At 47.9% G+C, this 71,932-nt stretch overlaps 2 protein-coding genes across 2 annotated transcripts; both read left to right on the top strand.

Annotated features, from left to right (window-relative positions):
* Window positions 1-21,689: 21,689 nt before the first annotated feature.
* On the top strand, window positions 21,690-37,219 carry LOC119921574 (olfactory receptor 6C76-like). Its single transcript, XM_038741702.1, has 7 exons — window positions 21,690-21,704; window positions 22,990-23,060; window positions 23,154-23,283; window positions 25,455-25,525; window positions 27,393-27,639; window positions 27,773-27,805; window positions 37,043-37,219. The coding sequence occupies exons 1-7, from the start codon at window positions 21,690-21,692 to the stop codon at window positions 37,217-37,219; spliced, it is 744 nt and encodes a 247-aa protein (XP_038597630.1).
* Window positions 37,220-50,109: 12,890 nt separating this feature from the next.
* On the top strand, window positions 50,110-50,772 carry LOC119921573 (olfactory receptor 6C75-like). The gene has a single exon (XM_038741701.1). It carries the CDS (start codon window positions 50,110-50,112, stop codon window positions 50,770-50,772), a length of 663 nt encoding a protein of 220 aa, XP_038597629.1.
* Window positions 50,773-71,932: the final 21,160 nt, after the last annotated feature.

Below are 71,932 nucleotides of genomic sequence, written 5' to 3'. Positions count from 1 at the left end.
TTTTATTGATTTTACTTGTACATATCTATTCTATTTATTTTATTTTGTTAATATGTTTGGTTTTGTTCTCTGTCTCACCCTTCTAGCCTGTGAGCCCACTGTTGGGTAGGGACTGTCTCTATTTTTTGCCAACTTGTACTTCCCAAGCGCTTAGTACAGTGCTCTGCACACAGTAAGCGCTCAATAAATACAATTGATTGATTGATTGATATGGGGAGGGAATGTTGCCTTGTACTCTCCTAAGCGCTATGTACATTGCTCTGCACACAGTAAACACTTAATAAGTACCGTCGATTGCTTGAATTGACTCATTCACTCAATCGTCTTTATTGGGCGTTTACTGTGTGGAAACCCCTTTTCCTTCTTCTGGGTATCTGTTATTATTTTGTTTTCTGTCACCCCAGCCAGACTCTAAACTATTCCTTGTCCTTGTAGATGGACTCGGAAATCTACAGGAAAGGTTCAGTGTCACCAAGGTGACAGAATTCCTGCTCCTGGGATTCTCGGAGGTCCGGAAGCTGAAGCTGGTCCACGCCGCGCTGTTCCTCATGGTGTACCTGGCGGCCCTGACGGGGAAGCTCCTCATCGTCGCCTTCACCGCCCTCGACCGGCGCCTCCACACCCGCATGTACATCTTCCTCAGGAACCTGTCGCTTGTTGACCTCTGCCTCATCTCAGTCACCGTCCCCCAATCCATCCACAACTCCATGATGAACCGTAGATCCATCTCTTTCCTGGGGTGTACAGTCCAGGTCTTCTCGGTGGTCCTGTTTGCGGTTCAGAAGTTTTCATCCTCATGGCGATGTCCTACGAGAACTTCGTATCAATCTGCCATTCCCTGCACTTTGAGGTCATCATGAACTGAGAGGCTTGTGGGAAGATGTTAGCAACTTCCTGGTTCATCGGTGGTATCAAAGCAGTGATGCCCTCAGTTGGGACCTTCTCCATGCCCTTCTGTGGCTTTAATGAGATTCCCTAACTCTTCTGTGACTTCTCCATGATCAAGTTCTCCTGCTCTAAAGGTCAAATCGCCTTCGATGTGATCATAGCCATAAGCTCCTGTTTTGGTATCTTCTGCCTGGTGTGCATCCTAGTCTCGCATGGCGCATTTTCCGGGTGGTGCTGAGGATGCCAGCCACCGAGGGTCAGGCCAAAGACGTCTCCACATGTCTACCCCACCTCGCCGTCACGACTATGTTTTTCACCACGGCTGCCTTCACTAATTTTAAACCACAATCAGGTTCTTCTGCTCTGGATATCGTGCTGTCTATGTTCTACGTCGTGGCACCCCCCCCCCCCCCACCCTGAACCCCCTCATCTACAGCTTGAGGAAAAGGGACGTGAAGGCGACAGTGGGGAGGGTCCAAGGTGGGAGTCCTTTCACCCAGGGTAGAAAGTTTCTTCTTCTGCCTTGTCTGTCATTTTTCACCTCCTGGATTGTTGCATCAGCATACTGCCTAGGCAGCAGAATTCAGTGGCATCGCTGATATCTAAATGGCCTGTGTAATGTTGGTTGTTCTTGGAATTCCCTGGGGCAGGTTTGGTACATGGGCTCTATTTTCTTCAGGATTATTGTCCGTCCATTCCCTTGTAACACCTCCCCACAATCACCATCGATCGCTTCCTGTGAGCAGAGCAGTATCCTAAGCACCGGGGGAAAGTACAATACAACAGAGCTGATAGACACGTTCCCTGCCCAGATCGAGTTTATAGTCTACAGGAGATGCAACATAGCCTATTGAATAAAGCACAAGCCCGGGTGTCAGAACGACATGGGTTTTAATGCCGCTCTTCCACTTCTCTGCTGTGTGACCTTGGGCAAGTCACTTCACTTCTCTATGCCTCAGTTCCCTCATCCGTAAAATCGAGATTAAGACTGTGAGCTCCATGGAACTGTGTCCAATTTGCCGGGTTTATATCTACCCCAGTGTTTAGAAGAGTGCTTGACGCACAGTAAGAGCTTAACAAAGACCATTATTATTACTCGGGGCTGACCAGTGGTCGATTATTTATTCATTTCTATTAATTATGCAAAATTAATTCCTTTACTTTAATGTCTTTATATCAGTCTATATTAATTCTTATATTAGAGAAGCAGCGTAGCTTCGGGGAAAGAGCACGGGCTTGGGAGTCAGAGGTCGCGAGTTCTAATCCTGTTTCTGCCACTTAGCTGTATGACCTTGGGCAAATCACTTAACTTCTCTGTGCCTCAGTTCCCTCATCTGTAAAATGCAGATTAAGACTGTGAGCCCCGCTTTTGACATCCTGATTACCTTTTATCTATCCCAGAACTTAGAAAGTGTATCTGCCCCGGCAGGTAGTAAAATCTTAACAAATACCATCATCTTCATTATTATTATGTCTGTCTCCCCTCCAGACTGTAAGCTCGTTGTGAGCAGAGAAAGTGTCTACCCTCTCTGTCATATTGGACTCTCCCAATTGCTTTGTACAAGTTTCTCCTTCTGCCTTGACTGTCATTTTTCATCCCCTGGATTGTTGCGTCAGCATACTGCCCAGGTAGCAGAATTCAGTGGCATCCCTGACATCTAAGTGCCCTGGGCAATGGTGGTTGTTCTTGGGATTGGGAGAGCACAAAACAACAATTTCTCAGACAAAGTCCCTGCTCACAACGAGCTTTCATAATAATAATAAATAATTTATAATAATACTAATAAACGATAAATAATAATAATAATAATGATGTTATTTGTTAAGCACTTACCATGTGCCAAGCACTGTGCTAGGTACTGGAATATTACTGAAGGCACAAGATTGTTAGGTCCCACATGGGGCTCACCGTCTAAGTAGATGGAAGAACAGGGATCGAATCCCCATTTTGCAGATGAAGGAACTAAGGTACAGAGAAGTGAAATGACTTGCCCAAGATCACAAAGCAGATAAGTGACAGAGCCAGGATTAGAACCCAAGTACTCTGACCCCGAGGCCAGTGCTTTTATCCATCAGGGCACATTGCTTCATGTTTCTGGGACCTAGAATAGGAGTATGATAGAGGATATTTCCCTTATTACTCTATTATTCCACAATTGCTACTCTACAATTTTCCCGAATAATCTACTATTTCCCCTATCTCTAATTTATTTTAACGTCTGTCTTCCCTTGAAGACTGTAAACTCCATGTGGGCAGGACACATATCTACCAACTTTCCAATTTACCAATTACCAACTATTGTATTTTTCCAAATATTTAGTTCAGTGCTCTGCACACAATAAGTAGAATCAGCATTGTCTAGTTGACAGAGCCTAGGAGGTAGAAGGATCTGGCTTCTAATCCCAGTTCTGCCATTTACTGATTGTGTGACCTGAGGGCAGTCACTTCACTTCTCTGGGCCTCGGTTCCCTCATCTGTAAAACAGGGATTAAGACTTTGAGCCCCACGTACGACACGAACTGTGTCCGGCAGAACTAGCTTGTATCCATCCCAGTGTTTAGTACACTGCCTGGCACTTAATAGGTGCTTAACAAATATCAAAAAAAAACCCCAGAAATAAGCCCTCAATCGTAGGGAGCGGGGGAAGGCGATGAGACAGGCAGTATGTGCACACAAACCGTACCCAACGGCTCAAGGCCAAACAGACTCAACAACAGGAGATAAAGAGACCAGGGCAAGAAAAACAAGCTTGCACCTGCAAGGCTCGGAGGCAACCTCAAGGCCATATCCACAGCCAGCGATGGTTGGCAATGGGTGGCTGGGGGCGAGCCAGAGCAAACCCTTCGTGACTGGACAGAGCTGTTGTTAGGCTAGTGGCTGGAGGGCGGTCAAAGCCTCGATACGCCATCCCCCGAGAAAACCCTGCCCCCGGGCAATGGGGGGTATAAGAGACGAACAAGACAAAGGGGGGCTCTCTCTCGCATACGTGTGCTCTCTCCCTCTCTCTCTCTTGCTCTCTCTCTCTTTCAACCATGTAACCGCTGATAGCAAATAAACGGCAACCAAGCTTTGAACCTCTGGCTGACTCTTCCTGGTATGAACGCGCGGGCCGCGTCCGGAGACGTCCGAAGACCCGGAGAGGGTAAGAACCCGAGAGTTGCCCCCGAAACCATGGGGAGCAACGAGTGGCGCCCAACGTGGACTCGGATACCCCCATTTGGGAAGACCAGGGAGAGTGCCCCGTAGGCCAGGTAGCTAAAGGTCAGGCGGGAAGATGGGGACGGCACGATCGTTGCCCATATATAAGCCAGAAGATAAGGAATTGTACACCCGGCACTGTTACAAGATTTTGAGAAGTAAGGGGGTAAAGATTGAGCCGAAAACAATCAGGGAACTTATAGGGAAGATAACTATGACCTCCCCATGGATATTTGATTCCGGGATCACGGAGGAGCGGTGGGACGTTATTGGGGAACAGATGACGGCCTATGAAGACTCCCACCCGGGGGAGCTAAAGGACGTGGACTTCCTTATACATGGTATCCTCCGTGCAGCCTTTCAAGGGCAGCAGACACTCCTAGCAGCCATCCAAGAATTGGGCCGTAAACCCCCTAATTGGGACTCCTTCCACGGGATGATCCAGAGGGAAAGGGAAACCTCTGATGACTTTTTCACTCCTCTTAGTGAGAGAGAAGAGACGATGGTTAAAAGAATTGTATGTGTATAAAGGAAGAAGGAGGGAAAAGGAGAAAGAAAAGAGAAGGTGAAGCAATTGCAGTTGAAGGAAATTGTCTGTTCAGGCATCTACACCCTGCGAAGCAGGTGTCCCATAAGGGGGAATGATGGGTGGAGAGATTGCCTCTGAAGGAAATTGTATGTGTATGAAGGTTAGAGTAAGTGTGTATGAAGGAGAAAGAGAAGAGACACGAGGGAATTTTAGTCGAATGTCAGTCTTCCTGTAATACTCCTGTGTTGCCTGTGCGAAAACTGGGCTCCCCTCTGTCTTATCGGTTAGTCCAGGACTTGCGTGCAATTAACTCTTACGTTTTGCCTATGCATGCTGTGATTCCTAGTCCCACGGCAGTAGTTAGCTACATGAGCCCCAAAGCAACCTGTTTTACTTGTATTGATCCAACTAGTGCTTTCTTTACTATCCTGGTGTCCTGGGAGAGCCAGTACCTTTTTGCCTTTACCTGGGAAGGTCGTCAACTAACCTGGACGAGACTTCCCCAGGGTTTTGTTCACTCCCCAACTATCTTTTCGAGAGAATTGTGCAGAGCCTTCTCTCTCCTCATATTACCCGAAGGGATCAGTATGTTCCAGTATATGGATGATATCCTTATTGCTGGGGACACGAAGGATCTGTGTCGGTCAGGTTCCCTCCAGGTCCTAGCATGTTTGCATCAGCTTGCTCTTAAAGTTAGTCGCGAGAAACTGCAGTGGTGTCAGCCCCAGGTAAAATATCTTGGGTTCATGTTGGGTTCATGGAGAAAGAGCAATCGCCCCCAAGCGAGCAAGCCTTATTCAATGCATGCCTCGCCCCACCACTAAGAGGGCCTTGAGAGGTTTTTTGGTGCTGCTGGTTTTTGTCGAGCTTGGATTCCAGAATTTGGGTTGTTAACCAGACCCCTTTTTGAGCTCCTAAAAATTACTTCCCCAGAGCCCCTGGACTGGACTCCCGAGACTGTAGAAGCCTTTCAATATGAGGCACTGGAACGGGACGGACTCTTTTGGGTCCCTGATGGACGCCCTATTTTGCCCGCTGCTGCACTGCGACCAGTTTGTCTGAGTCTTCACCAGGAGACTCACTTTGGTGCAGATGCCTTGGCAGCCACAGTTCTTCGAGTTTGGTTTGCCCCAGGTATCCATCCTGTTGCCAAACGTGTCACAGCCAGTTGTGCTACTTGCCAGAGCTTCAATGCTCACCCTGGTTATCGGGTTCCCTTGCGGGGGACGCCCTTGGGTCTATTCCCCTTTTGAGGGTTTGCAGGTTGATTTTGTGACACTTCCGAGGGCTGGTCGTTTCCGATATTTACTAGTCATTGTTGATCACCCGACTAGGTGGATGGAGGCTTTCCCTTCCTCCCGAGCAACTGCTCTTACGGTGGTGAAATGTCTCTAGCGGGAAGTCATTCCCAGGTTTGGGCCACCTGCTGTTATTGATTCTGATCAAGGATCACATTTTACTGAGTCTGTTCTATCTGAAATTTATCGACCTGTCTCTATATGTTGCCAACTTGGACTTCCCAAGCGCTTAGTACAGTGCTCTGCACACAGCGCTCAATAAATACGATTGAATGAATGAATGAATGAATCGACCACTTGGAATTGAATGTTCTTTACATGCACCATACCAGGGCGATGATGCCCTGCAAGCCTATGTTTTGTCTCTCCAGGGAATTCTAGCTGAGCTGCAGGCTGCTGGAATCCTCCGTCAGCGCACCCCTCTCACCGATCATCTGCGTCCGTTCATCGCTGGAGATTGGGTTTGGGTTAAGCGCATGGTCGGCAACGGTTCACTTAAGCCATCCTGGGAGGGGCCCTTCCAGGTTCTCTTGTCTTCCTTTTCTGCAGTTCGTGTTGCGGAGCGCCCCTCATGGATCCATCACTCCCAGGTGAAGCCAGCCATTTTTGATGCTTCGCCTCCTGATTGTACTCCCCCGTCGGTTTCTGCTGACTCTCAAGATTCGGAGCCATCCACTGTCTACCGGATGGGCCTCGGTCCTGTGAGATTTTGTCTGGTTGCTTATTTGTGTGTCTTGCCGCTGGTTTGGTTTTTTGCTGTGCTGTGTTTTTCAGCTCCTGAAGGCCTTCCTCTGATGTGCTTCATCTACCCTGATGCTTCTACAAACCCCGACCACACGCCTGTCCAAAGCTGGAGTCACAGACATGCAGCGCCGTCTGGACGCTGTGTTTCGCTGAGGAGGGGGATTGTTGTGTGTGCTCAGTTGTGCTTGAATTTTTCTGTTGGATTTTTCTATCTTTTCTTTTTGCCTGGATGTTTTTGTCTTTTCCTTATCCTTTACTTTAGGCGCCGGCTTTGCGGAAGACCTTTGTTATCCCGAGGAGGGTCGTATGTGATCCTCCCGGTGGCCATGGGCCTCGGAAGGATCAAAAGTGGTTTTTGCTTTTGCTCATGTGCCTCCCGTGCCTCCATCTCTTTTGCTCCATTGTTGCCCGGGTGGTCCGCGAGATTAAGGTCGAGATGCTCCCATTGCGCGGACGCCCTTAGCGGTCCCCGCCATAACGGGAGGGGGACACGTAGGGAGCGGGGGAAGGCGATGAGACAGGCAGTATGTGCACACAAACCGTACCCAACGGCTCAAGGCCAAACAGACTCAACAACAGGAGATAAAGAGACCAGGGCAAGAAAAACAAGCTTGCACCTGCAAGGCTCGGAGGCAACCTCAAGGCCATATCCACAGCCAGCGATGGTTGGCAATGGGTGGCTGGGGGCGAGCCAGAGCAAACCCTTCGTGACTGGACAGAGCTGTTGTTAGGCTAGTGGCTGGAGGGCGGTCAAAGCCTCGATACGCCATCCCCCGAGAAAACCCTGCCCCCGGGCAATGGGGGGTATAAGAGACGAACAAGACAAAGGGGGGGCTCTCTCTCTCTCACGCGCCCGCTCTCGCATACGTGTGCTCTCTCCCTCTCTCTCTCTTGCTCTCTCTCTCTTTCAACCATGTAACCGCTGATAGCAAATAAACGGCAACCAAGCTTTGAACCTCTGGCTGACTCTTCCTGGTATGAACGCGCGGGCCGCGTCCGGAGACGTCCGAAGACCCGGAGAGGGTAAGAACCCGAGAGTTGCCCCCGAAACCATGGGGAGCAACGCTCAATAAATTCAATCGATTGGTTTCAAAGGCTTAGAAGTTGGTGAGGGAGAGGGAGAGAGGCTACTGAAGGAGGAGAAATGGAGTTGTCTACGGAGGACAGGGAGGATAAGCCACTTGTCTGCTGTGTGACCTTGGGCAAGTCACTTACCTTTTCTATGCCTCAGTTACCTCATCTGTAAAATGGGGATTGAGACTGTAAACCTCACATGGGACAGGGACTGTGTCAAGGCTGATTTGCTTGTATCCATCCCAGGGCTTAGTACCGTGCCTGATACATAATAAGAGTTTAGCAAAGACCATAATTATTAATATTACCATTATAAGGGGCACAGGGGTAACAAATGGCAGAGGGGTCATTGTCTAGGACAGTTGTGGAAAGGACAGGGTGTGGTCAGTGGAGCTAGAAAGGGAATGTTAGAAGTTCTGGACCAAGAAAGGTGAGGCCTAGATTATCCCTCTAAAATAGCCACCTTCACCCACCAGCCTGGGGAAAACCTAATGGGGTAGAGAGTCCAGAATCTATATTCTAGTTCTGCCTCAGCCAGTAGCCTGTTAAAGAACTCACCTAACGTTTCCGGGCCTCAAAGACCTCAACTGTAAAATGGGAATGATGAACTGTGTCCTTCCCTACATAGCAGTCACGTTGGACGCTTCACAGTCTTCACTTTGACTGGAACTCCTCCCTGTGAGAGACAGCCGGCTGGGGGTTACGTGGTTCCTATGGTGCCGTCATCTGGGGCAGGGCCGCTACCCTTCCTGTGGGTCCAGGGCCTGAGCGATGCCGGCCCTCCAGGAAGCCAGCCCCGAACAGGACGTAATGAAACCCTCAGCCCAACATGTGGCCCGTCCCCCGGGAGGAATACCACACGGAATGGCAGAGACCTTCTACAGAAAGTCCCGGCGTCGCCGAGAGCCCATCACGCTTCGGGCGAGAGGGAAGAGGAGCCGGGACCCTCCGGGCTTCCCGAAGCCCCTCCTGTTGATGATGTCCGGGAGCCGAGGGTATGGGGTTGGTTGTAGGACAGCAGAGACCAGGGCCCGCTCGCCCCATACTGACCGGTGAGTCTGGGCTGGGGAGTACATGGATGGGAAAGGTTTCACAGGGGTGTCAGCAGTGACAACGAACGTGTGTCTTAACGTCTCCACACATAAAACACATCTCTCCCCCTGGCGTCCCAATTGCTCTCCATCCTCCAGGTCCCCTGGGTGGCAGGAATTGCTGGGGATTTATTAAGCAACTTATTATGTGATATGTAATAGTAGTATGTACTAAGAACTGGGGTAGTTGCAATCATCAGATTGGACACAGTCCCTGTCGTTCATGGGGCTCACATAAATCAACCCGATTTTTCAGATGATAAAGCTGAGGCACAGAGAAGTGAGGTGACTTGCCTAAGGTCGCACAGCAGACAAAGGATTTCGACCTCGACCTTGAAGATATTTTGGAGAAAGCAAAGAAAGTCTGCATATAATTGGACAAAATGAATGATATTTACCCTCATGTGATGAGTATGGTGTTAGCTGTATGGAACAGATTCATAAATCAGTGATTAAGCCCCCCTAATTAGGTTTACCTGGAGGATTTTGGAAAATAAAGTTTTCTGCAATGCTTTACTTATTGTTCATTTTGATTTCTAAGGGTCACCTACTGACGTCCTTCCCACTCCTAGAAGCCTGTGGTTTCTCTCAAAAAAGGACAGAGAGGCAACTTAAACCCAGTTTGGTTCTTTCCATTAAACCTTTGCTACTACAGCCTATTCTCAGTCGTGCATATTATTAGTAAATAGAATGAACATGATTATTCACTGGTAATTGTTAGACAATGGTTTCTACCATCTCATGCTATTTCATTTGCGCTAGCTGTTAACAAGTAGAAATAACGACTCCCTTGAGATTTCTTTCTTTCACATTCTCCCTCCCCACTTCACACCTGGAAAGCTTTGGAACAAAATGGGGTTCTTTTCATCCCTCTCACTCTGGGGAACTTTACCATCAGATATGCAGATAAATACAAATCTTTGCCACCTTCTTTAGTGCTACATAGTTCAGTCTATCAATCAGCGACATTTATCGAGTGCTTAACATCTGCAGAGGACTTTATTGAACACTCAAAAAAGCGCAATATAATAAAGTTGCCCACAACCAATTTATAATCTACAGGGGGAGACATTAAAATGAAAATTCACTACAATTAAAATTAAATTAAAATTCACTACAGGCAAGAAAAATAGAATGTAACTGGCTGCGTAAAGTTCTAGTTCTTGTTCTAGGCTTTGGGCCTTGTGTATGTCTTATTTTAGGCTAGCGTCCTGGCTCTTGTAGCAGTGGAGAACTCGGGAGAACTTCATAAAATTATGCAACTGTCAGAAAGGCATTGTCTAATTACTGTCTCTCTTGTGGCACTTTTAAAAACCTAGGAAGCAGGTGAGGTCAGTCAACTATTTCCTGAGACTGAATTAGGAATTTGATTATTACCACGAAAAGGTCACTTGTTTCTATTTTGGTGATGCAGAATGTTGGGGAATGTTTCCTGCTTTTTCCCACAAAGTACATTTTATATTTGAGGAAGAATTCGAACTCTAAGGCAGTTTATAGTTGAGACGTTGTGTGGCCTAGGGGATAGAGCACGGGTTTGGGAGTAAGAGGAACCTCGGTTCTAATTCCAGCTCTGTCACTTGTGTGCTGTGTGAACTTGGGCAAGTCATATTTCTCTGTGCCTCATTTATATTATTTGTAAAATGGGGACTAATAAAGTGAGTTTCCGGTGTGTCATGGACTGTGTCCAATTTGATTAGCTTTTTTCTACCCAAGCGCTTAATACAGTGCCTGGCAGATAGTAAGCATTAACAAATACCATAAAAAATTTGAGAACTAGCAGGACCTTTCTCCCTGAGATGGTTAAATCGGAAAAATGTCTCCCTCCCTCTAGACTGTGAGTTTATTGTGGGCAAGGAATTTGTCTGTTTAGTCTTATACTGTCTTCTCCGAAGAGCGTAGTACAGTGCCCTGCACACAGTAAGCGCTCAATAAATACAATTGAATGAATTAATTAATTCATTAATGAAGTGGCAGAGCCACAGTTAGAAGCCAGGGCCTCTAACTCCCAGGTCGGGCCTCTATCCACTAGGCTAGGCTTCTTCTCATTGTCTGTGCACTGGTACAGCCTCCTCTAGACCTCCACTGCTTTCAAGGAGTTTGCAATCAAATGCAAGGGGCTAGACCTTAAATGAAGTACAGAGAAGGGATGGCAAAGTTTAAGAATAATGTACGCAAGTGCTACCGCGCTGGGAGGTGATGATTATCAAAGTCCTGAAGGGTTATAGACCCAAATGCATAAGCGATATGGATGAGTGGGCAAATCATGTAGGGAAATGAGGTGGTAGTCTGGGAAGGCATCCGGGAAGAAGTGTCTATAACTCACTATGTCCAAGACTGACCTCCTTATCTTCTCTCCCAAACCCTGCCCTCTCCCTGACTTTCCCGTCACTTTAGACGGCACTACCATCCTTCCCGTCTCACAAGCCCGCAGCTTTGGTGTCATCCTCTACTCTGCTCTCTCGTTCACCCCTCACATCCAATCTGTCACCAAAACCTGCCACTCTCACCTCCGCAACAGCGCCAAGATCCGCCCTTTCCTCTCCATCCAAACCGCTATTTTACTGGTTAAATCTCTCATCCTATCCCGACTGGATTACTGCATCAGCCTCCTCTCTGACCTCCCATCCTCCCGTCTCTCCCCACGTAAGTCTATACTTCACTCTGCTTCCCGGATTATCTTTATACAGAAACGCTCTGGGCATGTTACTCCCCTCCACAAAAATCCCCAGTGGCTGCCAGTCAACCTACGAATGAAGCAAAAACTCCTCACTCTCGGCTTCAAGGCTCTCCATCCCCTCGCCCCCTCCTACCTCACCTCCCTTCTCTCCTTCTACAGCCCAGCCCGCGCCCTCCACTCCTCTGCCGCTAACCTCCTCACTGTACCTCGTTCTCGCCTGTCCCGCCATAGACCCCCGGCCCACGTTCTCCCCCTGGCCTGAAATGCCTGCCCTCTGCACATCCGCCAAGCTAGCTCTCTTCCTCCCTTCAAAGCCCTACTGAGAGGTCACCTCCTCCAGGAGACCTTCCCAGACTGAACCCCATTTTTCCTCTCCTCATCCTCCCGCCCTACCTACGTCCCCTCCCCACAGCACCTGTATATATATTTGTACAGATTTATTAGTCTAGTTATTCTACTTGTACATATTCAGTATTCTATTTATTTTGTCAATGATGTGTATCATCATCATCAATCGTATTTATTGAGCGCTTACTATGTGCAGAGCACTGTACTAAGCGCTTGGGAAGTACAAATTGGCAACATATAGAGACAGTCCCTACCCAACAGTGGGCTCACAGTCTAAAAGGGGGATGTGTATCTAAATGTGTATCTAGCTTTACTTCTATTTATCCTGATGGCTTGACACCTGGCCACATGTTTTGTTTTGTTGTCTGTCTCCCCCTTCTAGACTGTGAGCCCGTTGTTGGGTAGGGACCGTCTCTACATGTTGCCGACTTGTACTTCCCAAGCGCTTTGTACAGTGCTCTGCAAATAGTAAGCGCTCAATAAATACGATTGAATGAATGAATGAATGAAAGTGTGATTTGGGTAGGGATTTGAGGATGGGGAGAGTGGTGGCGGTCTGTAGGATATGAAGTGGAATGGAGGTCCAGGCCAGAAGGACGAGGTGGGATAGGGGTTAGCCGCGAGACAGACGAGATCGAGGTACAGTGAATAGGTTGGTGTTTGAGGAGTGAAGTGTGTGGGAAATCAGGGAGGTGAAGGATGAGTGCCTTAAAGCCTATAGCGAGGAGTTTTCGTTTGATGTAGAGGACGATGGGTAATTATCAGAGGCTTTTGAAGAGTGGGGAGACATGGACAGAATATTATTAGAAAAATAATCTGGGCAGCAGAGTGAAGTATGGAACATAGTGGGGAGATGGAGGGACTGGAGGCAGATTGGTCAGTGAGGAGGCTGTTGCAGTAATCAAGGTGGGATAGGATAAGTGTTTGGATTAACGGAGTAGCAGTTTGGATGGAGCGGAATGGGGCGAGGGGAATTCTAGGGATTTCGTGAAGGTAGAACCTATGAGATTTGGAGATAGACTGAAGAGACATAAGTGGAGGATAATGCCAATGATACCAGCTTGCGTGACAGGGTGGATGCTGGTGTTGTCTACAGTGATTGAAATATCTGATAGGGAACAGGGATTGAGTGAGAAGACGAGAAGATCTGTTTTAGACATATTAAGTTTGAGGTATGAGTGGGATATCAAAATACAGATGTCCTGAAGGCGACAGTGATTGAAAAGTCTGAGGGAAGACAGAGCTTGGGAGGGAAAATGAGAATCTCTGTTTACAACATATAAAATTTCAGGTGGAGTGGGAAATCCAAATAAAGATGCCTTAAGGGAGTACAACCTGAAGAGGAGAGAGATCAGGGGTGAAGATGTAGATTTGGGAATCTACATCTGTGCTGTGGAGATGAGAGGGAAGATGAAGGAACAAGTAAGAGTGGCTTAGAAGGGAGTGAAAGATTTGGGAATCATCTGTGTAGAGACGGGAGTGGAAACCACGAAGGCGTGTAGAAGAAAGTGGCTAAAACCGAAGCGTGAGAGACATGGGGGAAATATCCTAGACAGAAGGAAATTTGGAGTTAGGATTGGGGTGGCTGTTTATATAGAGCAGCTCGGTTTAAAGTTTGTCTGTCCCGTGTCAGGTACGGACATGACAGAAAGCGGTCTTCTGTCCCGAGTGTCTAATTCCCACTTCAGCCTGACTCTGCCTCCAATCCCGCTACTGATTTCTGCAGTTAGGACAAAATGTCTGTATTCCAAGGTCCCGGGATGATAACCTACTGACGTGGGACCGAGTGATAGGAGATTCATTCATTCATTCAATCATATTTATTGAGCGCTTACTGTGTGCAGAGCACTGTACTAAGCGCTTGGGAAGTACAAGTTGGCAACATATAGAGACGGTCCCTAACCAACAACAGGCTCACAGTCTAGGAGATGATCAGCTGTACCCTGGTAACACGTTCTAGAGGTGATTTTTACAAAATGGCGTGTAGGACGACCACATGCTACCCTAAGGGCCCACCATCAGATATGTCCTCCCTGTCTGATCAACTCTCCTCTCCCAGTAGCCCCAGCTCACACCGTCAGACTCTTTCAAGCCCACCTACTCACTGGGTCTCACTCTCCTGTCTTCCACCTCCAACCCCTGTCTAAAATCACATCTCCTTCAGGAAGACCTCCCTGGTTATTTTTTACTTTCCCCTGGTTTTAATCCTGAAACTACCACCTCACACTTTATGCCAATCACACATTTATTTACTCTGAACATCCTGTAGAACACATTCTTTTTTTAAGACCCCACTCTTAAGTAGCCAATTTCCTTCTTCCTCCTATAATAATAATAATAGTTGTTGCATTTGTTGAGTGTTTACTATGTGCAAGGCACTGCACTAAGTGCTGGGGTGAATACAAGCAAATGAGGTTGGACACAGTTCCTGTCCCACGTGGGGCTCACAGTCTTCATCCCCATTTTACCAATGAGGGAACTGAGGCACGGAGAAGTAAATAGACTTGATCAAGGACACACAGCAGACATGTGAGCGGTGCGGGATTAGAACCTATGACCTTCTGACTCCCAAGCCCATACTCTATCCACTATGCCATGCTGCTTCTCAAATATATTTTATCTGTAATATGTTTTAGGGTCTGCCTTCCCCACTCGACCGTCAACTCTTTGAGAGTAAGAATCACGTCTACTAAATCTATTCTACTCTCCCAAGCGCTAGGTATAGAGCTCTGTGCTTTGTAAGTAGAATTATTGATGGGTTCCTGGTTCTGAGTCCTTCAGGCATGTCATAGTCACTCCTTCCTCAGTTCCCCAGGACTTGTGTCCATATCTGTAATTTATTTGTTCATTTATGTATTTATTCATTCATTTAATGATTTATGCTTGTCTCCCCCTCTAGACTGTTAGTTCATTGTGGGCCGGAATTTTATCTGTCAACTCTGTTGTATTGTACTGTCCCAAATGCTTAGTACAGTGCTTCATGCACAGTAAGCACTTAATAAATATCACTGATTGACACACTAATTCTTCTAGACTGTACGTTCGCTGTGGGCAGAGAATGTGTCTTCCAACTCTGCTATATTGTTCTTTCCCAAGAGCTCACTACAGTGCTCTTCATATGGTAAGCGCTCAGTGTAATGGTGGAGACAGACATTAATATGAATAAATAAACTATGGCTATGGACATAAATACTGTGAGGCTGAGATTCCACATCCTTTTCTCCATAGGTGACCTCGGTAATCCCCTGGAAATGGTCTATGTCACGAAGGTGAAAGAATTCCTGCTGCTGGGATTCTCGGAGTTCCGGGAACTGAAACTGGTCCACGCCGCGCTGTTCCTCTTGGTCCACCTGGTGGCCCTGCGGGGATTCCGTCATTGTCGCCATCACCGCCCTCGACCAGCGCCTCCACATCCCTATGTACTTCTTCCTCAGGAACCTATCTGTCCTCGACCTCTGCTACATCTCCATCACCGTCCCCACATCTATCCACAACTCCATTTCCTTCCTGGGCTGTGGCACCCAGTTCTTTGTGGTTCTGATTGCTGCTCAGAGCTGTTCCTCCTCATGGCGATGTCCTCCAACCGCTACGCCGCCCTCTGCCTCCCCCTGCTCTACGAGGATGTCATGGACCAAGGGGCTTGTGGGAAGATGGCCGCCGCCTCTTGGCTCGGTGGGGGCTGTTTGCAGTGATGTCATCGTCTGGGACGTTCTCCCTACCCTTCTGCAGGACCTTTCTGCTCTGTCAGTTCTGTGATATCGCCGCCTTGGCCCGACTCTCATAGACGTGATCTTAGTCACTGGGGCCCTTTTGGGGGTCATCTGCGTCATTCTCATCATCGTCTCATAGGTGCGCATCTTCCAGGCCGTGCTAAAGATGCCTGCCGCCGAGGGCCGGGCCAAAGCCTTCTCCACCTGCCTACGCGACCTTGCCATCATGACTGTGTTTTTCACCACGGCTTCCATGGGTACCTTACATTCACCCTCAGACTCTTCCTCAGCTCTGGACCTGCTGGTGTCCCTGTTCTACACGGTGGTGCCCTCTGCTCTGAACACCCTCATCTACAGTCTGAGTAACAAGGAAGTGAAAGCCGACCTGTGGAGGGTCCTAGGTAGGAGTCTTTTCATCCAGGATAGAAACTTCCTAATAATGTCTTAATCCCTTAGTTTCTCTCTCCTTGGATTGACTCTGAGCAAGGCTCATCCATCTAAAGAAGCAGGGTTTTCTAGTGGAAAGTGCACGGTCCTGGAAGTCAGAGGAGCTGGGCCTCCGTTCCCTCATCTTTAAAATGGGGATTAATACTGTGGGCCCCATGTGTGACATGGACGGTGTCGAACCTGATTACCTTATATCTACCCCAGTGGTTAATATAGTGCCGGGTACATAGTAAGTGCTTAACAAATACCATTAAATAAAATTGAAGAGGTAGCTGCGGAAGGCTGCTTTAGACTTAATTTTGATTCTCACATCTGTCCCAGAAGCCAGAAGCATGAGTACAGGTTGAATTTTTCTAACACTTGATGCTCTCAGTTGTCATTCAAGAAACACCACTATGATTTCTCGCCCTACTCTTACCGTTGCTACTACTATTATTTATTGTAAAATATACTTCAATGTTTAAGTATTAATTTAATCAATAAATCAATCAAATTGAAGTACAACAGAAGGCCAAGGTACATTTTTGCACACAAGGAGCTTACATTTTTCATAAACGTTTCAAGTGCCTTGTCACACACCCATTCAGTGTCAAAATTGGAATGAGATCATAGCGTCCTTTTATTTATTATTTTTTTCCAAGTCAATCTGAATATTGGATTCAACCATGACTAAACAGATGGGCTAGGGTGCCTACTGTCCCTACCACGATATATTTCTAATCCTCAGAGTTGAACAATAAATCTATTATTAGTCATGGAAAGAGAATGATGAGTCCATTGAAGTTGTTCTAGGAAGGAGTCCCAGAATGGAAATCACATGGGAATGGGCCGTTATTTATGTTGTGAGGGCCAGGTCCGCAGATCCCAGCCTTCTGAGATTCTCGGACCATCAGCTGTCTCACCGGAGCCCCGGGACCATCCTCCCATGACCGTCCTCCCATGGGGAATCCCCCAGAAAATAACCCGGCCGTTTTCTGAGGGAACAGCGCAGCCATCTGGAGAGCCTAGAGGGTGAGGGAGAATGGTGGCTGCTCTAAGGACCGACAAGACTGAGTGAGCCTTTCTTTCAGATGAGATCGATGCTCCCCAGTTCAAGACAGGCCCGGTGACTCCGGAGAGGAATAGGGGAAAGGTGAGTGTCAGGGAAAGGAAATTTCAATATAACTCCAGGATACAACAGGAATTTTCCTCTTTTTTCTTAATAATTGTGGTGTTTGTGAAGTGCTTACCACGTGCCAAACACCATACTCAGTGCTGGAGTAGATATGGTAATAACAACAACAATAATAATAACAATAATAATAATGTTAAGCTCTGTGGGTGAAGCACTGTTCTAAGCGCTTGGGGATAAATGTGATGAGGTTGTCCCACGAGGGGCTCACAGTCTTAGTCCCCATTTTACAGATGAGATGACTGTGGCACAAAGACGTTAAGTGGCTTGCCCAAGGTCACTCATCTGACAAGCGGCAGAGTGGGATTCGAACCCGTGACCCAAGATATAATCAGATTGGACATTTTCCCCGTCCCAGATGGGGCTCACCGTCTTAAACCCCATTTTATAGATTAGGAAACCGAGGAACAGAAAAATTAAGTGACTTGCTCGAGATCGTCCAGCAGGTACATAGCGGAGCTGGGATTAAGACCAAGGTCCCTTAGATTCCCAGGTCCACTAGGCTATGCTGCTTCTCCAATTATGTAGAATCATATGACCACAATCCTTGCAGATGTTTGCACAGGGAATAGACTTCTAGGAAAAGTAATGGTTTCAGTGTCATCCTGAACGAAGACAGGTTGATTGGAGGAGATGAACAACCTGATTGCCTCTTATCTACTCCAGTGCTTAGTACACTGTCTGGCACATAGTGAGCGTGAAGAATTACCATAAAAAACTCCCTCTAACACAAAGATTTTCTCCTCTCCTGTGCACCTTTCTGTGGAATACTATTCTTATTCCAATCTTTTCTAAATGCAGTCAACGTCAATACCCAAAAAACGACCAATGTCACCACGAAGACAAAGTTCTTCCTGCTGGGATTCTCGGAAATCCGGAAGCTGCAGCTGGTGCATGCAGCGCTGTTCCTCCTGGTTTACCTGATGGGGACTGTCCTCATCGTCTCCGTCACCGCCCTCAACCGGCGCATCCACACCCCCATGTACCCTCATCGACCTCTGCTTCATCTCTGTCACCGTCGCCAACTCCACCCACAACACCCTGACCAACCAGAGATCCATCGTCCTAGTGGGCTGTGCCGTACAGGTCTTATCCGTGGTCTGGTTTGGCGGCTCAGAGCTGTCTGTCCTCACGGTGATGTCCCATGACCGTTACACCGCCATCTGCCTCCACTGAGATACGAGGTCGTAATGGCTCGAGGGAACTTTGGGATGATGGTGGCCGCCTCCTGGCTCACCAGGGGTCTGTTTCCAGCATTGTGTTCAACAGGGACGTTGTCCCTGTCCTTCTGCAGGTCCAACACCGTCCCCCAGTTCTTCTGTGACGTCCCCCGTCTGCGGAAGGTCACCTGCTCCGAGTAGCACATCACCATAGACGCGACTGTGATTGCTGGGGCAACCTTAGTTGCCGTCTGCTTCATTTCCATCGTCGTCTCGTACGCGCACATCTTCCGGGCAGTTCTGAAGATGCCAGCCGCCGAAGGCCGGGCCAGAGCCTTTTCCACCTGCCTGACTCACGTCGTCGTCGTCACTGTTTTCCTCTCTGCGGGTGTATTTGTCTACACCAAGCCGCCCTCGGGCTCCTCCTTAACAGTGGACCTGCTGGTGTCCGTGCTCTACACGGTGGCGTAGAAAGCGTGCCTGCAGATTCATTTGTCTTGTCAAATCCATCCTCTCTCATCAGTCCATCTTTCCTTCCTTCCATCCATCTTTTCAACCATCCATCCATCCATCCATCCATCCAGACCTCGGGCTTGTGAGGCAGAGGTAGTGGGTTCTTATCCCAGTTCTGTTACTTCCCTGCCATGTGACCATGGGCAAGTCACTTCACTTCTCTGTGCCTCAGTTCCCTCATCTATAGAAAGGGGATTGAGACTGGGAGTGCCATGTGTTGCAAGGACTGTGTCCAATCTAATTACCTTGTAACTACTCCAGCACTTAGGAACAGTGCTTGACACATAGTAAGCACTTAACAAAGACCATAATTATTACTATTATTATCAATAATATTTATTGACCACATTCTGTGTGCAAAGCACTATAATAAGCTCTCAGTAGAGTTGAAAAGAGATAAAATTGCATTGTTCCTGCTCTCTAAGAGATTATGATCTACACAGAATAAATTACACAGAGGAAGAAGGAGAGAAGCGAGAGAAGAGAAAGTGGATGAACCCTTGATTCAAGTGTACAGTTTATATAGTCAGTATGAACAGAGCTTCAACGGATTTGCAATCAAGACAATGCAGAAGTATCAGCCCTGCCTAGTGGGTAGAGCACGGGCCTGGGATTCAAATGGACATGTGTTCTGATCTCGGTTCCCCCACTCGTTTTATGTGTGACCTTGGGTGTGGTCGCTTAACTTCTCCGTGCCTCAGTTCCCTCATCTGTAAAATGGGGATTGAGATGTGAGCCCCATGGTATATATGGACTCTGTCCAATCTGATTAGTCTGTAACTACTCCAGCACTTAGTAAAGTGTCTGATATATAGTAAGGACTTCACAAAGGCCTTAAGAAAAATTTATAGTTTGATGATTAACTGACAGATTGTCTCAGGTTGTGAATTAGACAAAGGTCTAACCATTCACAGTGGCTAAAACTGTTGTTGAAAGCAGGAACCGTTGGTACGCTTGTTTTCTGATCAATCAATCAATCAATCAATCAATCGTATTTATTGAGCGCTTACTGTGTGCAGAGCACTGTACTAAGCGCTTGGGAAGTACAAGTCGGCAACACATAGAGACAGTTCCTACCCAACAGCGGGCTCACAGTCTAGAAGGGAGAGACAGCTGCTGCTGTTTCCATGGGAACCCCGAGGGCCGGCACTATAGCTGACGCTGCAGGGATGCTCCCTTGTCTCCCAGGAGTCTCAGGAACCACATGATATGTTGCCAACTTGTACTTCCCAAGCGCCTAGTACAGTGCTCTGCACACAGTAAGCGCTTAATAAATACAATTGAATGAGTGAATGAACGAATGACGAGAAGGGACATGGCTTGTCCAGGCCGCGAGGTCCCTCGGCAGGGCCCCGAGCCATCCTCCAAAGATACCCCTCGGAGCTGCTCCTGCTTTACCTACAGGGACGGGGCCCCATCTGTACAGCTCCTAAGGCTCTGAGGAAGAGCGGAGAGGCACGAAGGGCACCGCCCTGTTCCTTTCTGGCTGACCGAACCCAGGAGTCTGAGGGGGAAAAGGTGATCAGTCCAGGCCTACAGAGGTCAGCGACCCCCCAGGCCCACACTGCCGTGGTGAGAGTGACTGGGGTGAATGGAATGGATGGACGGGCGGGGGGGAGGGGATGAAGATGGTAAAGATGAAGCCCGTCTAGGGCCTAATTTGGGGTTCAGACCAGGGCGTGACCCCCAGCGGGGCAGGGGTGCTAGCAGGAGGGGAGGTGTTTTCCAGTTCAGTAACCCCCAACAATCACACACCTCTCCTCCTTCCTTCTCAAACCTCGCTATCATGCCAACCATCCGCCAGACTATGGTGCTCCAGCACAGTGTCAGCATTGTGGACAGTCACTTTTGTCTTCAGTGGATCCCAGAATCCCTTGCAGAGGGTATATGACAGGCAGGGCTGAGAGAGTTTGACCAGCTTTGTACAGCCAATGGGACTATCAGCAATTCCTCCCTATGAGAGTTCTTCCTAAATGTAGGAAGAAGACAACTAATGGGAAAGGTTGTAATCCCTGCCCTCATGGGCTTTCCAGCCTACTGGGCTAGGTTGACAAGTCTAATTTACTATCAATCATTAATCTTGAATCAGATTGACTGAGCGCTTATTGAGTGCACTAAGCACTTGGAGAGCAATAATAATAATACTTGTTAAACTCTTATTTTGTCCTAAATGCTGGGGTAGACACAGGTTAAGCATGTTGGGTACAGTTCTTGTCCCATTTTACAGATGAGGTAACTGAGGCTCAGAGAAGTTAAATGACTTGCCAATGGGTCACACAGCAGACATGAGGTGGAGCTGGAATTAGAACCCAGGTCCTTCTGACTCCTTCTGACTCCCAAGCCCATGCTCTATCCACTTTGTAGTACCATAACAGACACATTCCCTGCCCCTTCTAGAAGGAATAAAAGAATGGAAAGATGAATATGCAATTACTGTGTGCCGTTTTACAGATGAGGAAACTGAGTCCCAGAGAAGTGAAGCGAATTGCCAAGGTCCCACAGTGGCAAAGGGACAGAGGCAGGATTAGAACCAAAGTCCCCTGACTCCCACTAAACTATGCTTGGGAGATTACAATAGAACAGAGCTGGTAGATGTGTATGCTGCCCTCAAGGAGCTCACAGTCAAGAAAATTCCTGGGCCTATGCTTTTCCTACTAAATAAGGATGGAAATGAGTTGATTCACACTTGAGTTAAGTAACCTGGGTTTAGAGGGCTGGGAAATGAATCGGGGAAGCTGGTTGGAGGAGAGGGGGATTTTAGCAGTGCTCATAATTCGGAAAGAACTGTGCTCACTCTGAGTTTGAGTGGAGAAGAGAGGGAGTGCCAGGCTAGGAGGGCAATGGAAGAGTCGATCGTGAGTAATAACTCGAAAGTTTCTTTGAGAACTAAGAAGAGGAGTTGAACGATGGAAGGGAGGCAACGTGCCGTCAAAGGGTGGAGAGCCTTCAAACCGACTGTGAGTCTTTGTTGCTTGTGAAAAGATATAACTTGTCCTGAGTGGAGGTTGAAAAGAGGAGAGATGTAGGTTGAGCAAAGCTTCAGGAAAGGACTAGAATGATGAGGTATGCTTGTGTTTGTGTGAGTACAAGTGTGAATGCAGATTTTGAGCAAATGAAATCAGTTACATTCATATGTGGGTTTTATTTTGTTGTTTGCTTTATGGTATCGTTAAGTGCTAATTACGTGCCAGGTACTGTACTAAGCACTGGTGTTTATACAAGCTAATCAGTTTGGACACAATCCATGCCCCACATGGTGCTTTCTGTCATAATCCCCAATTTACAGATGAGGTAACTGAGGCACAGAGAAGGTAAGTAACTGGCTCCAGGTCATACAGCGAAGTAGGAGCAGAGACACGTTAGAATCCTTGTCCTTCTTTCTACCAAGATCATTCTCTCTCCACTAAATGGATGAATTTATGTATAAAGGCACTACTTGTTTGACTGTAAAAACCACCAAAAAAATTTCACAACCGTCATGTTTTTTTCTTTATGTTCTCTGAACTCTCCTGCCTGCTATTCATGTTAGTTTCAGTTTACTCAACCAAAAATAATACTTTTGATATGTTTTAAGTGCTTACTACATTCCAAGGAAAGTATTTAGTCCTGGGTGAGATTCAGGACAATTTGGTAGAACACCGCCCGTGTACCACGAGGGATTCACAGACTAAATAGGAGGGAAAACAGGTATCGAATCCTCATTGTACTCCCGAGAAAACTGAGGTGTAGAAAAATTAAGTCACTTTACCACGCTATTCAGCCGACAACAGGTAGAGTTGGGTTTAGAACCCAGGTCCTCTGACTCCCAGGCCTCTGTTTTACCCAATAGCACCGTGCTTCTACACAGTTCGAAGCTTGGTACTTCCAATATAATGGAAGCTCCTTTGGGGCAGTGATCATATGTATTAATACCGTGTCCTCTGTAGGTACTCAATGCATAGAATTTATTGACTTAGTCCTATTCTGTCACCCCCAACATCAATGTCTTTAAATTGACGTCTTCCCTCTTCCTGCGCAGGGAGTCGACATCATTCCCCAGAAATATTCATTGTCTCCACGGTGACGGGATTCCTCCTGCTGGGTTTCTCGGAGGTCCGGGAGCTGCAGCTGGCCCACGCCGCGCTGTTCCTCCTAGTCTAGCTGGCGTCCCTGACGGGAAATCTCCTCATCGTCTCCATCATCGCCCTCGACCGGCGTCACCACACCCCCATGTAATTCTTCCTTAACAACCTATCTGTCCTCGACCTTTATTACATCTCCGTCACCGTCCCCAAATCCATCCGCTACTCCCTGACCGACCGTAGGGAAATCTCCTTCCTAAGCTGTGCAGCACAGGTCTGTCTGCTGATTTTCTTTGCAGGTGCAGAATATTTTGTCCTCACGGTGATATCCTATGACTGCTACGCTGCAATCTGCCTCCCGTTGCGCTACGAGGTCGTCATGAACAGAGTGGCCTGAGGGAAGATGGCGGCCACCTCTTGGCTCAGTGGGGGCCCTCATCTACAGCCTGAGGAACATGGACGTGAATGCAGCCCTGAAGAGAGGGCTAAACAGCGAATGCGCTTAGTACAGTGCTCTACACACAGTAAGCGCTCAATAAATACGACTGAATTAATTAATAGCTTCCATCTTTGCCTGCTGCATTTAACATGGCCACAGTGAATGACCCCAGCATCTTTCAGAGACTGGATCTTTGCATCTAAGTGTGTGTTTCACCCACAGACCACCCTAGGGGAAGGGAAAACCATCTATAACATCTATATGTAGAACAAGAACCTCGTTTCGACAGGCAGATGGGTCAGCCTGGAATCATCTTCTGCCTCCTGAGCTGAAGGCCACCTTCGAAGGAGGGCATAAGTCTTAATGGAAGGTGACACTCAAAGTCGTACCTTTGTCAGTCGGAACTGATTTTCCCCGAGAAATAATGTCAACGGTAGGAGTTTAGCTCTTGAGCTGACTCATCTCTCTGCTGTGGAACCCAACATAAAGCGTATAAACTTTACACTGCCCAATTATAAAGTTGCAGAATATACCTTGCTCCTATTTTTGCATTTCTTTAGAGTGTTTCAAGTGTAAATGTGTGTGTACGTGTGTGCCTGCGTGTGTGTACACAGTATGTCTCAAACAAAAGTAATTTTTCCCAGAGTAATTAACCTATTTTTGTTTTGATTTTTTAGAGTGATCAATCAATCAGTCAATGAATGTTCTTTTTTTCTGTCGTTTTTTTCGAACTGGTATTTGTTGAGCGATTACGAGGTAACAGGCACTGCACTAAACATTTGGGTAGATACAAGTTAATCATGTTGGACACAGTCCCTGTCACTTTTGGGTTTCATGGTCTTAATCCCCATTTTACAGATGAGGTACCTGAGGCCCTGAGAATTGATGTGGCTTATCCAAGATCACACAGCAGACGGGTGGCAGAGCTGGGATTACAATCAATGACCTTCTGACTCCCAGGCCCATGCTCTACCCACTAAACCATCCAGGCATCACACCCTTTGAAGCAGAGTTCCAACAGCATCTCTAATTGTTCAGAAATAACTCTCAAACTACAATAAAAGATCAGTGAAGCAGCATGCCTAGTGGAAAGAGCACGGACCAGAGGTCAGGGCAACTGGGTTGTAATCCCAGCTCTGCCAATTCCCTGCTGTGTGACCTTAGGTGAATCACTTCATTTCTCCATTCCTTAGTTTCCTCTTGTGTAAAATGGGGATTCAATACCTGTCCCCACCTCCTACTTAGACTGTGAGCCCTATGTGGAACCTGATTGTTTTGTACATACCCCTGTGATTAGAACAGGGCTTGGCTCATAGTAAGTGCTCAACGAATTCCATGAACAATGACGTTCTGGATGGTAGAAAGTTTCCCAGCATCAAGGTTTATGCTCACTTGAACACTACTATGTGGGGTGGTGTATAGAGTTCCGCACACAGTAAACATTCAATAAATTCTATCGATTGATTGCTTGAGTGAGTGATTGATGAAAGGAGAATAATAATAATAATAATAATAATAATAATAATAATAATAATAATGGTATTTGTTAAGCGCTTACTATGTGCAAAGCACTGCTCTTAGCGCTGGGGGATGCAAGGTGATCAGGTTGTCCAATATGGGGCTCACTATCTTAATCCCCACTTTACAGATGAGGTAACAGAGGTCCAGAGAAGTGAATTGACTTGCCCAAAGCCACACAGCTGACAATTGGTGGAGCCAGGATTTGAACCCATGACCTCTGACTCCAAAGCCCGGGTTCTTTCCACTGAACCAACAGCAGATTACCCAAACAGCTACCGAATGGAAAGCAGAAACTGAGAAACTGAAAACAAGGGGGCGGACGGCAGAACAACGTCTGAGACAATATTTCATCCTATAGACCAGTTTCAAGGACCATGGACCACGTGGCCAGAGGTTTCTCATGTCGCCTGTGCTCCAAGGCACCAGGATAGGGCCCCAATACGGTCCTCCAGGGATTCCCTTCAGAGAAACGGCTGCTTTATCTTTGGGGACGGGGTCCATCTGGAGAAGCTTCTAAGTTTCCGCGAGAGACTGGAGAGGGGCTGAGGGCTCCTCGATGTCCCTCCTTGGCTGACTGAACCCAGGCGTCCAATGGGAGACTTGGTACCAGCCTAGCCTGGCAGAGGTCGGCGACCCCCAACCCCATGCTGCCGCGGTGAGTGTGCCCTGGGGTAGGGATGGAGGGGTGCGGAGAGGCCAGTAGCCCATAGTGAGTCTGTGGAGAATCTGGCAATCGGCCCCCAGTTTGAAGTTTGGACCAGGGACGAGACAGTGGAGGGTACCACAGCACAAGCCACTAGTACTAGAATCACTTCCTCTGCTCAGGTTCTTAGTCACATGTTCTTTGTACCTGGACCAGCACTCATCTGCTATTTGTTCTAGGGCACCCCCTCTATAGTCTCGCAGACATCACTTCATCGGCCCTCCATCGGCCCTCAGTCATTAATCCATCACCGCTACATCATCACTCCATCATCCTTCCACCGTCCCTTCATCAACGTTCCATCACCCTTTCATCCCCCTAGACTGTCAGCTCTTTATGGGAAGGGAACGTGTCTACCAACTCTGTTGGATTATCCTCTCCTTAATGCTTTAGCCTAGTGCTCCGCACACAGTAAGCGCTCAGTAAATACCATCTATTAATCATTTCTTGCAGCCCTCTACCAAGCCCGAGGCGACGTATGTAATTGATGTCCTACGCCAGACCCTTCCCTGTTTAGCCAGACTTCACTCTGCAGTTCATTCTCCCAGTATGAATTTGTGCTTGTGTGAGCCCGAGTGTGTTCACATGTGTGTGTGCATTTAGGGCAGGGTAGGAAAATCAGTGTGCAAATCCTACACTTGAGGGAAGGGGGACATCTGGGTATGGAGGAGTGGGGAATGCTCTCCATCTCTCCCTAGGGAACATGTCTGGGGGTCAGAGAAGAGCCTAATGAGTGACTAGATACGCTTATGGGTGTATGCGTCTACCAACCTGTTTGTATTGTACTCTCCCAAATGATTTGCACAGTGATGTGCACATAGTAAGCGCTCGATAAATACGATTGACTCTGTGCCACTGTCCGTCTGTGGGAGAACCTCGGTCTGTGAGTGAGCGGGATATATGTGAGGGCATTTTGTGTTTGGATGCCATGTATTTTGTAATTTTGTGTGTGGGACAATTTTTGTGCTTCAGGGTGCCTTCTAGAATTGGTAAATCCTTGCCTTTTGTGTCCCCTGGGGGCTCAATAAACACCATTATTACTATTATCAGTCAGTCAATCAACTCAGTACAGTGTTCTGCACACAGCAAGCGCTCAATAAATACGATTTAATGAAGGAATATTTATTGGGCTAAGAGCATAGCTCTGTGTGTAGAGCAGTGTACTAAGTGCTTGGCAGACTACAATAAAACAATATAAGAAATACACTCCCTACCCACAAAGAGCTTACAGTCTGTACATATACGTAATTTATTTTAAATTAACATCTTTATCCCCCTTTAGACTGTAAGGTTAAAAGCTTAAAAATAAGATTTCTTAATTGCTTGATTGATAATATAACTTCTACTAGGGTTTTTGCTTCTATTACTGCTATTATTACAGTGACTGCTTTCCCGTCTCATATCTTTGCCATCCTGTTGTCCCCACTTGAAGAACTATGGTGTGAATCCTTCTTTGGAATTCCCTCCTAGTTACATGGAAATCTTTTATCAAGTTTCTAGGTCATTTTTTAATTGATAACTCTCTTCCAATGATAACCCTCTTCCAATGTACCATAGGTCGATACTCCCATATACTCGGCAAAACTCGTGTTGATTTCTTCACCTTATCAAGATCTTTATCCTGTACAGGAAGTCATCATCACCTACCAATGACCAACATCTCCACGGTGAGAGAATTCCTCCTTCTGGGATTCTTGGAAGTCCGGGAGCTGTAACTGGTTCTCACCGTGCTATTTCTTCTGGTCTACCTGGCGACCCTGACGGGGAATCTCCTCATCGTCGCCGCCATCGCCCTCGACAGGTTCCTCCAAACCCCCAGGTACTTCTTCCTCATGCACCTGTCCGTCCTCAACCTCTTCACCATCACCGTCACCGTCCTCAACTCCGTCCACAACTCCATGACCAACTGCTACTCCATCTCCTTCTTGGGCTGTGCCGCACAAGTCTTCCTGTTGGCTCTGTTCGGCTGTTCAGAGTTTTACATCCTCATAGCGATGTTCCACGATCACTACGTGGCCATCTGCTGCCCCCAGCACTATAGTGTCATCATGGACCAAGCGGCCTGTGTAAAGATGGCTGCCGCCTTCTGGCTCAGTGGGGGCTGTGTGAAATCTTGTTTTCAGCTCCAACTTTATCTCTGTCCTTCTGTGGTCCAACGTCGTTCCCCAGTTCTTCTGTGACGTCCCCTCCCTGTTGAAGATCTCCTGCTCCAAGGACCTAGTCGCCATCAATGTGTGTGTGTGGCTACCGGGGTGGCGTTCTCTTTAATCTGCTTCGTCTCCATCGTCGTCTCATATGCGCATATCTTCCGGGCTGTACTGAGGACGCTGGCCTCCGAGGGCCGGGCCAAAGCCTTCTCCACCTGCCTGCCTCATCTCGATGTTGTCAGTCTCTTTGTCATGACCGCAACACCAACTCTCTCCTTGACCCCTCCAATCTGGCTTCCGTCCCCTACACCCCACCGAAACTGCCTTCTCAAACGTCATTAATGACCTCCTCCTTGCCAAATCCAACGGCCCCTACTCTGTCCTAATCCTCCTCTACCTCTCATCTGCCTTAGACACTGTGGATCACCCCCTTCCTGGCTTCACATACTCCGCCATTTCCTGGTTCTCCTCTTATCTCTCCGGCCGTTCATCCTCAGTCTCCTTTGCGGGCTCATCCTCCCCTCCCCATCCCCTTACTATAGGGGTTCCTCAAGGGTCAGTTCTTGGTCCCCTTCTGTTCTCTATCTACACTCACTCATTTGGTGAACTCATTAGCTCCCACGGCTTCAACTATCATCTCTACGCTGATGACACCCTAATCTACATCTCTGCCCCTGCTCTCTCTCCCTCCCTTCAGGCTCGGGTCTCCTCCTGCCTTCAGGACATCTCCATCTGGGTGTCTGCCCGCCATCTAAAGCTCAATATGTCCACGACTGAACTCCTTATCTTCCCTCCCAAACCCTAACATCTCCCTGACTTTCCCGTCACAATAGACGGCACTACCATCCTTCGCGTCTCACAAGCCCGCAACCCTGCCCACCTCCTCCACCTCTTACTGCTGCTGCTGCTGCTGCTGCTGCTTTTGGGGTCCTGGTTATTTACTAATATAAATAAATGGAATTATAGATCTGTACACATATACACAAGTGCTGTGGAGCGGGGGGGAAGAGCAAAGGGAGAGAGATGGGGTGATGAGGAGAAGAGAGGGAGCTGAGGAAAAGGGGAGCTTAGTCTGGGAAGAAAAGAGGTATTTGTTATAACAATATCTGTGGTATATGGTAAGCGCTTAGTATGTGCAATAAACACTGGGATGGATACAAGATAATCAGATCCCACACAGGGCTCACAGTAGGAATGAGAACAGGAATCAGATCCTCATCTTTGCAGATGAGGGAACTGGCGCACAGAGAATTTAAGGGACACATCCAACGTTACACAGCAGGCACATGATAGAGCCGGAATTAGAAACTGTGAGCAAGATATCAGCAGTGGAACATAGAAGGCAACGGGGAGTAATAATAATAATAATAATGGTATTTCTTAAGCGCTTACTATGTGCAAAGCACTGTTCTAAGCGCCGGAGGGATACAAGGCGATCAGTTTGTCCCATGTTGGGCTCACGGTCTTAATCCCTATTTTACAGATGAGGTAACTGAGGCACAGAGAAGTGAAGTGACATGTCCAAAGTCACACAGCTGACAATTGGTGGAGCCGGGATCTGAACCGATGACCTCCGACTCCAAAGCCCGGGCTCTTTCCACTGAGCCACGCTGCTTCTCTAAGCATTATAAGTAAGTAGTTTGGCTTGAAGAGCAGCACTGCCTAATGGATTCAGCACGAACAAAGGAGTCAGAAGGACCTGGGTTCTAGTCCTGGCTCTGCCACTTGTCTTCTTTGAGACCTTGGGCAAGACACTTCACTTCTCTGTGACTCAGTTACCTCATCTATACAATGGGGATTAAGACTGTGAGCCCCATGTGCGACAGGGACCGTCCACCTCTACCTCCACCTCCACCTCCGAGACAATTTTGCCAAGAGACCCTGGACTCTGCTTGCCATTAACCTCTTTGATCTCATTTGACTGACCTATGAACAATTCATCCTCCCGCTTTGAGGATCATCTGCCCATTATATCGTCGCTTCGGCATGGTAATTGTTAACTGCTCTCTGTGATGTCATCATCTGTTTATTTTAATGTTCCCATCGAATGTTAATTGTTAACGTGTTTCGAGGATGTCATCACCTGCTTATTTTACTGCCATCGTATGTTAATTGTTAACTGCTGTCTTTGATGTCATCATCTGCTTATTTTTTGACAACACATGGTAATTATATGCTCTCTGTGATATCATCTTCTGCTTATTTTATTGTTGCCATAGCATATTAATTCTTAACTACCCTCTGTGATGTCATCACCTACTTATATCATTGCTACTGCGTTATTGCTATTGCATTTTAATTGTTAACCTCCCACTGTGATGTCGTTTACCTTGCTGACCTCACCATGAACTATCAATTTCCCTGCTCCCAACTGCCATTCCCATTCCTCATCTTCCCCTTCCCGTCTCCCACCCAGCTCTTTCCCTCCCTTTCCCCCTCCCACCCCTCCCTCTCATCCCCTCCCCAGGATCCCTTTGTACCAGAGTCAACCCTCAACTCCTCCCTCCCAGCCTCCCCCTCCTCCCTGCTCCTTCCCCATCCCAGTTCTTCTTTCTCATCGCCACCCCTCTTCCCACTCTCCCCTCCCAGGCCCCTGCCAACTCATCCCAAACCAAAACCTTCCCACCCCTCATACCCTTCCCCCTCACTCCTCTCCCTCCACAGCTGCTGCCAAGTGTGGCCTTTGAGATACCCGCTCCATTATAGGTAAGCTCCCTTTCACCCTGGATTTATTCCTTTCCAGCTCTCTACTCCTCCTCGCCCTAACTGAAACATGGCTGTCTCCATACGACACGGTCTCTTCGGCTGCTCTCTCCAGTGGAGGCCTGTTTTTCTCCCATTCCCCCACACTCACCGGAAAAGGAGGAGGTGTCGGTTTCCTTCTCGCTCCCCAATGTGACTTTCCCCTTTCCCTTTCCTTCCCCTCCTTTGAAGCCCTCATTATTCGCCTCTAACACCCCCTACAGATTCAGGTAGCTGTCATCTACCGCCCCCCCCGCCCCCACCTCCAACTTCTTTAACGGTTTTGACCCCTTTCTCACCTTCCTTCTCTCCTTTTCCATGCCCACTCCGATTCTTGGAGCCTTCAACATCCACATGGATGTCCCTGGTGACCCCTCTGCCACATGCCTTTTATGTGTTCTTGACGCTGCCAACCTCCTGTTCCACTCCGCATCGCCCACTCACCACCTTGGTCACAGCCTCGACCTCATCATCTCCTACCGCTGCACTATCTCCACCCTCAACAACTCTGAAATCCCTCTCTCTGATCATAACCTTCTCACCTGCCTCCTCACTCATAGTCCTTTCCCCTCTAAATCTATATTACTACCTCACAGAAACCGCTCTCTCGACCCCATCCATCTTTCTGAGCGCCTCACACCCCACCTCGCCTCCCTTTCCTCTCTACCCATTCTTGATGATCAGATGACTGTTGTCAACTCTACCCTCTCTACTCAGCTCATCTCGCTCTCTCCCCTTTACCTTCGCTGCTCTCGCTCCACTAACCCACAGCCTTGGATCACTGACACTGTCCGCCTCCTTCGGTCTTATGCTCGATCTGCTGAACGCTGCTGGCGAAAGTCTAAACACCAAGCCAACCTTGTTCACTTCAAGTTTATCCTTTCCTGCCTTAACTCCGCCCTCTCCTCTGCCAGACAAAACTATTTCTATACCCTTATTGACATCCATGCCCATTATCCCCGTCAGCTCTTTCGTAATTTTAACTCCCTTCTCAGGCCCCCTGTTCCTCCCACTCCTCCTTCCCTCACGCTAAATAATCTGGCCTCCTACTTCATTAGTAAAATTATCTCCATCAGGTCTGAGCTCCCCAAAGTCACTCCCCACTCTTCTCCAACTCCCCTGCTCTCAACCCTCTCCGCTATTCTCCCATTCTTCCCAGCAGTATCCCCAGATTAGATCTCCTCCCTCCTCTCAAGTGCTTCTCCAGCCACCTGTGCTTCTGACCCCATTCCCTCTCATTTTATGAAATCTCTCTCCGCTTCCCTCCTCCCCTCCTTAACTTCTATCTTCAACCACTCACTATCTACTGGCTCCTTCCCCACTGCCTTCAAACATTCCAACGACTACCCCATCCTAAAAAAACAGTCTCTTGACCTCACCTCCCCTTCTAGTTATCGCCCTAACTCCCTCCTACCATTCCTTTCCAAATTCCTTGAACGAGTCGTCCACACCCGCTGCCTCGAATTTCTCAACGTTAACTCTCTCCTTGACCCCCTCTAATCTGGTTTGCGTCCCCTACATTCCACTGAAACTAAAGGTCACCAATGACCTCCTTTTTGCCAGATCCTACGGCACCTAATCTATCCTAATCCTCCTCGACCTCTCAGCTGCCTTCGACACTGTGGACCACTCCCTTCTCATCAACACGCTATCCAACCTTGGCTTCACAGACTCTGTCATCTCCTGGTTCTCCTCTTAACTCTCTGGCCATTAATTCTCAGTCTCCTTTGCAGGCTACTCATCCCCCTCCCATCCCCTTACGGTAGGGGTTCCTCAAGTGTCAGTTCTTTGTTCCCTTCTGTTCTGTATCGACACTCACTCTCTTTGTGAAATCATTCGCTCCCACGGCTTCAACTATCATCTCTACGCTGATGGCAAACAAATCTACATCTCTGACCCTGCTCTCTCTTCCTCCCTTCAAGCTCGTGGCTTTTCCTACCTTCAAGATATCACCATCTGGATGTCTGTCTGCCATCTAAAATTCAATATGTCCAAGACTAAACTCCTTATCTTCGCTCCCAAATCCTGCCCTCTCCCTGACTTTCCCGTCACTGTAGGTGGCACTATCATGCTTCCCGTCTCGCTAGCCCGCAACCTTGATGTCATCCTCGACGCCGCTCTCTCGTTCACCCCTCACATCCAATCCGTCATCCAAACCTGCCTGTCTCACTTTCGCAACATCGCCAAGATCCGCCCTTTCCTCTCCATCCAAACCGCTACCTTGCTGGTTCAATCTCTCACCGTATCCCGACTGGAATACTGCATCAGCCTCCTCTCTGATCTCCAATCCTGCTGTCTCTCCCCACTTCAGTCTATACTTGACTCTGCTGCCCAGATCATCTTTGTGCAGAAACGCTCTGGGCATGTTACTCCCCTTCTCAAAACTCTCCAGTGGCTACCAGGCAACCTACGCATCAAGCAAAAACTCCTCACTCTTGGCTTCAATGCCCTCCATCACCTCGCCCCCTCCTTTAGGCCTCACCTCCCTTCTCTCCTACAACCTCCCTTCTCTCCTACAGCCCAGCCCGCACCCTCCACTCCCCTGCCACTAACCTCCTCACTGTACCTCGTTCTCGCCTGTCCCGCCATAGACCCCCGGCCCACGTCCTCCCCCTGGCCTGGAATGCCCTCCCTCCGCACATCCTCCAAGCTAGCTCTTTTCCTCCCTTCAAAGCCCTCCTGAGAGCTCACCTTCTCCAGGAGGCCTTCTCAGACTGAGCCCCCTTTTTCCTCTCCCCATCCCCATCCCCCCTGCCCTACCTCCTTCCCCTCCCCACAGCACCGGTATATATATTTGTACAGATTTTTTGCTCTATTTATTCTACTTGTACATATTTACTATTCTATTTATTTTGTCAATGATGTGCATCTAGCTTTACTTCTATTTAGTCTGATGACCTGACACTTGACCACATGTTTTGTTTTGTTGTCTGTCTCCCCCTTTTAGACTGTGAGCCCATTGGTGGGTAGGGACCGTCTCTAAATGTTGCCAACTTGTACTTCCCAAGCGCTTAATACAGTGCTCTGCACACAGTAAGCGCTCAATAAATACGATTGAATGAATGAATGAATATAACCCAATTGGCTTGTATTCACAAGGCTTGTATTGGCTTGTAGTGCCTGGTAATAGTTAATAATTATAATTTTGGTATTTGTTAAGCGCTTACTCTGTGCCAGGCACTGTTCTAAGCACTGGGGGAGATACAAGGTAATCAGGTTGTCCCACATGGGGCTCACAGTCTTAATCTACATTTTACATATGCGGTAACTGAGGCCCAGAGAAGTAAAGTGACTTGCTCAAAGTCACACAGCTGAAAAGTGGCGGAGCCATGACCTCTGATTCCCAAGCCCGTGCTCATTACACTGAGTCACTCTGCTTCCCTATATACATAATAAGTGCTTATGAAATGTTACAGCTGTTATCATTACAAGCGACTAAAGAGTGTGAGCTGGGGTGTAGTTGTAGAACAGACGCACAGAAAAGTGAAGTAAATTGCTCAAAGTCACACAGCAGAGAGATGGAGGAGATTAAATTAATAATAATTATAATAATAATTAGAGAAGCAGTTTGGCTCAGTGGAAAGAGATCGGGCTTGGCAGTCAGAAGTCGTGGGTTCTAATCTTGGCTCTGCCACCTGTCAGCTGTGTGACTTTGGGCAAGTCACTTAACTTCTCTGGGCCTCAGCTACCTCATCTGTAAAATGGATGAATCCTGTGAGCCCCCCGTGGGACAACCTGATGACCTTGATGACCCAGCGCTTAGAACTTTTTTGGTACACAGTAAGCACTTAACAAATATCAACATTATTATTATTATTATTATTTTTAAAAAGCGCTCAACAAGCACCTTTGATTGACTGACCGATTGATTCATTACACTTAAAAGTTATTGCTGATACCCGGAATTTAGCAACCCCAATTCCTTGTGGATGGAAGAAAGTAACAGGAAACATGTACAGTGATTAGGCATGACAAGATCAAGCCTGCATCCAAATTGGTGAGAAGGTGGGGTGAAGGATGAAGTCAGTAAAGTTGAGGAGTGAGAAGCAACATGGCCTCATGGATAGGTCACGGGCCTGGGAGTCAGAAGACCTGGATTCTAATTTCAGCACCTCCACGTGTGTGCTGTATGACCTTGGGCAATTCATTTCGCTTTTCTGTGCCTCTGTTCTTCTGTTCTCCCTCCTACATAGACGGTAAGCCCCATACGGGACAAGGACCTTGTCCAACCTAATTCACTTGTATCTACCCCAGCACTTAGAAGATTGTTCAACACACCGTAAGCGCTTAACAAATACCATTTCTGATTCCTGAGCAGAGAGGATAGCGCCGGATCACAGAGGCTGTAACAGTCATCCAGACCATAGCACTTGCCATTCCTCCTGTCAGGAACTTCCTCCCCATTCAATCCACTCCCTTATGTATCACCCTTTCGCTTGGATTTGATCCTTTTACTCACCCTTCATCGGTCCCACAGCACTAAACATCCATAGCCGTCATTTATTCATTTATATCCACGACTGTCTACTCTATAGACTGTAAGCTCAACGTGGGCAAGGATCAGGCCTACCAACTCTGTTATATTTACTCTCCCAAGTGTGTAGTTTTGTGCTCTGAACTCAGTAAACACTCGATAAATACTGTTTATTGATTGGCTGATCGATAACTCCACCAGGCCTCTGCTCTCCCCATCTTCAAAATCCTTTTGAAATCTCATTCCATCCCACGCTGAGAAGTATCGTGGTTTAGGGGAAAGAACACTGGCCTGGGAGTCAAAGGACATGGGTTCTAATCCCGTCTCTGCCACTTGTCTGCTGTGTGACCTGGGGCAAGCCACTTAACTTCGCTATGCCTCAGTTACCTCATCCATAAAATGGAGATTAAGACTGTGAGCCCCACGTGGGACAACTTGATGACTTTGTATCTACCCAAATGCTTGGAACAGTGCTTGGCACATAGTAAGCGCTTAACAAATACGATAATAATTATCATCATCATCATCACCCAGAACCTTTCCCCATTCATTTCTCTTCTCTCCAGAACACGCCCATGAACTCCCTTTGCTTTTCTATAGATTTCTTAAACTCATTATTATCAGGGAACGTGTCCGCTAATTCTGTCATATTCTACTCCCTACCCAAGCCCTTAGTACATTGCTCTGCAAATAATAAGCACTCAATAAACACCACTGATTGATTTTCTTTCACAATCCCTGTTACTTAAGCACTTATTTTTTCTTCTTCCTTCTTTCTAAAACTTTATTGTCCGTTTCACCCCGCCATACTTAGGAGATGCTTTATGTCTTGATACTCTATCGTACTCTCTTAAAGATCTTATCTTAGGACTCTACACACCTTAGGAGCTCAATAAATACTAAAGATTGAATGATTGATTAAATTACCTCTTCAGCACTTTTGCACCACCTCTGCGGTTATGCATGTTTTTGTAGACCCAGCTAGTAGGAGGTTGAATCCTTCCAGAAGCCAGTGAGGACTTTTTGTAAGGTACTGGCTATGCACTTACTTTCCAGCCACTGAGCTATGCGCTGGGGTGGATACAGCTAATCCTAGATTAAGCCCCCCTTTCCTCTGCTCCCCCTCCCCTCCCCATCGCCCCGACTTGCTCCCTTTGTTCTACCCCCCAACTCCGGCTATAGCACTTGTGTATATTTGAATATATTTATAATTCTATTTATTCATATTAATGATGGGCATATATCTGTAATTCGATTTATTTGTATTGATGCTATTGATGCTTGTTTACTCGTTTTGATGCCCGTCACCCTGCTTCTAGACTGTGAACACATTGTGGGCAGGGACTGCCTCTATTTGTTGCTGAACTGTATTTTCCAAGCAGTACAGTGCTCTGCACATAATAAGCGCTCAATAAATACGGTTGAATGAATGAATGTAGGAATAATCAGGTTGGGTAGAACCCTTGTCCACATGGGGCTCACAGTCTAAGTACGGAGGACATAAGATTTAATCCTCATTTCACACATAAAGAGACTGATGCATAGGAGAAGTAAAGTGACATGTCCAAGGTCACACAGCTAACAAGTTGCTAAATGCTGAGGTAGATACAAAATAATCACGGTGGACATAGCACCTGTCCGACATGGGACTCTGCACCTCCTAGAGCGGGTAACTGAGGCACTTGGAAATGACATCACATGCCCAAGGTCACAGAGCAGATGAGCAGTGAAGTCAGGATTAGAACCCAGGTTCTCTGGCTCCCAGGCCCAGGCTCCTTCCACTAGGCCAAGCTGCTTCTAGTTTCCAGACATTAATTGAGTTTGCCAATCTGTCACTCCCTACCTCTGTGTTTGGGGCACTGGTCTCCACTGGCTACTCTGAGTAACCAATCGTACTCCCCCAGTGAGGATATGAGGACACGCAATTGTTAGAATGGATTAAATTTATAGGAGCAGTGGGGCCACTCCTGGTCACTTTGGCACTACTTGCTGTGTCCTAAAAAGTAATAATAATAATAATAATAATAATAATAATAATAATAATAATAATAATGGCATTTATTAAGCGCTTTACGTCACACCATCCTAAAACTGCTCTCCACCCAGAAAATAAAAAAAGCCTTTTCCACCGGCTCCTCCCACATGATCGTCATCTCCCTCTCTTACAATAGCTGCATATTCATGTACATCAAGCCAACACCCAAGGAAGGATTAGACTTCTACAAGAAGGTGGCGGTGCAAAGCACCTCCTTGGCCCCTACACCCTACGAAACCAACAGGTGAATCAGGCCATCGAGGAAGTAGCCAAGAGGGTGATTTTCTTTAAGAAGAAATAAGAAGCTTCTGACGCGTATTTGTGATTCTATAACATAAAACGAAATTGAATGACTAAAACTTTCCTTAGTGAGAACGCAATTACAGCTCCCTACTCAGGTCATGTTTCCTCATTATTTTTGTATATTTCCATTCCCATGTCTGAGCAGCCCACCACTTTGTCCACTAGGCGTACCCCATCCCTTTCCATAGTAACTTTATTCATTCATTCATTCAATCGTTTTTATTGAGCGCTTACTGTGTGCAGAGCACTGTACTAAACGCTTGGGAAGTCCACGTCGACAACATACAACGACGGTCCCTACCCAACAACGGGCTCACAGTCAAGAAGGGGAAGACAGACAACAACAAAAAAATGCAGACAGGTGTCAAAAGCGTCAGAGCAAATAGAATTAAAGCTATATGCACATCATTAACAAAATAGACTAGTAAATATGTACAAGTAAAATGAATAGAGTAATAAATCTGGAGAAATATGTATACAGGTGTTGTGGGGAGGGGAAGGATGTAGGGCGGGGGGATGGGGAAGAGGAGAAGAAAAATGGGGTTCAGTCTGGGAAGGCCTCCTTGAGGAGTAGGGCTTTGAAGGGAGGAAGAGAGCTAGCTTGGCGGATGTGTAGAGGGAGGGCATTACAGACCAGGGGAAGGACGTGGGCCAGGGGTCGATGATATGACAGGCGAGAACGAGTTACAGTGAGGATGTTAGCGGAAGAGGAGCAGAGGGTGCGGGCTGGGCTGTTGAAGGAGAGAAGGGAGGTGAGGTAAGAGGGGGAAAGGTGATGGAGAGCCTTGAAGCCGAGAGTGAGGAGTTTTTGCTTGATTCGTAGGTTGACAGGCAGCCACTGGAAATTTTTGAGAAGGAGAATAACATGACTAGAGCGTTTCTGCAGAAAGATGATCCGGGCAGCAGAGTGAAGTATAGACTGAAGTGGGGAGAGACAGGAGGATGGGAGATCAGAGAGGAGGTTGATGCAGTAATCCGGTCGGGATAGGATGAGAGATTTAACCAGTAAAGTAGTGGTTTGGATGGAGACGAAAGGGCGGATCTTGGCGATGTTGCGGAGGTGAGAGTGGCAGGTTTTGGTGACGGATTAGATGTGTGGGGTGAACGAGACAGCGGAGTAGAGGATCAATCAGTCAATCAATCGTATTCATTGAGCGCTGACTGTGTGCAGAGCACTGTACTAAGCGCTTGGCAAGTACAAGCTGGCAACATATAGAGACAGTCCCTGCCCAACAGTGGGCTCACAGTCTAGAAGGAGGAGACACAGAGAACAAAACCAAACATACTAACAAAATAAAATAAATAGAATATATAGGTATAAGTAAAATAAATAGATAACTAAATAGAGTAATAAATATGTACAAACATATATACATATATACAGGTGCTGTGGGGAAGGGAAGGAGGTAAGATGGGGGGGATAGAGAGGGGGACAAAGGGGAGAGGAAGGAAGGGGCTCAGCCTGGGAAGGGGTCCTGGAGGAGATGAGCTCTCAGTAGGGCCTTGAAGGGAGGAAGAGAGCTAGCTTGGCGGATGGGCAGAGGGAGGGAATTCCAGGCCCGGGGGAGGACGTGGGCCGGGGTTCGATGGCGGGACAGGCAAGAACGTGGCACGGTGAGGAGATTAGCGGCAGAGGAGCGGAGGGTGCGGGGTGAGCTGTAGAAGGAGAGAAGGGAGGTGAGGTAGGAGGGGGCGAGGTGATGGAGAGCCTTGAAGCCCAGGGTGAGGAGTTTCTGCCTGATGCGCAGATTGATTGGTAGCCACTGGAGATTTTTGAGGAGGGGAGTAACATGCCCAGAGCGTTTCTGGACAAAGACAATCCGGGCAGCGGCGTGAAGTATGGATTGAAGTGGGGAGAGACACGAGGATGGGAGATCAGAGAGAAGGCTGATGCAGTAGTCCAGACAGGATAGGATGAAAGCTTGAACGAGCAGGGTGGCAGTTGGGATGGAGAGGAAAGGGCGGATCTTGGCAATGATGCGGAGCTGAGACCGGCAAGTTTTGGTGACGGCTTGGATGTAATGGGTGAATGAGAGAGCAGAGTCGAGGATGACACCAAGGTTGCGGGCCTGTGAGACGGGAAGGATGGGTGTGCCGTCAACAGAGATGGGAAAGTCAGGGAGAGGGCAGGGTTTGGGAGGGAAGACAAGGAGTTCAGTCTTGGACATGTTGAGTTTTAGGTGGCAGGCAGACATCCGGGTGGAGATGTCCTGAAGGCAGGAGGAGACGCGAGCCTGGAGAGAGGGGGAGAGAGCAGGGGCAGAGATGTAGATCTGGTGTCATCAGCGTAGAGATGATAGTTGAAGCCGTGGGAGCGAATGAGGTCACCAAGGGAGTGAGTGTAGATCGAGAACAGAAGGGGACCAAGCACTGAACCTTGGGGAACCCCCACAGTAAGAGGATGGGAGGGGGAGGAGGAGCCTGCAAAAGAGACTGAGAATGAACGACCGGAGAGATAAGAGGAGAACCAGGAGAGGACGGAGTCTGTGAAGAGAAGGTCGGATAGCCTGTTGAGGAGAAGGGGGTGGTCCACAGTGTCGAAGGCAGCTGAGAGGTCGAGGAGGATTAGGACAGAGTATGAGCCGTTGGATCTGGCAAGCAGGAGGTCATTGGTGACCTTGGAGAGGGCAGTTTCTGTGGAATGTAGGGGACGGAAGCCAGACTGGAGGTCGTCGAGGAGTGAGTTGTTGTTGAGGAATTCGAGGCAACGCATGTAGACAACTCGTTCAAGGAGTTTGGAAAGTAATGGTAGGAGGGATATGGGGCGATAACTAGAAGGTTAGGTGGGGTCAAGAGAAGGTTTTTTTAGGATGGGAGAGACATGGGCATGTTTGAAGGCAGAGGGGAAGGAACCAGTGGAGAGTGAGCGGTTGAAGATAGAAGTTAAGGAGGGGAGAAGGGATGGAGGGAGAAATTTCATGAGATGAGAGGGAATTAGGTCGGAAGCACAGGTGGCCGGAGTAGCACTTGAGAGGAGGGAGGAGAGCTCCTCTGAGGATACTGCTCGGAAGGATGGGAGAGTAGCAGAGAGTGTTGAGAGCCGGGCGCTTGGAGAAGGCTGGGGAGTGACTTTGGGGAGGTCGGACCTGATGGATTTAATTTTGTTAATGAAGTAGGAGGCCAGATCGTTGGGGGTGAAGGAAGAGGAGGGGGAGGAGCCGGGGGCCTGAGAAGGGATTTGAATGTACGGAAGAGCAGACAGGGATGATGGGCATGGGTGTCAATAAGGGAGGAGAAATAGTTTTATGTGGCAGAGGAGAGGGCTGAGTTAAGGCAGGAAAGGATAAACTTGAAGTGAACGAGGTTGGCATGGTGTTTAGACTTTTGCCATCAGCGTTCGGCAGCTCGAGCATAAGAGCGAAGGAGGCGGACAGTGGCAGTGATCCAGGGCTGTGGGTTAGTGGTACGAGAGCGGCGAAGGGAAAGGGGAGCGAGTGAGTCTAGCTGAGTAGAAAGGGTAGAGTTGAGAGCAGTAATCTGATCATCATGACTGGTTAGAGAGCAGAGGGCGGCGAGGTGGGTTGTGAGGCTCTCAGAAAGATGGATGGGGTCAAGAGAGCGGAGATCTCTGTGAGGGAGTAATATGGATTTACAGGGGAAAGGAGTGTGAGTGAGGAGGCAGGTGAGAAGATTATGATCAGAGAGAGGGATTTCAGAGTTGGTGAGGGTGGACAGAGTGCAGCGATAGGAGATGATGAGGTCGAGGGTATGACCAAGTTGGTGAGTGGGTGAGGTGGGGTGGAGCAAGAGGTTGGCAGCGTCGAGGAGAGATAGAAGGCGGGCGGCAGAGGAGTCATCAGGGATATCCATGTCGATGTTGAAGTCTCCGAGGATCAGAGTGGGAATGGAAAAGGAGAGAAGGAAGGTGAGGAAGGGGTCAAAATCGTTAAATAAGTTGGAGGTGGGGCGGGGGGGGGCGGTAGATTACGGCTACAAGAATCTGGAGGGGGTGGTAGAGGCGAATAACGTGGGCTTCAAAGGAAGGGAACGAAAGGGAAGGGGGAGGAGGGATAGTGCGAAAGCGACATTGGGGGGCGAGAAGGAAACCGACACCTCCTCCTTTTCCGGTGAGTCTGGGGGAGTGGGAGAAGAAGAGGCCCCCACTGGAGAGAGCAGCAGAAGAGACCGTGTCGTCCGGAGACAACCATGTTTCAGTTAGGGCGAGGATGAGTAGAGATCTGGAAAGTAAAAGGTCCAGGATGAAAGGGATCTTACCTAAAACGGAGCGGGGGTTCCAGAGGCCACACTTGGCAGCTGCTGTCGAGGTGGGGGAGGGAGGGGGAAGGGTGCGAGGGGTGGGGAGGGTTTGTATTGGGATGAGTTGGCCGCGGCCTCGGCGGGGAGACTGGGATGAGGGGTGGCGATGGGAAAGGAGAACTGGGATGGGGTGGGGGCGGGGAGAACGGGAGGGAGGGGGCTGGGAGGGAGGAGTGGAGGAATGGCGCTTGTACAGAGGTCTCCTTGTTAGGGGGTGAGGGGGAGTGGTCTTGGTGGGGGAAAGGGAGGGAAAAAGCTGGGTGAGAGAGGGGAAGGGGAAGGTGAGGAATGGGAATGGCAGTTGGGAGCAAGGGAATTGAAAATTCATGGTGAGGTCAGCAGGACGAGTGACAGTACAGCGGGAGGTTAACAAATGAGATGCAGAAGCGATAAAACAGTAGCAATGATATACGTAGGCGATGGCATCACAGGGGGTAGTTAAACAATTAACATGCTATGGCAATAATAAAATTGGCAGATAATGATATCACAAAGAGCAGATACAAACTATTACCTGCTGGAGTAAGGTGGATCTGTAAGGGAGCAGAGATACCTGGGGAGAAGAGTGAACAGCCAACTAGCATGGGAGGACTGAGTAGGTGCGAATGGGGTTGTCATTAATGTAACTTGGCGATAACAAGGGCCCTTTTCCCGGGGTGGGGGGGAGGGGAGAGTCAGTCAGGACCGGACCGGGAAGGGGGGTTGGGGGGCACTTTAAGGAAGGTCGCTTAAGTGGGGGGGGGGTGGAAGCAGGGGGCGTCTACGGTGGCTCTCTGAGGAGAGGAGCCTTCCGGGAGCAGTGGGGGCCACGCGGTGTGATGGCGGGCGGGCCTCTAGGGAACGGAGTCCAGGGCGTCTATGGCGGGCCTCTCTGGCGCTCCGAGGAGAGGATCCTTCCGGGAGCAGCGTGGGCCACGCGGTGTGATGGCAGGAGGGCAAGGTTGCGTGCTTGCGAGACAGGAAGAATCTTAGTGCCGTCTACAGTGACGGGAAAGTCAGGGAGAGGGCAGGGTTTGGGAGGGAAGATGAGTTCAGTCTTGAACATATTGAGTTTTAGATGGCGGGCGGACATCCAGATGGAGATGTCCTGAAGTCAGGAGGAGACACGAGCCTGAAGCGAGGGAGAGAGAGCAGCGGCAGAGATGTAGATTTGGAGCTAGTTGTGATCGTATGAGTAGTAGAATAAGAATTGTAGTATTTGTTAAGTTCTTACTTTGTGCCAGGTACTGTACTAAGCGCTGTGGTGGACATAGGAACATTGGGTTGGGCAGAGTCTCTGTCCCGCATGGGGTTCAGAATAGTGGTAGTAGTAGTAGTAGTAGTAGTAGTAGTAGTAGTAGTAGTAGTAGTAGAAGTAGTAGTAGTAGTACTCTCCCATCACTGTGGATCGCACCACCATCCTTGCTGTCTCACAAGCCCCTTACCTTGGCGTTATCCTTGACTCCTCTCTCTCATTCAACCCACAAATTCAGTCCGTCACGAAATCCTGATATCCCACATTCACAACATCGCTAAAGTCCACAGTTTCCTCTCCATCCATACTGCTACCACGTTAATACAATCGTTCATCCTATCATGCCTGGATTACTGCATCAATCTCTCCATGCTGACCTCCAGACTCCTATCACTCCCCACTCCAGTCCATACTTCACCCTGCTGCTGGATCATTTTTCTACGAAAATGTTCTGAACACGTCACCCATCTCCTCAAAAAACCCCAACCATTGCTTATCCACCTCCGTATCAAACAAAAATTCCTCTCCATGGGTTTTAAAGCACCTTCCCCCCTCCAACCTAATCTCACTTCTCTCTTTCTATAATCCAGCACGCATGCTTATTTCCTCCAGTGCTAACCTTCATACTGTGCCTTGATATCGCCTGTCTCGCTGCCGACCCCTAGCCCACATCCTGCCTCTGGCTTGGAACACCCTCCCTCCTCAAATCTGCCAGATAATTAGTCTCCACCCACCTCCTCAAAATATTTCTAAAGGTACATCTCCTCCAAGAGGACTTCCCAGACAAAGTCCCACTTTTCCTCATCATCCATTTCCTTCTAGGTCTCCATGACTTGTTCTCTTGCTCTTCCCTCCTCTTCCAGCTCCACAGCACTTGTGTATGTATCTTTAATTTTTTTTGTATTCATATCTCCCTCCCCCCACTTCAGACTGCGAGCTCATTGTGGGCAAAGATTGTCACTCTTTATTGTTGTACTGTACTTTCCCAAGCGCTTAGTACAGTGTTCTGTGCACAGTAAGCGCTCAATAAATACGATTGAACGAACGAATGAATGAATGAATAAATAAATGAAAAAATAAATAGTAGTAGTAGTAGTAGTAATGATGATTCTCTGTCTCTCCTATCTTCACTGCGTATTTCACTCTGCCGCCCTGATCATTTTTCTTAAAAAAGGCTCAGTCCGTATCTCCCCTCTCCTCAAAAACCTGCAATTGTTGGCCATCTATCTGTGAATCAAATACAAAAACCTAACTTTAGGCTTTAAGATACTTAATCAGCTCTCCCCCTTCTACCTTACCTCCCTCATCTGGTACTGCAACCCAACCCACACCCTTAGCTTCTTTAATACCAGCCTACTCATTGTACCTCAAGCCCTTCTTTCTAACCACAGACCCCTTGCCCACATTCTCCCTCTGGCCTGGAATTCCCTCCCCCTTCATATCTGACAGGACACCACTACCTCCACTTCATTCATTCAAGTGTTCATTCATTCATTCAATCATATTTAATGAGAGCTTACCTTGTGCAGAGCCCTGTGTTAAGCTCTTGGGAGAGTACATTGTAAAAATAAACACACACATTCCCTGCCCACGAAGAGTTTACAGTCCAGAGGGGGAGGCAGACTTCAATACAAATAAATAAATTACTGATCTGTACATGAATGCTGTTGTTCTGGGATGAGGATGAATAAAGGGAGCAGGTCAGGGCGAAGCAGAAACGACTGGAAGAGGGGAAAGGAGGGTTAACCAGGGAAGGCCTCTAGGAGGAGTTGTGCCTTCAAAGCACTACTAAATCATATCTCCTCCAAAAACCCTTTCCTGATTAAGCTCTCCCTTCTGTGTCACCTACAGACTTGGATCTGTATACCATAAGCACTTTGATACTAATCACTCTTTCAGTGTCACAACACTCATGTACATAACCATCTGAAAATTAACTTAGCGTCTGTCTCCCTCTTTAGACTATAAGCTTCTTGTAGGCAAAGATAATGACTACCTACTCTACTGTATTGTACTCTCCCAAGTGCATTGTACACTGCTTTGCACACAGTGCTTTGCACACAGAAAGTGTTCAATAAATACCATTGACTGAGTGATTGACTGATAGTTGTAGCAGCAATAAAGGTAATAATAGAAAATCAGCAGTAGTAGTAGCCGAAGTAGTAATACTAATAGAAGTAGTCATAGTAGATATAGTGGTAATAGTAGCAGCAGATGTAATAGCAGAAGTAGTAGAATGAATGAATGATTATTAATGAATTATTATTATGGTATTTGTTAAGCGCTTATTATGTGCCAGGCATAGTCCTAAGCGCTGGGGTAAATACAAGATGGTCGGATTGGACACAGTCCTACGTAAGGCTCACAGTCTTAATCCCCATTTTACAGATAAGGAAACCAAGACACAGAAAAGTGAAGTGACTTGCCCAAGGTCACACAGCAGGCAGGCGGTGGAACTGGGAATCTCACTGAACACTCAGTAACCTGTTCTGATCACTCCTTTTATGAATATATATTATTTCTATCTCACCCTTTAGAGTGAAAGTTCCTTGTGGGCTGAGAATGTGTCACATGTTTCTCACCCACCCATTGCTACTCACATCAAATGAGAACTCGTCTCTGTTGGCTTTAGGGCTGTCATCCTGCTAACTCCCCGATACGAATCCAATCTCTTCTCCCAAGCCTCCTACCCAGACTGTGACCTTTCTTCCTCCCAAGCAAAGCTTCCAAATGTATCTCGCTGGCGATCCTGCAATATTCCATAACCTACTCCTTCCCGCTCCAGGAAACACCGTGCCCTCTTCCCTCAGCCAGAACATATCGGAACCTTCCTTCAAAGCCAAATGCTACTTCCTCCAAGAAGCCTTCCTTGATTTATAGCGCCCTTTCTTGGTTGAGATGCGCCATTAGCCACTTTCACTACCCTATGCATTTCTTTTTTAGTCGTGTACTTGTACGTTTTGTGAGTGTGACTGTGTATTCATATTTGAATGACTTGCCAGCGGTGATCAAAAGACGACTGACAGAGCTGTGACAAAAACCTAGATAATCGACTGTCTTCTCCACTTATGGCAGCCAATATAACTCCTTCTCTTCCAAACCATTTTTCAATCCCCACCTCCACCATGATGGATCCCATATAAAGGTAAAATGGGGTTAAGTAACCTCTAAGGCCCTCGGAATGTAATCTATCTTTTTTCTTATGGCATTTGATAAGCACTTCCTATGTGTGAATTAGTCAGTCAGTCAGTCAGTTAATCATATTTATTGAGCACGTACTGTGTGCAGAGCACTGTACTAAACGCTTGGAGGAGTACAATGCAACAATGAACAGACAGTGTCACTGCCCACTACGAGTTTACAGTCTGAGGGGGAGAGAGTAATTAATAAATTTAAAAACCATTGTTTTAAACAATGGGGCAGATACAAGTTTTTCAGGTCCCTGTTCCACATGGGGCTCACAGTCTATATTGAAGGGAAAAGGTTAATTCTGATCAGTGCCAAGTGATGATCGCAGATGATGTTACCAGAATTCTGCCTTGGTGGAACAGTGCTGCCGTCTTCGTTTCTGTAACAGGAAAGAGTAACTGCTCTGCGAAGAGAATCATGATATCACTGCTCTTCACAGGAAAAGCGCTCTGCACGCAGTAAGCGCTCAATAAATACGACTGATTGATTGAAAAGTGAACTCAACTTTGAAAAAAACAAATGTAATTACCATATCTGTTTTTATTATCTGTTTCCTGTCTTCAAACTTGAGGGCTGCTGGGAGTTGTCAGAGCTGATGCTGTGTAATGAATGATCCTGGGCAGTGATGAATCTCTCTTTCTCCAGTCACTCAGAGGCCATGGGAAAAGCAACATGGAGAAAGGAAGGAAAAGAAAAGAATTATGTCTGTGTATGTATGTATAAATGGATGTCTTACCTCATTACTCTCTTACTACAACCCAGCCTGCACACTTTGCTCCTCTATTTCCAATGTACTCACTATACTTCGATCTTGCCTATCCCGCCGTTGACCACTCGTCCACGTCCTTCTTCTAGCCTGGAACACCCTCTCTTTTCATAATCGACAGAAAATTACTCTTACCATCTTCAAAGCCTTATTGAAGGCATATCTCCTCAAAGGGACCTTCCCTGACTAAACCCTCATTTCCTCTTTTCCCCCTCCCTTCTACATTATCCTGACCTGCTCTTTTTATTGACCACACCCCTCCAAGCACCATAGGACAGCACTATGTCTATACCTGGAATTTATTCATATTAATGTCCATCCCCCCCTCTAGACTGTAACCTGCTTGTGGACAAGGAATGTGTCTATTATACTATATACCCAAGCCCTTAGTACAGCGTTCTGCTCACAGTGAGTGCTCAATAAAAACGATTGTTCGATAGAGGTGGATCTGTGTCTTCTGACTCTCAAGCCATACATATCTCAGCACCTTGGACCATTCCCATGCCCCCTGCTTCTAGATCCAGCACCTGATAATGTGGAATCGGAGGGACAGAAATACTACAGTGATACTCTAGATAGCGACATGAAGATGTTTTCGTGATTCTCTAGGTAGTATCACAGAAAAGAAGTGCTAGGTGTAACCCACAATTCTGATTGAAATCAGACCGTCACTTTGGAGATTCCTACTTGCTTAACAGTGGAGAAAATGGAAGGAAATGGAAAGGACGGAAAACATGCCCATTTCCTGGAAATTTTTCTGGGGCTAATTTGGGCCCTCGGAAGTGCCCCCCTCCCCACTATCTACCAAAGATAAACCCAGTGTCTCTGCCCGTCCGAGGGGAAGAACCTAGCCAGGGCTCTCCAGGCTGAGTCCCAATAGCCCACCCCTTGCCTCTATGCTCTGAACATCTGTTTCTGCTCTCCGTTCTGCTTCTCGAGATCCCCAGTCTCTGTCGTCTGCCATAGTGGTTAGAGGCATAGATTCATTAATGCTCCTGAGCACGGCTTCCAGCAGCTCAGCTGTGGCTCCTCGCCGCCGTTGGAGGTAGAGGGGAAGTAACCATTGGAGAGTAAGCGGTTGAAGATGGATGTTAATCAGGGGAGGAGGGAAGGGGTAAGGGCTTTGTAAGATGAGAGAGAATGGGGTCCGAAGCGCAGGTGGATGGGGTGACACTTGAGAGTTAGGAGGAGATCTCATCTGAAGATACTGCTGGGAAGGATGGGAAAATAGAGGAGAGATTTGTGGGGGGAATGGAGAAGGGGAAGGGATGACCTTGGGAAACACAGACGTGATGGTGCTAATTTTTCTAATGAAGTAGGTGTCCAGATCTTTTTGGGCGAGGGATGGAGGAGGCGGAGGAACAGGGGGCCTGAGAAGCGAGTTCAGTGTTCGGAATAACTTCCAGGGTTGATGGGCATGGGTGTCAATAAGGGAAGAAAAATAGTTTTACCTGGCAGAGGAGAGGGCAGAGTTAAGGCAGGAAAGGATAAATTTGAAGTGAACAAGGTTGGCATGGTATTCAGACTTTCTACAGCAGCGATCAGCAGCTCGAGCATAAGAGCTAAGGTGGGGGAGAATGGCAGTGAACCAAGGCTGTGGGTTAGGGGTGCGAGAGTGGCGAAGGGAAAGGGGAGCGAGCGAGTTGAGTAGAGTAGAGAGGGTGGAGTTGACAGCAGCAATATGGTCATCAATGATAATAATAATTATAACAATAATTATTGCATTTATTAAGCGCTTACTGTAATAATAATAATACTGATGGTATTTGTTAAGCGCTTACTATGTGCAAAGCATTGTTCTAAGCGGTGGGGAATAGAAGGTGATCAGGTTGTCCCACGTGGGGCTCACGATCTTAATCCCCATTTTACAGATGAGGTAACTGAGGCACAGAGAAGTTAAGTTACTTGCCCAAAGTCACACAGCTGACACTTGGCAGAGCCAGGATTTGAACCCATGACCTCTGACTACTAAGCTCATGCTCTTTCCGCTCAGCCACGGTGCCCTCCCAAGAGTGCCCATCAGGAGTGGGCAGAGAGGATAAGGAAGCGAAGTTGGGGGCGATGCGCTGAGAGAGCTGGATAGGGTCGAGAGAGAGGAGGTCTCTGTGAGGGATTAATATAGAGTTCTCCCCTGGAAGAACCTGGAGGAGATTCTCCCCGCCCCTCCATTACCACCACCATGCTGTGACTTTAGTTTAGTGAGGTAGAGGCTGCTTCCGTGTGCCCAAGAGGTGGAACTAGACTGAAACACAAAATTCTCTCCTGCCTCTCCATGTCAAGTCAAAGTCCTGAGAAAGCCATCAGAGACAGTGGGAAAATTGTGTGGTCTTTGTTTGACACAAGAAAGAGTTTCCCTTTCCTACGTTCTGCCGGTAATAGATCTGAGTGTTCTGTCGGTGCACTCATCAGCCAAACAGCAAATTCATTAATCAATAACACTAATTTAGAACCTACTCTTAAATAATCAATCAAGCCATAGAATTGACTAAGCACCTATTTGATTGGTGTAGAGCACGATTCCGAGCTCTTGGGAGAGTAAAGCAGAGTTAGTAGAATCCGGACCTGGGAGTCAGAAGGACCTGGGTCCAATCCCGGCTCGGCCACTTTGTTGTATGACCTTGGACAAGTCATTTAACTTCTCTGTGCCTCGGGTACCTCATCTGTAAAATCGGAATTAAGACTATGGGCTCCACTCGGACATGGACTATGTCCAAACTGATTAGCTTGTATCTACCCAGAGCTTATCACAGTGCCTGATTCATGGTTAGTGTTTTGGAAGTACCATAAAAAATCCGTGCCATTAAGGATTAACAGTCTAGCGGGGGAGATTGTAGGGAAAGGTATTAATTCAGAGAAAAATGTCGGTAAAGCAGATATTGAAACTAAGGACACTAAGATCAGAAAAGAGGCTGATGAGGTCGATATTTCAAAGACACTGTCGCCTCTTCTTTGGAAATTTCACTCCTTCAATTGTATTTATTGAGCGCTTCCTGTGTGCAGAGCACTGTACTGAACGCTTGGAAAGTACAATTTGGCAACAAATAGAGACAATCCCTACCCAACAACAAGCTCACAGTCTAGAACGCGGGTGACACAGCACTTGTACTTTGCAGCTCGTGTTGACAAATGACAGTAACCACAATAAGGGCAGAGAATGTGTTTGTTATTGTTATATTGTATTCCTCCAAGCGCTTCCTACAATGCTTTGCACACAATAAGCCATCAAAAAATACGATTGAATGAATGAACCGCTGAATGAAGGAAGGGAGAGAACAGGGATTCACTGCTTCTGGCCTCTCCACCTGGGTCAAAGGCTGCTTCTGTGCCAGCCCTCATTTTTCTCTCCCTTCTGCTGCATCAACAGGTCCAATCAATGAGAAAAAGCAACCATGGGAAATAGCACGGGGGTGACAGAGTTCATCCAATTGGGGCTCCCCGATGACCCCCATCTTCAGACCCTGCTCTTCTTCAGCCTTTTTCTCACCTGTGCATTAAGAGTCACCGGGAATCTGACCATCGTCACTCTCATCTTGCTGGACCCCGGCTTTTGCACCCCCACGTACTTCTTCCTGGGCAGTTTCTCCTTACTGGAGATCGCCTTCACGTCCGCCTGCCTTCCCAGATTCCTGGTCACTATCGTCACCGGACACGGAACTATTTCTTTTTCCAACTGCTTCACTCAGCTGTTCATCATCTTCCTGGAGTGCTTCCTCCTGGCCTCCATGTCCTACGACTGTTACGTCACCATCTGCCGGCCCCTGCACTACACGGCCATCATGGGCAGGGACTTCTGCGCCCTGCTGGTCCTCTGCTCCTGTCTGCCTGGGTTTCTGGCAGTCATTCTTCTCCTCCATCATGATTTCTGCACCTCCAATAACAACCACTTCATCTGTGATTCTTCTCCCATGCTACAGTTCTCCTGCTCGGACACCCGGTTCTTGGAGCTGATGGCTTTCCTGTTGGCCTTGGGGAGGCTCCCGATAACCCTGGCTGTGGTTACTGCATCTTTTACAGCCATCGCCCGTGCTATCCTGAGACAGCCTTCCACTTAGCAGAGGAGAAAGGACTTTTTCACCTGCTCCTCCTACATGGTCGTGGTCTCCATCACATACGGCAGCTGCATCTTGATGTACATCAAACCGTCCTCCAAGTACAGGGTGGAACTGACCAAGGGGGTGGCGGTGCTCAAAACTTCAGCTCCTCCCATGCTGAACCCCTTCATCTACACGCTGCCGAACGAGCAGGTCAAGCGAGCCTTCACGGCCCTGGTGCATCGTATTGGGTTTTCCTCCAGGAAGTGAGGGGTCATCTATGATAAAATAACAGGAAAATCTGCAGGAGTCACAAATGGTCGACCACAGAGACTCGGTGCCTGTACATTAGCCTAATGCTTCATCTGCTGCCCGACAAACACGACCCGGCTGTTTTCCAGCCCTCTGTGCACCCCCGCACCCGTCCTCCTGTAAATTCCTCCCCTGCCCAGTGTCCTCCTGCAACCCATGTCCTCGTCCACTCAGAAGGGAATCTTGCCATTTCCCTCAATATGATAGAGATGTTCCGAGGTTTGCTCTGCAAGTCGGGGCCGAAACTGATGGAGTACCGCGGGTGCAATGTATGTGTGTCTTTCTTTTTTTTCAAATCTCCTTCCTTGTGCTACCAAAGTGAGTTCTTGCACCTAGATATTTGATGTCACTGGTTGCCAGCGGAGGGGTACCCAATGGCTCACCACCTCTCGCTACTATGCTATTGCTCCTATTGCTTCTCCCTTTCACTCCCACTTTCCACTTCCCCCCTCACTTCTACCCTCATGCTCTCCCCATATCACTCCCACTTCCTCTCATCTCAGAACGTATGCATGTGTAAACATGAGATTGGAATTGTAGTGATATATTCTTATTTGGACAGGCATTTGAGCAGTCATTAGAGAACCAGTATAGCCTAGTGGAAATGGCAGGGGCTTGAGAGTCAGAAGGACCTGGTTTCTAATCCTGGCTCTGCCACTTGTATGCTGTGTGACCTTAGGCACGTCGCTTCACATCTCCATGTCTCAGTTACCTCATCTATGAAATGGAGATTAAGACTGTGAGCCCCATGTGGGACAGGGACTGTGTCCAACTTAATTAATTTGTATGTACCCCAGCACTTACTACAGTGTCTGGCACAATATAACCACTTACCAAAAACCATAACAAACAGCATTCCAGTCTGTCCTATTTGTTCTGCTTCCTTGCTGATCCTTATTGTAACTCTGGCTCCCACTTATTGGAAATCATCACTCTGTGATGATTCTAGTTTTTCTAGACAGTGTTTGATCAAAATATTGGAAATGTCTGGACAGCAGGAACTCTGTGTCTGTCTTTAGTTGTTCTATCCCAAGCACTTAGTACAGTGCCTAGAACCCAGTCAGTAGGCAGTCAATAGATTCCATTTGATTGATTGATGGATTTCTTAGCACTCTATATGCCCTCAATAAATGCCATCTGATTGACTGATGGATTGTTTTGCACTCTCTTGGCTCTCAACAAATACCATGAGATCTTTGAGCAGTCAGTGCTCAATAAATAACATTGAATGACTGATTGGCAAGTTGATTAAATAATTGCTAGACCTGACACACTATTTGGTCTGGGTGGGAGCATCTCGATGCAAGAGTGGAGGTTCTACAAGGGAGCTGAGATTCGTGGAGGGATGCAAGGAGCACTGAGCCCACAGAAACTCAATCCAATACCTTACCACCTCAGGACATAACAGAAGGGATAAAGGAGACCCCCAATGCCCCACGTTGCGTATTCTCATCTTGGTTACCTAGACTAGGGATTAATGGTTTGGAATGTCTGACTGTGCCCCATCCCTCTGTACATGTCTCCAATCTGGGTATTAAAGGTTCACAGCCAGAGCCACCAAAGCATCTACCATTCAGTAGTGTCGCCCGACTCACCCCTGGGGATACTTTCATTAGTCTCACAATTGTTCCCCTTGTGCCCACTGGGAACCAAAGAGAATAAAACCCTCAGTCTTGCTCCTGCAGTATACATAGAAGTCCATCTCCTGTTGGAGGTGTCTAAACGGTCTCCCCTACTGTTAGCCTGCTCCATCCTGAGACTGCCCTAGGTTCAGAAGAGGATAAAGACGATTTCCATCTTCTCCTCCCATAATGGCCATGGTCTCCATCATTTACATCTTTATGTACATCAAACTTTCCACCCAGGACAGGGTGGACCTGACCAAGGAAGTAGGGGTGTTTAACATCTCCGTGGCTCCTATGCTCTACCCCTTCATCTACATCCTGCAGAACAGTAGGCTTTCAGTGACTTGGCGCACCTAGTGGGTTTTCCTCTGGAAAGTGAGATGAGGTGCGGTGAGATGGAGAATTCAAGCCACACAAGGAACCACAGTATTCCAGTCAATCAACCGATTGTATTTATTGAGCACTTATTGTGTGCTTATGGAACTAATCTCTTGGGAGTTGGTAGTCACGTTCCCAGCTTAAAATGATCTTACAGTCTAGAGGGGGGAACAGACAGTAATAGTAATGATGGTATTTGTTAAGTACTTACTATGTGCCAATCGCTGTGCTAAGCGCTGTGTTCTAAGTGCTGGGGTAGATACAAGGTAATCAGATTGTTCCACATGGGGCTTACAGTCTTAATTCCCATTTTACAGATGAGGTAACTGAAGCACAGTGAAGTTCAACGGCTTTCCAAAGGTCGCACAGCAACAAGTGGCAAAGTCTGAATTAGAATGCAAGTCCTCTGACTCCCAAGCCCATGCTCTTTCTACTAAGCCACGCTGCTTCTCTAGTGTAACAACATTAATATAAAGAAATTACTGATATGTACATTAGTGCTGTGATGCTGAAGGTGTTTGATTATTACATGCTTAAAGGGTGCAAATCCAAGAGGATAGGTGACGCCGAAAGTTCTGTAATAAAACATCAAGCATTGTAAGCTTTTATTTGAATCACCTCAATCCTGATCTATCTTAATATCAGATATTAATATCTTAATATCGTGATCAAACACTTTCTAGAGAAACTAGAATAGCAAGGCACCAAACTCCAACCTCATTTCTAAACCGTAAAATGGGGACAAAATACCCATTTCCTAGAGTTCTACCTGAGCAAAATTATCCGGCTTGTCTCTACAGCTCCCTTCATTCCAACCATCCCATCAGGCTGACCTGCCTACAGCTACTCCATTAGTTTTCCATTCCTTCTTCCTTTGTTGGCAAGGAACATGTCTCGACTAGTCAATTAATCAGTAGTTTGATTGAGTACCACCTGGATGCAGAAAACTCTGCTGGGCTCTTGGGAGAGGACAGCAGAATTGGTAGACAAAGTCCCTGCCCTCAAGAAATTTGTAACCTAGCAGGAAAGAGAGACACTACAATTGATTACAGGTAGGAAGAGGTAACAGAGAATAAAGATTTGCGTATATTTAAACAGATGCTTAGGTGACTTGGGAATAATAAAGTTGCAGTTGGTGGAATGAAAGATTGGGAAGAAATTAATCGGATCTAGCATGTCCACTGAAATTTCCAAGTGGTTAGTACAGTATATTGCACCGTGAGCTGAATGAAGGAGACGTGTCGAGGATAACACCGAAGTTATGGGCTTGTGAGACAGGGAGGATGTTTATCGAATTTATATATATGTAATCCAACATATATACATGAGTACTAAGGAAGGAATAAATAAGTCCATATGTGCTTGAATTGGCTGAAGGAATGATATGGCTCTGGTGAGAAATTAATTGGATAAAGCTTGTTGGAGATAAGAGTTTAGGAGGATGTTCACCGTGGGGAGAACTGTGGTTTGTTTGACATGGGAAAGGAGGGAATTCCAGGTCTCCCCACTACTCAAATCCTTCCGACAGTTGTCCATTCCTGTCCACATCAAGCAAAACCTCCTGACCATGAGTTTCAAGGCTATCTTTCAGCATTCTCGCTCTTCTGCATATACATTCTTCTCCCAGTACACTCTAGCTTTCACTCTTCGCGCCTTCCAAACTAACCTAATAGCTGTGCCTCATTTTCAACTCACCCATCTCCAAAGCCGGCTTCCTGCCCTTCCTTCTGCTGACTGCCCTACCATTTCATACCTGCCAGACCGCTGTTCACTTTTAAACCCTTCTGAAATCCCTCTTCCTCCAAGAGTTCTTCCTCAATCATTTTTCTTTTACCTAGACCTCACCGTCCTAACTACCACCTCAATCACTTATTCAATCCCTACTATCCATAACAGTTCTGATCATTTCAATTAGTCTCTGTCAGTTACTCTCCCAACATTTTAAGATGAGCCTGTTCTAGCACATATGACTTTATTCAAACCTACCTTCAGCACTTGTGCATTCATCTTTCTTCAAATGTACTTTCAATTATTTAAACTGACCACTCTATTATTGCATTCGTTTTTATCATTATTGCTGTTGCATTTGCTAATCGCTTACTGGGTGCCAGACACTCAGTTAGATACTGAAATAGGTACAAGACCATCAGGTCAAACACAGTCCCTGTTCCACACTTATATCACAATCTAAATTGGAGGTAGAGCAGGTATCAAATCCTCATTGAATAGCTAAGGAAAACAGTAATAATAATGGTGGCACTTATTAAGCGCTTACTATGTACAAAGCACTGTTCAAAGCCCTGGGGAATTACAAAGTGATCGGGTTGTCCCACGCGGGGCTCGCAGCCGTAATCCCCATTTTACAGATGAGGTAAATAAGGCACAGAGAAGTTAAGTGACTTGCTGACAGTTGGCGGAGCCGGGATTTGAGCCCATGACTTGTGACTCCAAAGCCCATGCTCTTTCTACTGAGCCACTCTGCTTGCAGAGAAAAGTTAAATGACTTGCCCAAGGTTATAGAGCAGATAGGTAGAAGAGCAGGACTTAAAACCTGGTTTCTGTAACTTCCAGGCCCGTACTCTTTCCACTAAGTGACACTCCTGTGGTATACATGCACAGCCCGCACCCTCCGCCGCTCACCACCTCACTGTGCCTCGTTCTCGCCTGTCCCGCCGTGGCCCCCCGGCCCATGGAATGCCCTCCCTTCGCACATCCGCCAAGCTAGCTCTCTTCCTCCCTTCAAAGCCCTACTGAGAGCTCACCTCCTCCAGGAGGCCTTCCCAGACTGAGCCCCCTCCTTCCTCTCCCTCAACATCCCCCCCGCCTTCCCTCCTTCCCCTCCCCACAGCACCTGTATATATGTTTGTACATATTTATTACTCTATTTTACTTGTACATATTCATCCTATTTATTTTATTTTGTTGTCTGTCTCCCCCTTCTAGACTCTGAGCCCGCTGTTGGGTAGGGACCGTCTCTATATGTTGACAACTTGTACTTCCCAAGTGCTTAGTACAGTGCTCTGCACAAGGTAAGCGCTCAATAAATACGATTGAATGAATGAATGAATTGCTTCTTCTTCTCAGACCTTCCTTCCTAGTTAGATGGAAATGTACTTGAGGAAAGAGGACATGTTTATTTATTGTATTTTCTCAAGAATTTAGCACTTCACAATAACCACTAGATAAATACCACTGACCGGTTGATTGTGTAAGGAATAGTTCAGCACACAGCCCCCAGGAGGCCCTCATGACTAATACTAATACAGTATGTGATTGTCTATTTAAGCCCTTACTTTCCCATAAATATATCTTCCTATTTTATCCGTAATTCATTTTGTGCCTCTCTCCCTGTTAGATTGTAAACTCCTTGAGGAAAGAGACCATGTCTTCTACCTATATTTTTATTTTTATTTTCTCAGCTTTTAGCACAGAGGGCTGGACCCCGTATATGCTACTGATGTATTGGGATTGTGCGGTTTTCTTCTGGAAGGGCATGGGAAAGAATTGGTGGTGGCTGTGAATACCCGAGGGCAATCCCTGGGGAGAACCAGTGTTAATGGAGTCAGAAAGCAGGGCCCAGCCATAAGGTCCTGATCTAGGGTCTCCATAGCTAAAAATGGAGTGGCTGCCCCTTCCTGGAGAAGACCTCAGCCAAGGTCTCCAGGCTGGGTTCCTGCAGTCCCTTCTTCATTTCTGAGTGCCGAGCCCCCGACCCATCCCTCCTAGGTCCTCCCGACGCCATTCTCCATAGGCTCCAGTCTCCACTGGACATCACCATAACGGTGTAGACTCAAGAGTTCTCCTAAGTGCTGCTCCCCGCGGTCCGGCTGTGACTCCTGGCCCTGGTCCAGGGAGATGATCACAGAGTGGATAAAAACCTGGCTGGCTCCTGCCACTCCAACCTTCCGAGTCACACGCCTCCCCGCACAGAGAACCGGGCCTGTGGCTGCGGCTATGGGAATCCCGGGTACAAGGAGCCTGAAACATCTCCTCTGGCCACGGTACCCTGTTGCTCTTGTCTTATTTGTCATTAACTTTTTTTAATGGCATTTATTAAGCGCTTACTATGTACAAAGCACTGTTCTAAGCGCTGGGGAGGTTACAAGGTGATCAGTGTGTCCCACGGGGGGCTCACTGTCTTCATCCCCATTTTACAGATGAGAGAACCGAGGCCCAGAGAAGTTAGGTGATTTACCCAAAGTCACACCGCTGACAATTGGCGGATCCGGGATTCGAACCCATGGCCTCTGACTCCAAAGCCCGTGCTCTTTCCACTGAGCCACGCTGCTTCTCCCCACTGAGCCACGCTGCTTCTCCACGCTGCCTTCATGTTTCCATTGTCAGCCCTATGCTCAATTATGCTTAGATAGGGAGGCTTCCAGGGACCGTGTTTAATTCTCCCTTGGGTAATTGTTCCAGTGTTCAGAGCAGTGCTAGGCGCTATTGTCGCTCATTGCTCCGGTGCTGGAGGAGGGAAGGGACCTCCTATATATGATCTCTAAGAGACCTTCTCAATCCCCGAGGGTCCAGAGCGTAGGAAGGTCATCTGGGGTGGGCCCTGTCACTCTGGGTTCTGGATGGGATCTGGTCTCGGAAGTGCCATGGGTGACAAAGGGCAGGGAGCTGACCTTCAGCTGGCCTGGGTCAGACCCCTCAAGAGAGGGTCTACTTAACGACGAGGCACAGGGACGGACCGAGGGTTCAGATGGAGAAGGCCTGGATGTGGCGAGGTTGGAAAGTTCTCCCTTGTACCTCCCCTCCCCTCCTTTGTGGCAGCACAAGCACACCTGCTTCGATGGGGACAGAGCACGGCCTTCACCCTCTGAGGGTCACCATCAGGGACCTGATCGCTGCTCCTATCTCTGCTCGTCCTGCTTTCATCCTCTTCATCTGCAAAGCGTATGTGGAGCTCATGTGAGCAGACCCGTGTGCCTTTGTCTGCTCTGAAACCCTCACAGGTATTTTTCTTATTATTAGGGGCGACACTGGACATGAACTGTCAATATCATTTATTACTATCATTATTATCATTGTTGTTGCGCTAGTTATAGTTCTTGGTGTTGTTGTTGTCAAGGCAATTACTGAGCGCCTGGGTAGATGACTGGCTCTTATATCAGATACAGTCCCTGCTTCACACTGGACTCAAACCTCATCCCCATTTTACAGAGTAGAAAACAGAGGCCCAGAAAGGAGAAGGGATTTCTCCAAGATCACACAGTAATCAAGGGGAAGACCTAGAATAAGAAGACAGTCATATGTTCTGGCTCCTAAGTTACCCAACCTCCTTTATGTCTTTCGGTCAAGCATAGGAGTCCATTGGCCTTGGTAAAGCAAGTGAAAGTGAGCCACTGGCGTCCCTCCAAACGGGGGTGGGGAGGTGTCTTCTGGTTTTGTTATTCCACATGGAACAGGAGAAAGACCTTCGCCTTCCCCAGGAGAACTCGGTTCCCCTGTTAGCGGAGTTGCTTAATACTGTCAGCCATCAATTCTTGCCTTTGATGGAATGTCTTCACTCAGCATTTATTACTATCATTATTATCATTGTTGTTGCGCTACTTATAGTTGTTGGTGTTGTTGTTGTCAAGGCAATTACTGAGCGCCTGGGTAGATGACTGGCTCTTATATCAGATACAGTCCCTGCCTCACACTGGACTCAAACCTCATCCCCATTTTACAGAGGAGAAAACAGAGGCCCAGAGAGGCGAAGGGATTTCTCATGGAAAATGGCAAGGGGGTGACAGAGTTCATTCTCGAGGGGCTCACAGATGACCCCCATCTGCAGGGTCTTATCTTTCTCGTCCTCTTCCTCACCTAAGCATTAAGCGTCACTGGGAACCTGACCATCGTCACCTGCACCCTCCTGGACTCCCGCCTCCGCACCCCCATGTACTTCTTCCTGCACAGTTTCTCCTTGCTGGAGATAGCCTTCACGTCTGCCTTCATTCCCAGTTTCCTGGTCACCATCGTCACCGGAGAAAGAACTATTTCCTTTTCCAGCTGCTTCACTCAGCCGTTCTTCATCTTCTTCTTGGGGGTGACGGAGTTCTTCCTCCTTGCCGCCATGTCCCACGACAGCTATGTCGCACTCTGCTGGCCCCTGCACTACACGACAGTCATGAGCCGGGTCGTCTGCACCCTTCTCGTCCTCTGTTCTTTTCTCGCCAGTTATCAGATCGTATTCCCACCGGTTGTGATGGTCCCCTGGCTAGACGTCTGCGACTCCAACATCCTCAACCATGTCAGCTGCCATTCTTCCCCAGTTATGGGGCTCTCGTGCACGGACACACGCTTCCTGGAGCTGATGGTTTTCCTCCAGTCCTTCGGGACACACTTGGTCACCCTGGCACTAATGACCGCATCCTACACGGCCATCGTCCACACCATCCTGAAATTGCCCTCTGCTAAGCAGAGGAGAAAGGACTTTTCCATCTGCTCTTCCGCATGGACGTCGTCTCCATCACATATGGCAGTTGCATCTTCATGTACATGAAACCGTCCGCCAAAGACAGGGTGGAACTGACCAAGGTGCTCAAGGTGGCGGTGCTCAACACTTCCGTTGCCCCCATGCTGAACCCCTTCACCCTGCGGAACGAGCAGGTCAAGCAGGCTTTCAGGGCCCTGGTGTACAGGATTGGGCTTTCCTCCAGGACGTGAGGGCTCATCTGAGATAAAATATGACGGAAAAATCTGCAGGAGTCGCAAAATGTCAACGACAGAGACTCGGCGCCACTACGTTAGCCTAATGTTTCATCTGCTGCCCGACAAACAGGACCTGGATATTCTCCAGCATTTTGTGCGCCACCACACCCTCCCTCCTGGAAATTCCTCCCCTGTCCAGGTCTCCCTGCTACCCTAGCCCTTCTGCCCTCGAATATTCAGAGGAGAAAGTTGTCCTTTCTCTCCATATGATAGAGATGTTCCGAGGTTTACTCTGCAAGTCGGTGCCGAAGCCTGTGGAGTACAACAGGAGCAATGTGATGTGTGGTTTTTTTCTCCTTCCCCTGGCTCCACGCCCTTTTTCCTGCCTTGAGCTCCCTCACATTTCATACTGGCCAGACCAAAATTCTCTGTTTTAAAAGCAATTCTGAAATCCCTCTTCCTCCAGGAGTCCTTCCCAATTTAATTTTTTTTTACTTAGGTCTCACCCTTCCAACTACCTCCTCATCACTTATTCAATTACAACAACCCATAGCACTTCTGTTCATATCAATTTAATCTCTGCCAGTTAATCTCCCTTCATTTTAAATTGAGCCAATTCTAGCAGAGATGACCTTATTTAAACCCATCTTCAGCACTTGTGCATTCATCTTTATTCAACTGTGCAGTCTATCATTTAATCTCGCCATTCTAGTAGTAAATTTTATTATTGCTATTAGTATTGTTATTATTGTTATTGTTGCATTTGTTAATTGCTTTCTGGGTGCCAAACACCGTAGTAAGCACTAGGGCAAGTATAATCAACTAATCAAGCAATCATATTTATTGAGCGCTTACTGTGTGCAGAGCACTGTACTAAGCGCTTGGGAAGTACAAGTTGGCAAGATATAGAGACAGTCCCTACCCAACAGTGGGCTCACAGTCTAGAAGGGGGAGACAGATAACAAAACCAGTCTGGTGCAGTTCCTGTTCCACACTAAGTGCCCAGTCTAAATTGGAGGTAGAACAGGTATTGAATCGCCAATGAACAGCTATGGAAAGTGAGGCAGAGAAAGTGAGGTGACACACGGTTCCATAGCAGAGAAGTGGCAGAGCAGGGATCAGAACCTGGGTCTTCCAGGCCTGTGCTGTTTCCTTTATGACATGCTACTTCTCATTTTTCTCATACTTTCCTTCCTCATTAGGCTGTTATATTCTTGGGGAGAGGGGACATGTTTATTCTATTGTAGTATCTCAATAATTCAGCACTTCTCAGTAAGCACTCAATAAATACCACTTATTGGGTAAGGAATAGTAAAGTTCACTTTTCTCTGGAGGAGCTCATAACGACTACTACTATATGATATCTTCTATAATTGATGGCTGTGAATCTCCGAGGGCAGTTCCTGGGTGGGACAAGTGCTGATTATTAACAGCTGGAGTACAGGCACATATTCATTCAATCGTATTTATTGAGCGCTTACTGCGAGGACAGCACTGTACTAAGCGCTTGGAAAGTACAATTCATCAACAAATGGCTGAAGCCAGAAAGCAGGTCCCAGCCAAAAGATCCTGTTAAAGGGTGGGGCAGCACCGGGCTGGCGTATGACCCTCTCCACTCCCCCAGGCCAAAACGGGTGTAACTGTCCCCTCCCAAAGAAAAACTCAGCCAGCGTCTCCAGGCTGCGTCCCTGCAGTCTCCACTTCATCTCCGGGCGCTGAGCCCCGGCCCGGCCCTCCGAGGGTCCCCCGGCTCTGTTCTCCATGGGCCTCGGTCTCCACTGGCTGCCACCGCGGGTAATGGTGTAAGCTCATTACTCCTCCTGACTCCTGGCACCGGTCCATGGAAATCGTCGCGAAATGAGAAGATAAAACCAGCCTGGTTTCTGCCACGTTGGTCTTCAGAGTCACCCTTCTCCCCGCACGCAGAACTGGGGTCCGTGGTTGTGTCTCTTGGAATCAGGGCCACAAGGAAGGTGAAACGTCTCCTCTGGCCACCGTCCCCTGTTGCTTTTCTCTTATTTGTCATTGCCCTTATGTTTCCGTCGCCAGCCGTCTGCCCTATTATGCGTACATGGGGAGTCTTCCAGGGACCGTGTCTAATTCTCCCCTGGGTAATTTTCCCCGTGTTTAGTGCAATGCTTTGCTCCGTTGCTACTCCTTGCTCCGTTGCTGCAGAAGGGAAGGGACCTCCTCTCTGTGATCTCTGAGAACCTTTCACGTTCCCCGAGGATCTGTAGCATGGGAAGGTCACCTGGGGTGGGTGCTGTCTCTCTGGGTTCTAGATCGGGTCTGCTCGCGGAAGTGCCGTGGGGACAAAGGGAGGGGAGCTGAACTTTGGATGTCCCGGGACGAGGCCCCCAAGAGAGGGTTTGCTTGTCGAGAAGTCAGACGTTGGGGGGCGGCTGTACGGAGGACATCCAGATTTGAAGAGGATAAACAGTATTCCCTGGTCAAGAGCTTCTCTTCATCTGGTGCAGCAACAACAAGCCGGCTTTGACGGGGACCAAGGCCGTCTTCTGGGTTCACCTTCTGAGGGACACCAACCCGGGACCTGTTTCTTAGTAAAGTGAGTCTGTCCCTGCTCTCCTCCCTGCTTTTCCCCCTTCATCATCCTCTCCCCGAAAGGGTATGTGGAGCTCATGGGAGCTGGCCCTTGTGCCCTCCTGTCTCTGGGACCCACACATGCATTTTATTCATTAGTCGGGATGAGAATGGACGTGAATTATCATCATTATTTTTATCATCATTATTATTTTTATTTCAGTGGTTGCTGCTATTGTTGTTGTTATGGCATTTGATAAATACCATGGGCATATCCCCGAACAGGGGTAGAGGGCCTCTCCTGCGACGATTCCATTCCACATGGAACAGGAGGAAGATCTTACCCCCACCCTGGAAATCCCGGGCTCCTTGTCCAGTCAGGTCAGTCGTCACATCTTGCCTGTGACGGGGCTGCCTTTACTCTTCGGCAGGAGGCAGAGTAACCTGGTGAAAGAGCACGGTCCAGGGAGTCAGGAAGCCTGGTTTATAGTCAGATTTCTCCTTCTGGCCTATGGGGGGGGGGCGGGGGGGGCCTCGGCAAACACCTCACCACTCTGAACCTCGGCTTCGTCCTCTATAAAATGAATATAAGATGAACTGTGATCCACCTGAAGGACGGAAATTGGGTCCGATCTGACCATTCGAATTTACCTCAGTACCTCAGGCGGTGCTTAGCACATAGGGTGTGCTTTGTTAATGCTGTAACTGATTCATCCATTACACAGGATAATTCCTGAACCGTGTATAATTGCTGCTCAATAGAAGAGAAGTGGAGAAGGTGTATGACCAGGAGCAGAAGGAGGATGGGGAAGAGGGAATAAAGAATGTAGAAGGGAGGAAGAGGAAGAAGAGGCATAATGGAAGGAAGGAGGCGAGGGGAAAGAGAAGAACGAGAAGAGGAGAAGAAAGAGAAGGAAGAGAAGGAGGAAGAAAAGGGAAGCAGAGGTAGAGGAGAAAGTGTAACGACAGGAGGAAAATGAGAAAGAAGAGGAGGAGGCAAATGGAGAAAGAAGAAGAAGGAAAAAGAGAAGGAGGAGGAGGATGATGAGAGAGGTAATGGAAGGTAGTGGTTCGCATCTTTGGCCCCGTTTCCTAGAGGCCCTTCTCCCCCGCTCCAGGCTCTATAAATCATGGACGCTGAAAGTGAGTAACAGATCCGGGCAGATGCGGACAGAAGGGCAGAAGCAGGCGGTTGAAAGAGTGAGAAATAAACTGAGAGGTGGGAGCCAGAAAGAACTAGGCTGCCAGAAGAACGGGTAGCTTTCAGGGGACAGTGCGGTCACCTGTACTTTGGGCAGGGAAAGGACCAGGGGTGGAGAGCTGAACTAGAAGAGAGGGGTAAAACTGTTGTCCAAGAGACTCCGGTCGATCGGCTGGAGTGGACCTGGGAACAGTTTCTTACCAAACCCCCTCTGACCACAGTATTCATTCAGTCGTATTTATTGAGCGCTTATGGTGTGCAGAACACTGTAGTAAGTGCTTAGCACTGTACTAAGCACGGTATACATGATTAGGTCGTGTGGCAACCGGTGTCTGAACTACTGACTGTCCAGGGGAGGGGAAATCGCTCGGTGATTTGTCCATGTGCTCTTCTCCCTGTCTTAGGCTGTTCCTGTACCTGCCCTCAGCTCCCCCGTCTCACCCATTGCTTCGGCAGGTTTGGCTGAGTCCACCACCCAGCCATGGGAAATGTCACGGGGGTGACAGAGTTCATCCTCATGGAGCTCACAGATCACCCCAACTTGCAGGCTCTGATCTTCCCCGTCCTCTTTCCCACTTATGCAGTGAATATCGCCGGAAAACTGACCATCGTCACACTAACCCTGCTGGACTCCCGCCTCCACACACTTATGTACTTCTTCCTGCACAGTTTCTCCTTGCTGGAGATCGCCTTCACATCCGCCTGCATTCCCAGATTCCTATTCACCATCGTCACCGTAGACAGAACCATTTCCTTTTCCAACTGCTTCACTCAGCTTTTCTTCAACATCTTCCTGGCGGTGACGGAGTTCTTCCTACTGGCCGCCATGTCCTACGACTGCTATGTTGCCATCTACCGACCCCTGCACTACACGACCGTCATAAGCCGGGGCATATGCTCCCTGAAGGTCCTCTGCTCTTTTCTATCCAGTTATCTGATCGTGTTCCCACCGGTTGTGATGGCCGCCCGGCTAGACCTCTGCAACTTCAACATCCTCAATCATTTTTTCTGCGATTCCTCCCCAATGATGGGCTTTTCTGCACAGACACCCGCTTCCTGGAGCTGATGGCTTTTCTCTTGTCCTTGGGGACTCTCCTCCTTACCTTGGTGCTAATGACTGCGTTCTACGTGGCCATCGTTCTCGCGATCCTGAGGCTGCCCTCTGCCCAGCAGAGGAGAAAGGCCTTTTCCACCTGCTCCTCCCACATGGTCGTGGTCTCTATCATATATGGCAGTTGCATCGTCATGTACATCAAGGGGGTGGCGGGCTCACAACGTCTGTGGCCCCCATGCTGAACCCCTTCATCTACACCCTGCAGAAAGCGCAGGTCAAGCGGGCATTCAGGGCTCTGGTGCACCAGATTGGGTTTTCCTCCTGGAAATGAGGGCTTACCTGCAAGAAAATGCCACAGGAAAATCTGCAGGAGTCGCAAAGGGTCGATCACAGAGACCCGGTGCCTGCACATTAGCCTAAGTCTTCATCTGCTTCCCGACAACCACTATGTGGCAGTTCTCCATCCATCTGTGAATCCCCACACCCACCTTCCTGGAGGTCCCTCCCCTGGCCAAGTCCCCCTGCTACCTCAGCCCTCCTCCCTGGTCCCTGGTGGAGAGTTTAGCCTTTTCTTCTGCATAATTAAGAACATTCCTAGGTGGACTTAACAGGTCGGTGTCGAAACCAATAACAAACCTCAGATGCAGTGCGTTTTTTGTAAATCTCCCTCCGTGTCTGAGGGAGACCACCCTGATTAACTTTTATCTACCCCAGGGCATACAGCAGTGCAAAGCACATAATGAACACTTAACAAGTACCATTATTATTAGTATTGTTAGTCCTTGCTCCTGTAGCAGTGAGGTCACTGGTCATCACGGAGAGGGAAAACCAAAGTTCAGCACCTCTCAATACCATTCTTTCACTCCCACCTCCCACTCGCCCCCTCACCCTCACCCTCCCACACTGCCCCTCTCTTTCCCACCTTCTAACATCCATCCTCATCATTTACATATATGAATACTTTAAATTGCAATTTTAGAGATTTAATATTATTTGTGTTGATATTCCATTCTGTCCCACTTGTTCTGTTCCTTATCCAATCCTTGTTCTTATAGTGGCTACCACTATTTGGAAATCATCCCTGTCAGTCGCCCCCATTCGATTGGAACCATCAGACTGGCAGGAACCGTATGTCCCTCTCTACTTGTCTTTTCCCAAGCACTCCATACAGCACCTAAGACTTAGAAGGCTGTCTATAGATTCCATTTGATTGACGGATGGATTGATTACCACTCAGTAAGCATGGCCTAGTGAACAGTGCAGGGACTGGGAATCAGAGGATTTTGGCTTTAGTCCCAGCTCTGACATTTGTAGACTGTGTGACCTTGGGTAAATCACTTAATTTCTTTATGCCTCAGTTACCTCATCTGCAAAATGGGGATTAAGACTGCGAGCCCTACTTGGGGCTGATTAGCTTGTATGTACTCCAGCACTTAGTATAGCACCTATCACATAGCAAGTGCTTAGCAAACACCATTAAAAATATTTTTTAAAATGCTCTCAGATTGCTTTCCATTCCTTAGTTGTATAATAAACACCACTGATTGCCTAACGGAGTGACTGATCGACTTGATTGATTGATTGATTAAATGATAGGCCTAGCATCTCCTTTAGTACTAGGGGAGGAGTGTATCTCGATACAAGAGCAGAGGTTCTAAAAGGAGGCTGATATTTTGGGGAGACCACGAAAAGCATGGAACTCAGGGAAACATTACCAGACACCTGGCTGAAGGAAGCTGGTCTGCCATCCTTGTCGTTGTTGTGGAAAATGATACCAAGTAGAAGGAAGGATCACAGCTCACTCCTGGAGGTCCTAGGCGGGGGGCCTAGATTTACTGACTGACTCATTGGTCAGCACATGACCCGGACTCCCACAAGAAGGGACAGCTCAGGGCTGCCGAAAGGAACTCGGCCAGACCTGAGGCCGACGGTCAGTCTGTGTCCCCATGCGAAATATATGCTACCACGCGAGCTGCAGGCAGGGGACAGGACAATAGTAACCTCCTGGCGACTTTCCGGCATGACTCTGGTCATCCTGAACTCCCAAAAACCTGAATAGAAGTGTCAGCTGCCACCTCCAGCCCACAACGACTGAGCGGGTATTCTGGGAAGATGTGGATCTGGAGGCGTCGATCTGGGGGACCTCCGGTAGGAGGAAAGGGGTATATCTGAATCTCTCGGTCGGGCGTCCTGTGTCTGTCCGGACCTGACTGAACGGAGGCCTTGGCACCCCGTGTAGAAGGAAGTAGAGGAGCAGAGTGTCAGAGGGGCTGAGGGCCAGGAATCCTGTGCAGAAACTGTCAGACAGAGGTTTTCAGGGGAGCGGGAGACTCAGAGCTAGAGCTGCCTTGGGATAGAGTATTTCCCATTTTGGACCTGGATCCCCCAAGTTATCATCATAGCCACAAGTGCCTCCTCTGTCTCCTCCTCCACAGGAAAGAGAGAAATTGGATCCCACATCCTTTCCACTTGATAGACAGAGATACCTTAGCTCCCTTCTGTTTCCTTCTCACATAAGAGGGTAGAACATAGAGGTTAAGCAAGGGAGAGTTGAGGAGGGAAAAAAACAGAGGCCTGGGTAGGGAGAGCTTTATTCCAGTATAGGTGGTAGGAAAAGGAGAACCCATATGGGAAAGGAGGAAAGGAGGGAAGGAGAGAGGAATTTAAGGATGCTACCTCTCCCAGAGGGATGTTATGTAGAGAATACCATCATTGCCATTATTAACACAGATTCAAACTTTAGCTCCTAGTCAGTGACCTTATCCCCAACCTCTCCAGGAAGCCTCAGCATGTGGCATACCGTCCAGGTACCGAGAACGGGCCGTTTACATAGGTGGGGTTTCAGCCCATCCTTTTATTTTCATGAGCCCGCCCTGAGTTCCATTAGCACAGTAGGCGTTGTGGGACCCCGTGGATCAAAGCAGTAAATCCACCGATAGATGGTAAGTTTTTTGAAGTCAGGGGCCATGTCTATTATTTTATAGTACATTCCTATTACGTGCCAAGAACTGTTATAACCACTGGGACAGATAGAAAATAATCAGAATGGAAACAGTCCCTGCCCCACATGGGGAGCGGTCTACGTAGGAGGGAGGCATCCATATTAATTCCCATTTTATGATATTTGTTCAGCACTTACTATGTGTCAAACAGTGTTCTAAGTGCTGGGGTGGGTAGAAAATAATCAGGTTGGACCCAGTCCTTGTCCTGCATGGGGTTCACAGTCTACGTAGGAGGGAGTACAGGAGAACCGAGGCAAAGAGAAGTTATGGTCATATAGCAGGCAAATGGCAGACCTGAGAGTAGAACCCAGGTACTCTGACTTCCAAGTCCATGTTCTTTTCTACTAGACCACCATGGCTCCCAGTTATTGACTCGAGGTATACAATTAATTGATTAACTGATTTGTAGGTTCCATCCCCAAAAGAGACTCAACCACCCTGGGCCTAACCACCATTTTCAGAAAAGAGATCTCCATCGCTCCACCTCACTTGCTCTCCTCTTGGTCATTTGGAAAGTGGGTTTGATGGTTCCAAATCTGCTGCCCCAATCCGGGTATAAAAGTTTCACAGCCAAAGCCAACAAAAAAACCTCAATCCATGTGTGCCTCCTGACTTTCATTGTTCTTACAATTGGTACCCTTGGTCCCATCGAGAACCGAAGAGTATAAAATCCCACTCTTGCTCCTGCAGTAGATAGAGAAGCCCATCTCCTGAACCACGGGGCCAGATTGTCTGCGTTGCTGTGAACAGAGAAAACTGGATGCCCTCTTTTCCTCCTGCTTCCTAGAGGACGCGGAAACCTTGACTTCGTTGGGAGTGGATGGCGTCACGTGTTCAAAGGTTATGGGAGGGCGAGGAAGGGATTAGGATCTGAGCAAGTGCCCGTCAGCGCGGAGCCACGGAGCAGGTGGGAAATTCTATACAGCCATGTCGCTATCTCAACACCACTACCCCGGCCCCAGGCCACGACAGGCATTTGGGACGACCTTCAGAATCAGGGTGAGGTCCTAGGGAAGTGAAAATCTCCCAGGGTCGCTTTGGACCTTTTCTTTCACGTTGTGGATTTCAGAGCCTCAATCCGTGGAGGTCTGCGTCCACCTTCCCTCCAACTCAGAATTACTGGAGCCTGAAGCCCTGTCCTGGAGCCTCCGTTCAGAGCTGGTAATTACCAGAAAATCAATCAGTCAATCAATGGTATTTATTGAGAGCCAACTATGTGCAGAAAACTTTATTAACGCTTGGGAGACTACAAAAGAGTTGGTAGACACGTTCCTTGACCACAAGAACCTTACAATACAAAGGAAGAAACAGACATATATATAATTCCATACGTAAATGACAGATATGTACTGTAGTACTGAAGCTGGGATGACTAGCAAGTACTTTAAAGGTAAAGATTCATGTGTATAAGTGATGCAGAAGGGAGAAGGAGCTTAATAGGGAAAGACCTCTGGGAGAAGCAAATGCATAACACACACACACAAACACACACACACACACACACACACACACACACACACACACACACACAAACACACCACAGAACTTCATCCCCGGTCTGCCCTTTGTCGTCCTTTCTAATTCATGTAAGATCCTTTTGATCGAGGGAGGCTCCCTGGTGGCTGGTTAGTCTCTGAGCACCCCACTAGCTTCCTGTGTCCAGATCCTGCAAATTTGAAAAGCAGTGCTGCCTACCGAACAAACGACGGCCTGGGATTCAGAGTACCTGCTTTCTAATCCCGGCTCCGCCACTTACCTTCCTTGTAAACTTGGTCCAGTCACTTAAATTCTCTGCGTCATTTCTCTCATCTGGAAACTGGGGATTCAATACTTCTTCTCCCTATTACTTAGATTGTGAGTCCCATTTGAGACCTAATTATCTCCTATCCGCCCCCAGCGCTTTATAAAGTGCTTAGCACATAGGACGTGAATTCCTCTCTTCCCACTACTTTTTATATCGCCCTGACTGACTGCTTATGTTCAGAACCATCCACCACCACCTCCCCCGCCCCAGCCCCACAGCACCTATGTACATATCAGTAGTTTATTTATTTACATTAATGTCTGTCTCACCCTCTAGACTGTAAGCTCGTTGTGGACAGGGAATGCGTCTATTATATTGTTGTGTTGTACTGTACTAAGCTCTTAGTACAGCACCCTGCACACAGTAAGAGCGCAGTATATACGACAGATAGATTGACAGAAACCAATGTTTTTATTCACTCAAACATTCCGAACCCGTCGCCTGAGGGTCTTGTCCTTTGTCTGCCAGCATGTCCAGGGAATGTCTGGGCTTTGAGCTCCTTAACACTCACTGGGCCCTATGCTCATAGTCCCAAATTCCCTTCCTTCCTCAAGTCTCTTGACGAACTCAGTTCCTCACATATTGGCAGTTGATAAGTTGGGCGGGGAGTATGTTGATATATGGCCACAGGTCCTAGAAGGGGGCTGAGTTTCAGGGAGAGCTCAAGGAAACACCACCGGAAGACTGGCTGAGGGAATCTGTGTAACACCTGCTCTGCCATCTTGTCATCATTCCTAGAAATGTTACCAAATGGAGAGGCGGATCCCAGATCTTTCCCTCCCTATTCACCCGGGGATTGGGAAAGGGAGCCCGGCAGGCCACCCCCGAAAGCTCTGCAAGGAAGCTAAATTGATTGATTGATTATTGATTGTTTGACTATTGGTCAGCCCGTGACCCTAGATTCCCAGAAGAAGGGACAGGTCAGGGCGGCAGCGGGGATTTGGCCAGACCCGGAGCCGAGAGTCAGTCTTTGTCTGCATGAGGAGTACATACTACTAGTACTAATAATGGTATTTGTTAAGCGTATATTAGTTGTCAACCACTGTTCTAAGCACTGGGGTAGATACAAGGTAACCACGTGGGGATCATAGTCTTAATCCCCATTTTACAGACGAGTAAACCGAGGCACAGAGACGTTAAGTGGTTTATGAAAGGACACACAGCAGAGGAATAGCAGAGGTGGGATTAGAACCCACGTCCTCTGATTCCCAATCCCGTGCTCTTTCCACTAGGCCATGCTGCTTCTCATTTTTCCACGCAGGTTGTACATGTTCTCATGTTGCCACGTGAGCTGCAACAGGTCGACAAGATTCTGGAAACTACGATGGCGTCTCTTCAGCTGGTCTCTGGTCATCCTGAGTTCCCTGCAGGCTAAATAAATCTCCAGTCCGGGACGTGTAATCCCACACCTTCTCAGGAGGTCTCAACACAAGGCTGCTTGTCCAGGTACTCAGGTGGGGCTTTAAAACATATTTCCATTTTCACAAACCCACCCGGACCTGACATAGTCAATTCCCTTTGGCCTTCCCGAGAATGGTTCGCCCATCATTAGTTCAAGAGATGAGTTGGTTCCGTGGCTTCTCACTAGTAGTTGAGCAAGAACTTGGTATCCCTAGGTTTCCAGTGGTACGCGTTCACCATCGTAGTCCCTTTTCCAACGGTTAATCAATCGATCAATCAACCAGATTAATTGAGCGCTTACTGTGTGCAGAGCAATATACTAGGTGCTTGGAGAGTTGGTAGATAGGGTCACTGCCCACAACGAGCTTACAGTATCGAGAAGACAGACATTCATATAAATCGATAAATTACATGTATGTATAAAGGTGCTGTGGGACTGAGCAGGGCTACAAAAGGGTGCAAATACAAGTGCAAGTGCAAGAATGGAGCAGAAAGGAGAGGGAGAAGAGGAAATGAGGGCTCAGACAGGAAAGGCCTCTTGGACGAGCTATGCCTTTAATAAGGCTTTGAAGGTGTTTGCGCGGGGGTACGGGGGTGATCGTCTGTCGGTATACGAAGAGGGAGGGCGTTAAAGGTCAGAGGCAGAATGTGGGTAATTGGCCAGCGGCGATAGATCTCTACATCGTGGCCCGATTCTCCGTTTTAGAGCCCGAACTTCCAAGGCATTAAGGAAACATGGGACGTTATGGTAAATCCTAAAGCGCGATGCAGTGGGCTTTAGAGTTATCCTGCAATGGGAGCGACTTCAGGAGACAGGAGCTGGATCTGGGAGGCACGCCATAGCGCCTAGAGTAGGGGATTGTGTGTGTGAAGGGTCAGGTAGAGTCTGTTCAAAAGTGGAGCCTTGACCTGGGACGAGGATCATGAGGGTTGGGGGGAGGCCGACTGAAGACAATGAGCAAACCGTAGACCAGGGAGTCGTTGTGAAGCGCATCAAGTCAGGCCCTCGGTGGGTGCCGCAGCCTAGAAGGGAGAGCAGGCTAGGAGGGGCGGCCAGAGGTCCACAGTGGTCACAGCTTGGATCGCCCTCTCCCTACTGAGGGGTCCACACCGCAGACCACAGGGTCGATAAAGAGTCTCGGATTTTCTTCCCCACGTTGCGGATGAACAGAGCCTGGACACATCCTCCTCTCCCTTACCGAAACCTGGCTCACTCCGGATGAC

The sequence above is a fragment of the Tachyglossus aculeatus genome (assembly GCF_015852505.1).
Source record: "Tachyglossus aculeatus isolate mTacAcu1 chromosome 12 unlocalized genomic scaffold, mTacAcu1.pri SUPER_6_unloc_3, whole genome shotgun sequence".
Lineage (NCBI taxonomy): Eukaryota > Metazoa > Chordata > Mammalia > Monotremata > Tachyglossidae > Tachyglossus > Tachyglossus aculeatus.
Note: the sequence above shows the minus strand (reverse complement) of the source record. Positions and strands in the feature narration are given on the sequence as shown.

Bases quoted from the DNA above. Each gene is read 5' to 3' on its own strand.
- LOC119921574 (XM_038741702.1), top strand. The intron at 27,640-27,772 runs GTAAAGATGGCT...TCCCTGTTGAAG, and splicing joins TCATGGACCAAGCGGCCTGT to ATCTCCTGCTCCAAGGACCT. The intron at 27,806-37,042 runs GTGTGTGTGTGG...CTCTCCACCCAG, and splicing joins AGGACCTAGTCGCCATCAAT to AAAATAAAAAAAGCCTTTTC.
- LOC119921573 (XM_038741701.1), top strand. From the start codon at position 50,110: ATGGGAAATAGCACGGGGGTGACAGAGTTCATCCAATTGGGGCTCCCC.